This window comes from Schistosoma mansoni, chromosome W (genome assembly GCF_000237925.1).
Source record: "Schistosoma mansoni strain Puerto Rico chromosome W, complete genome".
Taxonomy (NCBI): Eukaryota; Metazoa; Platyhelminthes; class Trematoda; order Strigeidida; family Schistosomatidae; genus Schistosoma; species Schistosoma mansoni.
In genome coordinates this window covers 12501186-12573274 of record NC_031502.1, presented here as the reverse complement: position 1 = coordinate 12573274, position 72089 = coordinate 12501186, and the positions used below count along the sequence as shown (strand labels likewise).

The window sequence follows — 72089 nt, the reverse complement described above, 5'->3', positions numbered from 1 at the left end:
GTTGTTCTTCATGTTTCAGCTGCGTATATTTTGTTGAATGCACATAAATTTGCACTTCTCTCTCCATTCTCGTTCCCTTCTCCTGGTCCATGTCGTCCTGTGATATGTTCATACCAAGTGTTGTCCATCCCGGTTTCGGCGTTCAGGTCTCTCATCAAGATGGTCAGGTCCTTTCCTGGGAACTTCACCATAAGTGATTTCAGCCTCTCGTAAAACTGGACTTTATCGTTGTCGTTGCTATCATTGGCGGGTGCATAGCATTGGACAACTCGCATTGGGTTTTCTTTTCTTTGTTTTGAAGAATGCTTTGATTATCCTAGATTTATTAGGTTCCCAACCTACAAGTGTTTTTTGTGCTTCAAAGGACATAATCAGAGCAATTTTCTAGGTGTGCGAAGCATTTTCTTCTTTGTGACCAAGGTACAACACCATGTCTCTCGATTCTAATATTTTTCGTTCAGCTTGGGTCCAATGGGTTGCAATTATTTCGAACACCACCAAGTTGTATCTCCTCGTCTACGTAGCTATTTGATTGTTCCTTGTTATGGCTGTTGTCCCTGTCAAGCATCAAATGATAAAATTGACAATCAGAATACCGCCTTATATGACCTTGTTCTTGTGGTCAACTAGCAGCCTTGCGTCAACTCCGAATCCTTATTAACCCTCTCGTCTGGTCCTACCTGTTTAGTCCAGAACGCAATCTCAGCCTCCATTGTATGAACAATATGATTCAGATACACGTAGTGTATATACAAACAGACGAGACCGCGTCACACCGTGTAATAGATAACGACTATACAAGATCAAACCAAAGGTGGTTATAAATGTGAGAGAATAACTAATAGATTGAGAATAACTTAAGAATAGTAAGGCTCATAATAATAGGTAACAGGTAAATTGAAAGCCCATGATAAATGAAATGTGACCTAGTTGCTATATATATATGGTATTGTTCGCTTGTATCTTCCCATTGTTTTGGACTTCAGTCGATCAGTCTCCTTTTGGCATGTATGCCGACTGCCTTGATATTGTTTTACGTCACAAGCTCTGTAAGCAAAGATGGATGGTGGCTAACAGCGGAGTCCATGACGCGCTTTTCGTCCGATTTGGGACTCTTCTGCTGGATGTACCTCACCAGTGGAGCTAATCCGTGTCAGGTAGAGACAGGTATTTACTTCAAACAGTGGAAGATGGTCCCGCAGTTTTGTGGATTGTTTGAAGTTAGACATTAACGCCGTTAGATTCCGGTTCGGTGGTCTAGAGGTTAAGCGTTCACGCGCGAGACCGGAGGTCCTGGGTTCGAATCCCATGAACTGAATGGTGGGCGCGCACTGTTGAGGAGTCCTACGCTAGGACGAATCTGCCATCCAGTGCTTCCATTTTTTCAATGGTAGTCTAACATCAATCGACTCATGATCTCAATCAAAAAACGTAACATTTTTCACAACCATATATATATGATAACAGTCCATCAATAGTTCCTGAAAGTTACCCATTATTTATTCGGACACAACACCCCTTTTGAGGCATTAGTGATAATAAGAATCATAAGGATTTGTTCTTATTCGATTAGGTTTTCGTTGGATGTGTTGCAATCGCCTTGGAAGTGTTGTACACTTGCTCATATCATTTGGGTCGTTTTTAGTTTCATTATCTAATTCAATTAATATGTTTAATGGTATATCCACTTTTAAATTACCTCCAGTCTACCACTTATCTGGTCGAACGTCATTGCTTTGCATCTTCTCACTCATATCTTTCTTACAACTTTCACTTCAGAAAGGACTTTTCCTTTTCTACGGATAACAGTTCTAATCTTCTAGGATGGCTATACACCATGGCTGAGTTGTCATCAATACTTATACAGTAAAAAGACTCGCAATTTCAAATTACTTGTGTTGTCAGCTGAATGTTAAGTTTGAGAATATTTCTTTGAGTATTTCAAGTTTTCATCAGCTTAATTGTGACTCATTTTTATGTCAAGGTTTCATGGTTCGTCATGGTCACCGAAGCAAAATGCACCATATGATCATTGCCAGATCACTAACTGACTCGTACAAGTAGTATGTACTTCTAGGTCACAACCTAATTGTATGTCTACAGATGTACAAATCGTCCTATGTTATGATTATCTTAGTATTGGGGTGTTTTTAAGTTACGAATATCATGTGTTACAACCAGAAATATTGTTCAGAATCTGAAAGACCCTTTTTTTTACTAGTAAAATGCTCACTTCAGCTCTCCATTTTCTGAAGTATACGTCAAAGATGGCTGGGAAAAGTGAAATAGGACCTAGTTTAAGAGCGAAATGTTTTTGTAACTTTGTAAGTTACAATTTTTGTACGGACTCTAAAGTAGTATGTGTATCTTCGTTGTTTTCAGAAATTAAATTCATAATTTAAGAGAATATCTTAAGTGTTCTGCTGTTTCCGAGAAGTTTGGATACGATGTAATTCATTACATCGTTAGGCCGCAGTCTGTTCTCATGAAGTTTTTGACTTGTAAAATTTATTTGAGAAGTTGTACCATCTGGTCGAACTGTATTTTAGGTTTAAACTATGGTATTTTCAGCGGTTATTCAGACCTGTGTTATTTATTATTTGTTTTGCGGCCCTTCCTTACGTGTGTTTCGGAAGTTTAATATCGCCGACGACGATTATTCTATCTATTTGTTTTCCTTTTCCATGGAAAGCCGATCGTTCAATATATTCAGTCTAGTTACTTGATTATAACTGTCCCAGTAACTGTAATTTATTCTATTATATATAAACTCACGTGGTTAATTATTATTTAAGCTCCTTGCGTCGATAGTAGCCTTGTTTTTGAAGGTTACATGGTTGTTTGTATAAAAGCGTACTCAAAGGAATTCTGTACGTAATTCAACTAAACTACCTTTAGGATGTCCAATATGAAACTTCGGTCTTAAGTCTCGTATCAGTCTCTATTTATTAGCAAGGCGTACCTGAAATCTCGGAAATATTGGTGATCTTTCTGGTGTTCAACTCCGCCTGTAGCTCCTCCAGGGGCTACTGCCGGTCCCAAGCCCGGGTAAAGGAGGAGGGTTGGGCATGGGGTTAGCGACCCCATCCCGTAGAAAATCAACTCGCTAAAAAAACGCTAACCAGAAAAAATCATTCAAACTCTGCACTGGGAGTAGAAGGAAAAATGACGTCTCATGATGAAAGCCAATTTCTTCGGAAGTCATGAGGCCGATGCACCTTCTTACAACCAGAGCGACAATTTTTATAGGTACATGGAATGTCCGGACAATGTGGGAGACCGGCAGAGTCTTCCAAATTTCTGCGGAAATGAGGAAATACAACCTGGAAGTGCTTGGAATCAGTGAAACACATTGGACGCAGGTTGGACAACAACGACTGTCTTCAGGGGAACTTCTGTTATACTCCGGTCATGAAGAAGAAAATGCCCCACATACACAAGGAGTGGCACTGATGCTGTCTAGAAAAGCACAAAATGCACTTATAGGATGGGAATCTCATGGACCGAGGATCATCAAAGCCTCCTTCAAAACAAAGAGAGAGGGCATTACAATGAACATCATCCAATGCTATGCACCGACCAACGACTACGATGAAGACGCTAAAAACCAATTCTACGATAGGCTGCAGTCGACCTTCGAGAAGTGCCCAACCAAGGACCTGACCATTCTAATGGGAGATTTCAATGCCAAGGTTGGAAAGGACAACACTGGATACGAAGACGTCATGGGACAACATGGACTGGGAGGAAGGAACGAAAACGGTGAGAGATTTGCAAACCTATGTGCCTTCAATAAACTGGTCATAGGTGGCACCATATTCCCACACAAAAACATACACAAAGCCACTTGGATTTCACCGGATCACACTACACAAAATCAAATCGACCATGTCTGCATCAACAAAAAGTTCAGGAGGACGATGGAGGATGTGAGAACCAGAAGAGGAGCTGATATAGCATCCGATCACCATTTGCTGGTCGCCAAGATGAAACTAAAACTCAAGAAGCACTGGACAATGGCGCGGACAACATCACAAAAGTTTAACACGGCCTTTCTTCGAGATGCTGACAAACTCAACGAATTTAACATAGCCCTCAGCAACAGGTTCGAGGCCTTTCATGACCTACTCAATGGAGAGGGAACCACCATAGAGAGCAGCTGGAAAGGTATCAAGGAGGCAATCGTTTCAACATGTCAGGAGGTTCTGGGCCAAAAGAAGCACCATCACAAGGAATGGATCACTGTTGGTACACTGGATAAAATTGAAGAAAGGAGGAACAAGAAGGCAGCAATCAATATCAGCCGAACCAGAGTGGAAAAAGCCAAGGCACAAGCCGAATACACAGAGGCAAACAAGCAAGTGAAGAGGAGCATCAGGACAGCGGAAAAGGCTGCAAGAGAGGGAAACATGAGACAACTGTATGATACAACAAAGAAACTTGCTGGAAATTACCGTCAACCAGAAAGACCAGTGAAAAACAAGGAAGGCAAAGTAATCAACGATATTGAAGAACAACGAAACAGGTGGGTAGAACACTTCAAGGAACTCTTGAATCGACCAGCTCCACTGAACCCACCCAACATCGAAGCAGCACCCACAGACCTCCCAATCGATATTGGCCCACCAACAATTGAAGAGATCAGCATGGCCATTAGACAAATCAAGAGTGGCAAAGCAGTGGGACCAGACAACATCCCGGCAGAGGCACTGAAAGCAAATGTAACAGCAACTGCCAAGATACTCCACATCCTCTTCAGTAAGATTTGGGACGAAGAACATGTACCAACAGACTGGAAAGAAGGACTTCTGATTAAGGTACCAAAGAAAGGCGATCTGAGCAAGTGCGACAACTACAGGGGCATCACTCTCCTCTCAATACCAGGAAAAGTCTTCAACAGAGTATTGTTAAACAGGATGAAGGGTTCCGTGGACGCCCAACTTCGAGATCAACAAGCTGGATTTCGTAAGGATAGATCGTGCACAGATCAAATCGCAACTCTACGTATCATTGTGGAACAATCAATCGAATGGAATTCATCACTGTACATCAACTTCATCGACTACGAGAAGGCATTTGATAGCGTGGACAGGACGACACTATGGAAGCTTCTTCGACACTACGGCGTGCCTGAGAAGATAGTCAACATCATACGGAACTCCTATGATGGACTAAACTGCCAAATCGTCCACGGAGGACAACTCACCGACTCGTTCGAGGTAAAGACCGGTGTTAGGCAAGGTTGCCTACTCTCACCCTTTCTCTTTCTCCTGGTGATCGACTGGATTATGAAGACGTCAACATCTGGAGGAATGCACGGGATACAGTGGACAGGCAGGATGCAGCTTGACGATTTAGACTTCGCGGATGATCTGGCTCTTCTATCACAAACGCAACAACAAATGCAGGAGAAAACGACCAGTGTAGCAGCAGCCTCAGCAGCAGTAGGTCTCAATATAAACAAAGGGAAAAGCAAGACTCTCCGATACAATACAATATGCACCAATGAAATTACACTTGACGGAGAAGCTTTGGAAGATGTGGAAATCTTTACATATCTGGGCAGCATCATTGATGAACACGGTGGATCAGATGCAGATGTGAGGGCGCGGATCGGCAAAGCAAGAGCAGCATACCTACAGCTGAAAAACATCTGGAGCTCAAAACAATTGTCAACCAACACCAAGGTTAGAATTTTCAATACAAATGTCAAGACAGTTCTTCTGTATGAGGCAGAGACGTGGAGAACTACAAAAGCCATTATCCAGAAGATACAAGTGTTTATTAACAGCTGTCTACGCAAGATACTTCGGATCCGATGGCAAGACACTATCAGCAACAAGTTACTGTGGGAGACAACAAACCAGATTTCAGTGGAGGAAGAAATCAGGAAGAAGCTCTGGAAGTGGATTGGGCACACTTTGAGGAAATCACCTAATTGTGTCACAAGACAAGCCCTCACATGGAATCCTGAAGGTCGAAGGAGAAGAGGAAGACCAAAGAACACATTACGCCGAGAAATAGAGACAGACATGAGAAGAATGAACAAGAACTGGAAGGAACTAGAAAAGAAGGCCCAGGACAGAGTGGGTTGGAGAAAGCTGGTCGGCGGCCTATGCTCCATTGGGAGTAACAGGCGTAAGTAAGTAAGTAAAAGTAAGTAGTTTCTGGTGTTCGATCCAAATTCGTTTGGCTCTACAGTCTTAGACAATCCCATCCAGTTGTCTGGGCTGCATAATCTTGATGGGATAAGTGATTTACAACTGTTTGAAAACTCAGTATTTACCGATATGGTCCCTATTCAGTCTTTTAGAGCTAATTGGATTCCATCGACTGAATTTCTATGTGGCCACTAGACTACATGATATCGCCTGTCCTATGTCAATTTGCCAAGCGGTTTGAGCTAGTATACAGAAAACCCTGCATAGTTCAGCCATATCATCCCAGATTGTGAGGTTGAATGGCTTGGGTTTGAATCCCCCGTAATCTTCATGCTGCCCTTTATTTCAGGTTCATCGACCTGACAAGCGCAACCTGGGTCCGCCGTTTTCATTCGATTTCTATAGACTCCTTCTATAGTGACAATCGGCAATATGATGTAAAGTACTTCTGAAGAGCATATTTGGGCTGGGGGTAGTGTTATGTCCCGATAACAATGGTGGATTTTGACTCTCAGACCCGTTTATGGACCAATACCAGGTGTATGTTTTTATTGTGTAATTGTTGACTACCCAGACTATTCATATTTGCGTCCCTCTTATTGTAAGCTTTATTTTGACCTACAGACTATCATTATACGATTTATCATTCTTGATTTATCCCTACTTTATTAATTACTGCCTTCCTCATCCACAGCCACATTTGGCTAAATCTAGTACAAATGTTATTTTCTATTTTATTAGTACGATGTGGTTTGTCTTTTTGGCATATAAACTCAGTATGTTTGAAATATAATGATTCGTATTGCAGAGGCAGTTATTCGTGTTTTGAAGTTAACTGGCTGGGCTGGGCAGAAGTAAAACCGACAAGTTCTCTAGACTGTTCCTAAGGGTTTCATGTGTTATTGGTCCGATAAATAAACAGCTGCACTGTAGTAGGCGGGTACAAGTTATAACAGGTAGAATAATATATTTGATGCGAAAAACAACACATTAACAACTCCTGAGTGCCCGGACCACCCTTCGTTCACACGTCCTAATTCAACCTTCTCAACGTACTACATGTTCAATGTATATTTTCTCCATTAATAAATGTTGAGTTTCACAGATAATGTGATAAGGAGCCAATACCACTGCAGATGTAACTGCTTTATCGAGAGTGATCGTAAGTCATCCCATTAATAGTCTTTAATTGAAGGTTACGATAATCACGCGAACGCCAGCATACTGGTTTTAACATATATTAACATGGATCAGTCCTGTCGTCGATATCTTCACGGACTGATACCGTAGTTTTGGTTTTTCCACCCCTAGATTGGATTCAGTCTATTCCCACACCATACAAAATCGCCCGTCCAGTTAGGCTGTGGTTGCGCATACGTGACACGTTCCAAAATGCGAGTCTTCTGGTAGAAGGTGAACTCCTGAGAAGTTGGACGATAAAAGTGATCTATAAAAACATGTCTATGACAAAGTTAAAAAAAAATGGAGAAAGCGTGCAACCCTGACAATTGTTACTTGAAGTAATCAGTTCCGTTGACTGTTCGCTACATGTCTGACTTGACCATTCGTCACGCATGAATAGTGTATAATTGGAAGGTAAAAATACAATCAAAAAGCATTTTTTACACTAAAGAACACCCCAGTATTATGAAGAGTGTAGTGGGAAACTACATTAGGATCGTCATGTCTTAATGTTCTGATACATGTTCGTCAACTTTGATCCAATGGGCTGTACAATCTCCAAAACCACAATCAGGTACTTGTGATGGACTGATTATGCCAATGCTATACAGCTTTTTACCATAATACTACATTGTAAACTGACCAGCCATCCGCAATTAATGTGCAGTTTGAAAGTCTCTAGGGTTACATAGACAAAACCTGAACAAACAATCGAATTCAGCATTTCAAAATGGTCACAATAATTGAGTTGTTGACACTGAGCGTTAACACAAAATACCGAACCTTGCCATCATTATGAAGTTAGTGCTTCTACCAGATTTCCGTATTTCTTCGGAAATCACGGTATTCGAACACAGGGAGTAGGTGAAAATCCTCGTCTAAAAATGATGATATTTCAGAAGCACAGAAAATGTTTGCTCTCATTGACGCGTTGTGAACCAAACATTCTGTAGCCAGATAAAATCCCAGCTGTATCAAAAACTGCTGAGAATAACATAAGCTGCTCTGGCCTTCGCTCACGGTCAGTAGATCGAGCGTCTTTTTATGGTCGAGTTATACAGATCTATTTGGATATCGAAATATATATCCTTGTTCCATAATCTGCTGAAGCGTACCAGCCATCGAGAACAGTCGGATGGGATCGGCCGTCATACCATTAAATTTACCATAGTGTTTTTCACTTTAGTTTAATTTACCTACTTGAACAACAAAATGACCATCCTTTGTCACTACATCAGAGCGTTTGGCTTTCTGGGGAACATTTGATAGCTTCCTGCAAAATTCATCTTTAACTTCATCCGTGCAGCAACAAATGGGAATTTAGGCACCGAAAAGACAACAGAAAATGTCCCTAACTTCTCGACTTCTCACTGTCCGTTTCAGTTGAAGAGACCGCGAGTGACTGATTGTTGGAATTCAGTCGAACAAAGTTGGTTATGATTTATGCTTAATGCTATGCCTACACCAGCGTGGTCACGGAAAGTGCCACTGCGTCTCTGGATACTTGAAACGTAAATCGTACCAGTTCTGTATGTTGAAAATGTAAAATAAAATGAGTGACCGTTCTTTGATCCTGTATGAGCGTTTCGGCGACGTAGTGTATATCAATGACGCGTGATTCCAGAGTCCCAGCTAGACTGCCTATTTCTCTAGACCACACATGTTTCGAGCATCAAAGTTTCCGAAATGATGTTTAGGTGTCTAGGAATTTGGTTTTGTAGGCTCAAATGAATTGTGTTATTTCTTCGTAAGAACAGAGATATACGAGTAGTGTTGGTCGCTAGGATGAAAGAGTAGTGAAGAGACATGGGAGGGAGTCGATGTTCAGCATGATGATTTCGGATACTGTTAGATGTATGAAGGTGGTTGTCACTACCCAGTTACCAACACCGTGAAATAATTTCATTTTGAGAGACCTGAAAACGAGTTGAACCAGTGGCCTTTCCACCGCGGTCGGGAATCCGTGGGGTCGACCTTATCCAACCCTATTTTCCCGTTTTGTAATGGCAGCATCGCTGCAGATGCTGGTTTTCCGGGTGAAATCTTTTTATTGATGTCAAACTCACCTATATTTAGCGGAACGCTTTAACCCTCGTTAGTTAAAATGTTGATTCTTCCTTTCCCCAAACGTCCTCTTCGGAATGGAAGTACGTAAAGAGACATGTTTTACGCTCGGTTATGTTTTATCGGTAGGCGGATGCGAACACGATTTCACGCTGATAGCTGCTGTAGGAAGCTGCGTAGCCGCCTACCATCTACAGCCTCATGGAGACACAGTTTTCTAACGTCTCTTATGATGACTTTTTCTCACCCTTCACTCTACTTACCTTACTAATACCTCCTTGCTACGCACAATACCTGCAGGCTAAATATTTCACTCGGAGAAATCAGAAAATATCACTTCCAAGACACTTCCTATACTTCTCTCTATTTTGTCCATTCGTAATTATTGTAAACAGAAAACATATTCGGATTACTGCTTCCAGAAAACTCGAGCAAAGTAGTTTTCTTGACTCCATTTTTAGAATACCTGTTACTTGATAGAGTATTACTGTTATATTCTGCCACAAAAGCAACAGCTTTGCCGGTGTTATAGCCCTTAAATCATTCACAACGTCTCTTCTTTCGAAACAAACGCGGTTTCTCATCACTTTTTTGATGGCTACGACAGCTCTCAGGAACCGGAACGTTCTTTGATAGTTGCTAACACTTAATTAGCACCGAAACATCTTTTGTGACCATTTGATAGATCCCTCGTTTGATCGAACGATGAATGTTTTAATATGCTACGAACATAAATCTTCCATTCAACTCATTACATTACCCAAGCTAACACCAATCGTGTGACGGCGTTAATAAGAAGTCAAATACAGGTTGGATTGAACGAATTTATTTCGAGCACTCGTTTATCCAGACAGATATTTACAACAAGCGAGAAAGAGAAGCAGAGAAGAAGTGCCAGATGCCTTGTTTAGATAAAGAGCGACTCAATATTTATTTTAGCACACTTAGGACTGCTACCCCTCGTGAAACACCATATGTTGCCTGTCAGGGTTCTCTATCAAACTATCCAGGACAATTTTTTCCAGTTGCTATTCATTCTTGAATATTTGTAACCACGAAAATAATCCACGGATATGTAATGAATAAAGTAAGCGATATATGCACATACGCTCGTATCAAGACAGTCAAGATCAATAGGCGAATAATTCGACTACGTCAAAATATCACTCAGGAGGAGGAAATCAGCGTATTACTACAGAAGTCAGAGTAACCCATGTGAGCTTGACATAGTACTAGATTCTACATTTTGTTCTAATTTAAAGTAATTCTGAAAAACCAAATCAGTATTTAAATGCTCCGATTGTGACATAATAAAGTGTGTCCTGGAATCGGGTTAAGAACTGTCTAGAAGATGACCACCAACACATAATAACCCATCTACTATTAAAGTATTCAATATTCATTTGGGGGAGCTCTCTACGTTAATTTGATACTGATCTCAGAGGACAAAAACATTTTAATCTCTTTCCCCAAAACCTTAATTTGGACAAACAGAATCAAGTCTGAGATACCCAAATGTAACCTTTAGAACTTGATTACTTACATCTGTGAAGACCGATCAGTTACATCCCTAACCGACACTTGCCCAGTTAATAGAGATTTCACTGATCAGTACTTCCTTAAATTATAACTGAGCACTTTTTATCTGTAATGCGTTATATACTAATAGTCTCTGATCCTAGTATTAACCCGGTTAAAACGTAGAAATAATTATATACTCATATATATCTGTCAGACAGGTTTTCAACTCACCGAGCTTCAAAATATGTCAAGTAACTCGGGTAAAAGAGAGATTTCACCAGCTTTCAAGCCTACTAAAAGGTCAAAGTCCGTAACTCCTAAGACTGATAACTCAGTACCTGAAAATGATAAGCATTTTTCCTTTGAACCCCATGCTACCTACCCACGAATATCACTAACACTACCTGATTCTCCATGTAACAAACCCTCTATCTCTTCATGCAGTATGCCAACGGTAAGACTAGTTGACATAAAAAGCGAAATGCCCACGTGCATCAAAAAGTCAGCACAGTTCACCAGACCGCATGCTTTACTTAGGCCTAGGTCCAATATACCAAAAACCAAGGAGTCTATCAGTGTATCTCACGTATACGAGAATGCTGATCGATATAGTGCTGACATTCGTCAGTTACAAAACTCTCTAGCCGAAGTTTACAGTAGATTTAACCAACTAGCACCCCTCACACACATATGGGGTATTAATACCGATAAAAATCTCGAACAACTCACTAAAGCTGAGTGTATTTTAGAGTTTGTGGCTGAAGATGTGACGAAAAGAATGATGTCTTCCCACAATGCAGTAGTTTACAATCTTCCTGATCGCATACACCCAAATAAGTTAAGGGACATCTGCCTTAAAGCATGCGATATGCTGAAAGTCAACTGTCAAGTCATCCGCCTTAGAAAAAAGTCGGATAGATTGACTTGCCATCTACTATTTAAGTTTGACTGTTGTAACGATGCTAAGCAATTTATTGATTTGAGCAAAAATATTAGCTCATTGATTCCATACAAAAGCATAAAAGTCACTCCTGACCTAACACCGTGTCAACGTCGTATAAGAAGACGTGAAGCAATAGAATCGTATGATAGAGTGATAGTAAAAAACCAGCTAAAGACAGTATGCAACAAAATGAATGATATAAAGCGCATGGATAACGAGCATGATGTTATACCACAAACGACTGGTCCATCCATAGATCTAGATGAGTCTGCAGATCAGAAATCTTCGGATAAGATACAGTCCCCACCTGTCACTAAAAAGCGTGACGGCATCTCTGATCCCGGGTGTTCGCTCAGTAAAATACCAAAATGTGGGCCGTGTAACGAAACACACCCAACTAAACATAATCATGTAAAAATTGGTTCCCCAAGAGATACTCCACAAGAGGATTCGAATGAACCTAAGTTAATCTCACAGAGACAAAGAAACCCTTCATCTCTGACAAAAAAGACTGGGGAGATAAAATACAAAATAGGGGAGCACGTAAGATTGAGGCCAACTGTTCTGTGGGTATCCCAACAACAGTGAATAGGTTCTACCCGCTGATATCATGTAACTTGCCATCAACACCTCGCACAATGGGTAGTATGCTTGAGCGTAACAAACCTTTTTACACGCACACTCACAAAAACTATCAGAGTACCGATCACTCCACTCACCCTACACCCTATGTACATTCCCCAGGATCACAATTGTAATTACTCTCAGAATGATAACTTTCCAGTATCAACCCACCACATGAAGACGGCCTCCATATATAACAACAGTCGTAACCACTTCCAGTTACGAGCATCAGACACCCCTCATGCTCTCACTAGCGCAAATAGTTATAACAGAGGCTACGAGCTTAACCATCAAAACTGTCTTGCAAATAACAGTACACTTTGCAGTCAACATGTACCAGATTTTTTTGGAATAAGGCCCCTAGTTGCACCCCTGTTGAAGCATTAACCCCAGTCATTTCAAACCAAGTGCGGGACATAAACTCACTTCCCCCGTACAGTTCGCATCAGAAAGTACTCCCACCCTTTCCTCCTGGATAAACTCCCCAAGCAACTTCACTAGCTCATTTGATACATGCCCCAGTAACTCTAGCTGTCAAAATACAGAGCTATTGAAAAACACTCAATCCATTACTTCAAACATACATCACTCACGCGAGGGTCATGACATCTTTAATCGAGATACTCTCACTCACTTTAACTTAGTAGGCCACTTGTTTAATATGTGTCTTATCAACGCTAGGTCGGTCTGCAATAAAAAGACTGATTTAGCTCTGTTTGCTTCCATATATCAACCATCACTTATAATGATATCTGAAGCATGGACTAACAGTAATATTTCCGATCTAAGTATATCTCTTGATAACTACCTCCTATATAGAAGCGATAGATTGAAAGGATGAGGCGGAGGATGTCTTATTTATGCTCACTCTAGCTTAAACTCACTACTATGCGATATGCCTGAACTAAATAAACTGAAGGACTCGGTATGGATTGTTTTAAAGCCATCAAATTCACAGAAGTAATTAATTTAGTGGTGGTAGTATATAAAGAGAGTTTGTATATAAGGATATAGTATAGGAAGGAAAAAAGTTATGAAGCAATTTTAATCTCAAGGTTTAAGGGAAGATAAAGAGTGTATACACCTACGCCATTGTGATCGATTCTGAGCCATGTCACCCAGAGTCTCCAACCATTGGTTACGATAGTCACGCGAACCCTAACCAGGTAGTCTGCATCTGCCAACATGGCTCAGGCTAGAAGTTAGTGACTTCAAGCACTGATGCCATGTTTTGGTTTGGCCGCCCCTAACTCTCTTCCAACCATCCCCAATACTAGTCATCATAGCGCGTCGTGGTAATCGGTGTTCAGGCATACGTAACACGTGGCCCAACCATCTCAGTCGATGAAGATTCATGACCTGATCAACTGATTTACCATCATTCCCTTATACCCTGCGTCTAACCTCACTATTACTTACCCGGTTATCCCAGCAGATGCGAGCAATATTTCCAAGGCATCTGTGGTCAAATACTAGTAACCTACGAGTATCTTCTACCCTTAATGGCCATGTTTCGCAGCCGTAAAGTAGAACAGAGCGAACTGCTGCGCAGTATACTCGTCCCTTAATTGATAGACGGATATCTCGTCTTCGCCATAGGTGACGTAAGTTGGCAAAAGCCAAACGAGCTTTTTGAATCCGTGCTGAGATTTCGTCAGACACCAACCCATTAGGGCTGATCAGACTTCCAAGATAAGTGAAGTTGTCCACGCGTTCGACTACTTCACTCCCTATCCTAAGTTCAGGTGTTGACGCAGGCCAGTCCTGGAGTAACAATTTATATTTCGATGGGGAGAAACGCATCCCAAACATTCTGGCATTATTACTGAGTTCCAACAGAAGACTCTGCATTTTGTCAGCGTCTTCACCAAACAGGACTATATCATCTGCATATTCTAAGTCGCTTAGTGGTCCCCCTGGTAGGAGATCAATTCCTGAAAATTCAGTCCCAGAGAGTGTTATTTCCAGCAACAGGTCTATAATGAAGTTAAACAAAAATGGGGATAGTGGACAACCTTGACGGACACCACTTGAGGTTGTAAAATCATATAACAGTTCACCATAAGCTCTCACTCGACTGGTAGTGTTCAAGTAAAGAGCCTTCACAAGGTTTATGTACTTCTCAGGTACACCTTTCAATGACAGACACTGCTACAGAACCTCTCGGTCTACAGAGTCAAATGCTGCTTTCAAGTCAAGAAAAACTATCATTGTCGGACGCCGATAAGCATGTCTGTGCTCTAAAACTTGACGAATGGTGAATATGTGGTCGATACAGCCACGACCAGGTCTGAAGCCAGCCTGATTTTCTCGTGTTTGCAGTTCACGAGTCTTAGTTAGGCGCCTGATAATTATTGAGGCTAGTATTTTAGATGCTATGTTAGTCAGACTAATCCCTCTATGGTTATCACAGGATGATTTTGACCCCTTTTTATATATTGGGACAATCAGAGATTGTGGCCAGTCAGATGGGATTACGTCCGTCTCCCAGATTTTAGCCAGAATACTAGTCAACCTAATCGCTAAAATTGGACCACCATATTTAAAGACCTCTGGAGCCAATCCATCTGGACCAGCTGCTCTTCCTCGTTTCATATTACTTATAGCCTTTTGAACTTTAAGTAGGGTCGGGGGGCCTACTTCAATGTTCCATTCAGGTTTTCTGGGAATAGTGGGTAGTTGTGCAGTAGCTGAAGGCTAGCTAAACTGCTCCTTAAAGTGTTCCGCCCATCATTCTAAACGTTTGGGTTGAGAGCAGATAAGGGTTCCGTCTTTTTCCGAGATTGTCTCACTTACACTTGACTTCTTAATCCCGGTTTCTTTTATTAGTCTGAATAGTTGCCTGGTGTTGCCTACAGCCGCTGCCTTTTCCATCTCTTTTGCTTTCGTTGCCCACCACTGCTCACGATCGTTCCTTAGACTTTTAGTTAACCTAGATCTAATTTGTTTACGCTCTTCGTCATGTTCAGAGCCTGATGGGATGAGTTTACGCGAATCCATCAGTGAAATAGACTTAAAAGAAATCCATTGGTTTTTTGGAGCCCTATGGTTTAAATGACTAATAGATGTTACTGCTGTTTCCACAGCTGTTCGTGTGTCTTTCCAAGCAGCATCTGGGTCAGTCTCGTTTACAGAACTGCCTAGATGTGAACTCAGTTGTTTCTGGAATTCGCATTTGGCTTTCTCGTCCTCCAGTTCAATCCTAATGGGTCTTCTTAGTGTGCTTTTCCTGCGTCCATTGAGGCGCAGACAAATGCGCGCTCGTATTAAAGCGTGATCAGAGTCTAAACAAGTATTCCAATACGAGCGACAATCTTCTATTGAGCCTCTCCAACGATGACTGGTGACAATATGGTCTATTTGAGTCCATCGTTGGTTTGGCGCAGGTGGTCGCCATGTTAGACGATGTCTCTCCTTATGCTTAAAATTAGTGCTTGCTAAAAATAAACGATTGTCTGAGCATAGTTGCAACAGACGATCACCATTATCGGTTCGTTGAGCCGGAATACTAAAACCCACCTAAATGTCTTTCTGTTTGATTTAAGCTGCCTACCTGGGCATTAAAGTCACCCGCTACGACTACTATGTCTGAGCGCTTAGCTTTCTGAAGAAGCTTAGAGAGCTTTCTATAAAAGTCATCTTTCACTTCATCATGGCTGCAGTCAGTGGGAGCGTAGGCAGAAACGACGAAAAGGCAACGACATGTGTCCCTATCCTTCCGAGTTCTTACGGAGCCATTTAGCCGGACAGCACACAGGCGACTGTCAACGGGGATCCATTCTAGTAGTGCCTGTTCTGCCCTTGTACTTAGTGCTATGCCTACACCTGCAAGTCCACGAGAACTAGCCAACGGGTCGCCAGATAAAAGGAGGGTGTATTTCGTTGGCTGTCCATTTTGGCGAGGTGAGGTCAAGTGAATGACCATACTGGGATCCTGTATGCGTGTTTCGGAGACACAGCATACATCAATGGCACGAGATTCTAGGGTTTTAGCTAAGGAGGCCTGTTGACCGATTTGGCATAGGGTACGTACGTTGAAGGCTCCAATGTGTAGTTCGGAGCAAGGTTTTAGTAGACCTGGGACAGCGTTTCGCGCACTAGAATCGTTGACCATGGTGACACTTAAGGAGGAAACCGAGAGAGGAAGTTTAGTGTTGAAAGTCAAGGTAGAAGGAATAGTAGGAATTGAAGAAGGAAATTGATTATGAATACAGTAGTCTTGAGTGCTGTTAGAGGTATGAGAGCTGTTATCACTTCCCAGTTGCCCACACCGTGGAAGGGTTCTTCTAGAGATACCTGAAAAGGAAATTGGGTTAGAAGTGGTCTTAATGACCTGAGAGCATGACCGCAGTGCCCAAGGGACAACTGCTTGAGGTCGGTCACACACGACCTTTTCGTGGGTAGTTTTTGTGTTAGCTCCGTTCTTCAAAGGACCTTACCGCCGGAGACGGATATCCATGGGATAAGGCGAGGTGTGCATTTTTAGGGTCGACCTTTTCTAACCCCACCCTTCCTTGTGAGAAGGCAGCATCGCTGTCATGCTGGTTGTCTGAAGGAAACACCTTACTGCTGTCACACCTCTGTACAGTCAGCAGTACGACTTCGGACCTTGGGTTTGCTGCTTTTAGTCTCACCGCTCTTCAAACGACCTGCCTGGCATGGTAGGACCTTGAGGAACGATTGTTCCATCCAGTATAGCTCGGTTGATTCATCACGATAGGCAAGCCCGGCCACCACGTCAAGGTAGCAGCAACGGTCGGGCAATACTGTGTATATTGGAAAAAAAAAAACTTTTTTCCAGTACTGTGTATATTGGAAAAAAGTTTCCAGGTAGTGATTATAACACTGTCGTATGTAGCCTTAATATAAAAAACACAAACGGTAGACGTAAAAATGTAACCCTTCGTAGAAACTATCGCAAGGTAGATTGGAATAATCTTCACAATTACCTAAGAAGCACTGACTGGGGAACATTCTTTACTGCAAACAACACCGACACACTAACAAATATATTTTATCACAACATCGAAAGTATCATCAGCAAAGTCGCACCTTTAGAGTGCTGGAGACCTAAGTTTTCTAAAGATCTGTATATACCGGTCGGTACACGAAGACGTCTGCAGAGACATTGTACTCGCTTCCACAACTCTAATAACTTCTCCTCTTTAGTAACGATGACAGAAATACTTGTCCGGACAGACGCAATAAGTACACAAAAAGCAATCGAACAGGAAAAACGTGCTGTCGAACTTAATAATAACTCCTCAGCACTCACCACACTCTTTCAAAATAAACTTAAACGCTCTAAGTCGAGAGGAAACATATTTATTAAAGACAAACAAGTATACGAAGATCCTAAACTTGTTACGGAACTATTTAATGAACACTTTTGTTCCTCATTAACTGATGAAAAACCACTTAATGATTCAGAACTTATCACAGCATCTGCTTGTGAGATTACTAACGTAGACTTCGATGTACAGAATATCTCTAAGGCAATTAGTACATTGAAACACTCCTACACTGATGAACCAGATGGTATTCCGGCTAGCATGCTAAAACGTGGAGGCGATGATATGTGTGTTTTATTACTCAAACTATTTGCGATATCACTCTCTACAGCGCATTACCCTACTGCCTGGAAAACTACACACATCATTCCCAAAATTAAAACAGGACCTGAAGCAAATGTTGAAAATCACCGACCCATGAACATAACTTCAGTGGTGTCTAGAGTGATGGCGAAAGTAGTTAAGGCGGCATTAGTCCAACATCTAATTACTAATAATCTCATCTCGGTCTCCCAACATGGATTTCTTAGGTCCAGATCATGTGATACATGCCTAGTGGACTACATGAATGATATAACTCTGAAACGAGACAATGGACTCCTTGTATCAGTCATATTTTTAGACTTTAAGAAAGCTTTTGATAAGGTTCCACACAAAAGGCTACTAGCCAAATTACGGTCCTTCGGAATCAACAACCCACTCTATTCATGGTTTGTTTCATTCTTAAAGGGACGTAAACAAATGGTAAAGTACAACGACTGTCTCTCATTACCTAGACCAATAACTAGTGGCGTCATCCAGGGAAGTGTATTAGGCCTACTTTTGTTTCTCATGTATATAAAGGATATATGTAACATCATAAAATCTGGTAAACCATACTTATATGCTGATGATCTCAAAATAGTATACAGCTATAAACCTGAGGTTCTAAGTGAAAGTGTACCCCTGATTCAAGATGATCTCAATAACCTAACTATCTGGAGCGAAAAGTGGCAATTACCATTTAACCTCCACAAATGCGGGATCATGCACTTTGGAAAGCACCCTTATGAACCCCAACTTTACATAAATAAAAGTAAAGTCCAGACACTTAATTCAGTACACGATCTAGGAATTAATTACACAGGAAGCCTAAACTTTAAAGCACACGCCTCCTCTATTATTTCTAAAGCTAGACGTCTAATTGGCTTCATAACAAAAAATTTCTTCACGACAAATGCTAAGCTTACCCTTTACAAAATATGTGTACGACCTTCCCTAGAATACTGCTCTTTTATCTTCTCTAATATGAATACCACTGACAAAATAAGAGTAGAAGATGTTCAAAGACGCTTTACACGCCAACTGCTAGGAAGTGACTCCACTCTTGATTACACAAGTAGATGTAAGCACCTCTCTTTAGAACCTTTATGGCACCGTAGGTTAAGGAACAATCTGATATTTCTCTACAAAGCAATAAATGGACTGTCATTCCTTACTTCCTGCCCAACTATGATCAATGACCCAGCCTATAGACTAAGAAACAATACATATACACTATTTACCGAAAAACACCAAAAAAAAATGCGTTGTAGGTTTTTTACAGTTCGGTATAGTTTATTGTGGAACAGGTTGCCAATACCTATCCGTAACTGTGACACCTTTACCAAATTTAAAAGGCTAATAACCCTGTTACTAAACTCTAAAGAACTTCATCAACTATTCTTTGAACTCCCGCCTACCAATGAGGCACTTTATTATGGACCGCCCAATATCTAGACGGAACAAGAATATAACGAACTCCATTGTCGTTAGTATGAATATAGCAAAACTAAAGAAAACGTGCTTTGTCCTTCCCCCACTATTTATTGATTATTAACCATGGCCTTCCGCTCCTAACCCTCATTTTCAGTTTCCGAATCTCTCTAATGGTTAAAACCAAACTATTCTTCCTAAGTGTCATGTCCTTTTATTTTTCTTATTACAAGTAGACAGATAACTCACTAATCTTATGGATGCTGACCAACTAAGGCCGATGAAAAGAAGCTCATATGTCCTAAATTCTTGTGAGTTGTTCAATGTTCTATTTTTCTTACCCTGAAAATTTTACAATATTCTCTTTCATATCCTCTGGTTTGCTATTAGCCCTTACCATCTCTTAACCACATATAATCTGACTTGTCTCTTATAACCTTTCCCATTAGTTATCTTCATAGTAGTACGATATATTGAATGGATATCTAACCCATAATACAAATGATATTACCATCTGATTTGCTTGTAACATGTAACTTGTAGAGACAGTGTATTCCAAATATGGTCTTGATTAAGGCAATATTCATACCGACCACAAACGTAAGAGAGCCTAACATCATAAAAGGAGGGAGGGTGGCGTTACTGACCAGCAAACATGATGGTGGGGAGATAACTTCAATCCACCCGTGTCTGTGGGGCAGAACATATTAATTACGGCTCCTTATGTCTAGTGTGATGTCACGAACCAACGGTATTGATGCGAACTTATTCATGCGAAATACCACTTCAAATCATGTTTAAAAAAAGCTGATTTGGTTCCACTTCCTACCGAGTAATCCAATTACAAGCAAACTAGACAGTTGGCTAAAAACGAAGCCCACTCTATACCCTATGAAATCTAAAAACAAAAAAAAGAGTCCAAACAGCTTCTTAAGTAAAGGGAGACAGTCATTTGTATCGGAATACTGTTTTCAGCACTTTATTTTATAATTACACAATTCTATACTTTCTTCTGCACTACCTTCATTTATACAGTTCCTTATCCACTCATACCTTGCCCACACTTATTTTTCTTTAACACATTAGTATGCTCTTACCTAATAAGTACTTCAGTAACAGACAAATAGACTAAATGGTTATACCTTAACTATTCCTCCATGAATATTGTGTGCTCTGCTTTTCGTCCTTCCTTTTTCTTACACCTTTTTCAGCCTCCTGCAGATACTCCACCGAAAACAGATATGGCACGGGTGACTTCGTCCTACACCGTTATTGAAGCTTCCAATATTCTGGAGGGATATAAGTTCGAAACCTCTAAAAGCCCCCAACTTCGCATGTATCCATTCTCGACCATCAGTTGTATGTTGCAACGCTACCTCCATAAAGTGCGCCAAGTGTGATATTGACATGTTCCTTACGAAATCCATTTACATTCATATCTTATGAAATATCAACCCAGCTGAGTAATTTTCAACAGTGAAAATTGTAACTTCTTCAACAATTTGATCTTGCCTGTAAACCGGCATGCCTCATGTAACAAACTGTTATTTGAGAATAAATTATTATTGTTATTATTATTATACATTTTAGTATCCTCCATGACGAGGCATCACTTGAGTAATCTTGACATCTGAGCCACCATTATGAACAGACCTAATGTCAACCATCTTAAAAAGATTCTTGATAATCCATAAAACCTCGTACAAAGTAATGTAAATACGAACTTGTTGTTCCAGACCAAAAACTAAACAACTCATATCTTTATGTACCGATAACTCTTCCACTTTCTTTCGCGCTAACATCTCATCAAGACAGTTTCTTAGGAGATGCGCATAAGCACAGTATATTCTCTTTATTTTGAGTGTTGAAAAGTCTGACTTAAATAATGAACTGAAAAACGTTCGATCACCATTGAAAATCTGATAGCACTGAACGGCCATCTCTTTCTCGAAGAGGACTCCTCAGCAGTGCACATGCACGATCCTGTGAAAGTGATCTATAAACGACGTTTCTAAATGGTAGCCACTCACATGAGTTCGTAACGAAATATAGCATTAATTGGATACCAAATATTAACTCACTACATCCCATGTACTTAGCTGATAAATTAACTTTCTAAAAACACTGACATGCTAAGCTCTAAGCCCAGTAATCTCCATTATATCACTCATCAGTTTATACATGGACAGCATATGACACCAAAAGATCTTGATTATACATCAAGATATCCTAATCTAATCACACAGCAAACTAACATCGCTATAACCAGGAATATGCTCATGCCTCTCAAGATATTTTAGCATACTATGGTTAGCCAGAAGATCAGATTCTATAAGCTCAAAGCCATTAGTTTTCACCAACGTATTAACCTTCACGCAATTATAAAGAATATTAGATTCCTTAATAAGTGAAGACCAGTTGTCTCTATCCTTATTCTAAATCTTTGCACGATCGGATTTTACCGACATCTTGGGTAGACAAGTAACAGCGCTACGTGCCTCCATGCATATTTGTAAGTTCGTACACAATGGCCATTTGAACAACTGGTAAAATATGAGGCGATTTCAAGTGAACTATGTCTATAAATAGAGTTTGTATGTGACTCATACCAAGATGACGACATCACTCTTACTTTATTTTAATCTCCTGAAAAATCCAACACTCAATAAGGATTTCCACGGTAAATATAGGTGGAGGTACAAACTCACTAGTAACAAACTATTTACAGTCCAATTACACTTCTGTAGTATTACTGCTGTTCATCGACTCAAAGGAACTCATAACTGATCCTGAAGTTTTTTTGTCCTTGACAGGATACTCTTGAAGAAGCTCAATCAAATCCTCATGCTCATGATCCTGAGGTCTTTCTAGATCCCGTAACACATAATGGTTTGGCGGATAGTGATGTCACTCAACTTGATTTGCTGAACTATTTCTTCTTTAAGACCCATATTCGTTCAACCGAATTGCATGGACACACTAAAACGGTATTTCTACCCCCCAAATGTTGCTTCAAAACCCAGGACGAGGCTACAAAACCACAATCAGTCAAGACTGGTATAGAACCGCATCGAAATCTCGGAAAATTTGTCTTTCGAATGTTATTATCATGACTGAGTAACTTAACAATTAGTTCCTAAGCAACCAGTTTTTCTCCTACAAACAGATCACGCGAAATTTGTATCTCTTTGTCGTAATTTAAGTGAATCAGCGATAAAGTTCATGGCTCAATAGCTATCTTTTCATTCCCTTCAGAGCAGTACAATAGATATGATAATATTTGACTCTTATCGGACAATTTACACCCCATAATGCTGCTAAGCTGACTGGTCAAACGGTTATATCGCCCAGGTTGTCCACCGAAATGCATTATATTCATTATGGACAAACCGATTTTATTAGTAGCAGTATACAACTACAGAGAGTTTTCAGCTGCGAGTCGTCCACGATCTCTGTTTGAGTTGTGATTGTTTCTTTTTTAAAAGCATTTGGTTTGCAGTCAGATCCACGTAATCTTCCACATGTATGTGAAAATATCGTCATTTAGGCAAAAGATTATTTTAAGCAAAGATGGATAGTGGCTAGCAGTGGAATCCAGGACGCACGTTTCGTCTAATTTGGGGCTCGTCAGCTGGATGTGCCTGCATCTCAGAGTTGATGTTCACTCTGGGACTCGAACCCGGTACCCTCGCTTCAGGCGCCATCGCGTTATCCACTTAGCTACTGAGTCCTGATAGCCACTTACTTGTGCGATGGGGTGAAGTTTAAATTCACTTAGTATTGTTTGTTTGAATCTTCCCATTGATGTTTAGGACTGCAACTGATCAGTCTCTAATTGGAATATGTGCATACTGTGCGTATTGCCTCGATATGGTCTTAATTCACAAGCATTGTAAGTAAAGACGGGTAGTCGCTAACAGTGGAATCCGTGACGTGCGTTTCGTTCTATTTGGGACTCGTCAGCTGGATGTGCCTGCATTTCAGAGTTGATGTTCACTCTGGGACTCGAACCCGTAGCCACTATCCATCTTTGCTTACAATGCTTGTGAATTAAGACTATATCGAGGCAATACGCACAGTATGCACATATTCCAATTAGAGACTGATCAGTTGCAGTCCTAAACATCAATGGGAAGATTCAAACAAACAATACAATGTGAATCAAATGATTATTGCTATTGTTGTTCATTTTTCACGATTCGTTATTATCTGTTTCAAGGTTCCGCAATAAAACTCAGTGCCACATACTTTGAACTCGTTGGAGTTAGCACCAGCACAGCATTGATAGATAGCAGGAAAACAGAGTGACTTTATTTAACGTTGATGTTATGAGTGCGTGCTATCCACAAATATCAGAAGTATCGGTCAGGTTAATAGAAACACTCTCCAAATTATATAACACAGTATAATTAATGAATAAATAGAAAATTATGGCAGTCATAAGGGGATGAAATATACCTACTTCGAACCATAGGGTGACAAATAAAAAGTGCAACACATAGGTTTTATTTAGCTGAGAGACGAACAAAAGCATAAAATGCACATGGACACTTGTCATCTAGCGTTTTGTGTTAATTAACATCGTTTAGTTGAATTTCTATCCATTTCTAAGAAGATTTGAATAAACCAAAATGCAGTTATCCCTGCATAAAAAATGACTTACAGATTGCTGTCATTAAAAATTGTAAATTAATAAGGTATTTGAATTTAAATTTTACTGATGAAAACCGACTATCAAAGACCATTCAACCAGGATATATCTTGTAAACCTTTTGAACTCCTTAGGGAATATTAGTAAGGAGTAAATTTATTATGGAAAATAACACGATTACATGTTTGTTACATCACTTAAGATTTTAAATAAGTGTTACGAACACTAATTATATAAACAAATATATCAACACTAATGGGATCATGAAATACAGAATTATTCAAAAAAAAATGCAGTATGTACAAAAAGAAGCAGTTACTTCACGATTCAACCGAACTTTTTTTCTGTATTATAATGTTTATCAATTAAATAAGCAGCAACTGTTAGATGAGAAATTCAAAGCTAACTACAGATATAGTCGTTTTTAGGCTTGTTGGATATTATCATTAGAGTATTCGTAATCTAGGAGAGGGGAAGTTGAATTTGTGCCCTTTTAGAATATTATGACTCACCTTTACAGCACTAAAAATAGAGGTAATACTACTTACTTTTTTAAACAACATAAAATTAACATCTGCATAAAATTGAATCACCTAAGTGATAATCAAGGTGATTGCTTTAGTTATATATGCTGATGAGTGCATAACACCACGGTGTTATGATATTTGAAGTTTAGGTACCGTAATAGTTCTTTTATCTAATGAAATTTAGATTAATAGTTCAAAAGTGACTAATAGTTACACTGTTTGACCCATAGGTATGAAGTAGATAGTACGAACGACCATTTATTTCGCAATGTATAGTTTCACAAAACAGCGCATAAATTTACCGGTATTGTTATATTAAATAGATTGTGTAAGAGATAAAAAATTTTCTTTCCTTTAAGAACATTCCTCGAGTAGGGATATGGAAGAATAAAGATTGAGAGACTGTTAATTGTAAGTTGTAATAAGATAAAGAAGTAACATTTATATCATAAGGCATATATGTACACAAATAAAAATAAGAGCAATAAACACATATGTGAAAATGAAGGACCAAAGACAAATCTTACAAACCAATAGATTTTTAAAACTGAATGATTGAAAGTCTGAGAAAAAGCTTAGTCAAAGTCACAAAAGACCAATTCACATTTTATAATTTACTTGTAAAACTATATAATGTAACTTATTAAATTAAATACGGTAACCTGTATTAAGCTTTGAGGAATATTCGATAACGTTAGTTGCAAATGATGTAATATTTAACAAGTTGAATAATTTTGTCATACAATATCTAAAAGTACAATGACCCCATGGGGAAAGCCACCAAGAGTTGCTGAAACGAAGGGAGGTAGTTTCAACTCCAAAATAGCTTTTATTCCTTGACCGAGTGTATTTCTTTACTATTCCGTAAGAATGGATCTGTTATATCATGGAAGCATACAGTGGTTACTACTACTCCGTCTGTCATTGGATCACTGATCGTTTCTTGCGTACTTATTGAAACAAGCTGTTATCTTATTAATTTTCGTACTGGGAGCAATGTTGTTTATGTAAGTAGACAATGCTAAGTTTGTTAACCTGTTCAACCATGCCGAGATATTTTTGGGTTATAATGGGCTATCGAGTCATATATCTACAAATTTTTACCTTTATTTCTATTTCAAACACTTGTAGTTTGACGAAATTCAAATTTACTTAAAGTATACTCTAACAATCAAACCTTCTGGCTCAAATTACAAACAACAGGTTTGCGTCATATGTAACATATCTTATCTGGAACAACATTACCAATGTTGGTAACATACCTGATGATATCATTTCAGTCGCGACCTTTAACACGAGTTTTTTATGGTTTATCGGGTCAAATGTCCGGAAATATACTAAAAGTTTGCTTCTCTGAAGCTCTCGGTTTCTAATAAAGCATTCTGACTGGAGTGGTTTCTTTACCAGTGGAAAGCTTTCGGAAATGCTAGAAATATTCAAATCACCATCAATTGTTCTTAAACAATATCTCTTTAAATCAACGAAAAACGAAAGCTAAAAATGATGCACCGTATGTCAAAAGACTTCGGTGCCCTTCATCAATCATATTCTGCACCTAAGGGTGTGTAAATTCGGCCTAGAAACGTGAACAAGCGGAGGAGTGTACCACACTCACCACCACATTTGAATCCCAAAACTTATGTCACCCGTAAAAGAGCTTAAGAAAGAGTGTACATCAAAACATTCATTCTATACCGCACGATGATGTGATGTATCACGATCAAACTGACATATGTAAACTGTTAAGTGAATGGTTTTCCAACAATGATAATAAATCTCTTGTCTCACAAAATACTATCAAGTGCACCAGCAAAAATAATCCTAGTACTACTAACTTTAATCTTAGCATTATGCACACTGACACCAAAATACTTAAAGCGAATGCAAGTTCTGGTTCAGATGACATCCCTCTGATTCTTTACAAAATGACAGGGTCCGATATACGAACACCATTACTCAAAATATTCATACTATCCATAGTAGCAGGCATATACCCTGAAACCTGGTTACGTGTGTTGTAACCAAACACAAGTCAGGACCGAAAACTCCGGTCCATAATTACAGACCTAACATGTCTCCTCAGTTATATCAGGCATAATGGAGAAAGTGGTACAAAATCAATTAGCTGATAACCTACTTAAAAAAGGTCTAGCCGACACGTTGAGACACTTATTCTTTAGAATACGATCCTTCCGTACATGCCTGATAGAGTTCTTTAACAAGGTTACTCGTATACTCGACCAAAAGCAACTAGTGGCCATACTACATTTCGCCTTGTAGCTGTGAATAATCCCCCAAAATCAATAGCTTTTTAAGTGTTCGACATTGGATGCTGACCACATTGCTTTATGTGGACTTGTTTAACTGAGGGCGTTCGGTCATGCATCACACCAGATCACGTTACAGTTCAGCGTGGGAAACATCTCCTACGTTCACTAGCCAGATTAGATCAATCTCTCCTCAATATATTGATAACGCATCAAATATATCTTCCAACCCTTTCGCTTCTGACTTCTGATTTTAACTGAGTGGGGCATGATTCGATTATAGAATGTGTTACTGGTTTATAGTTGTAAAACTACAATGCTGGTGGTATATTCAGCCTCATGGCCTCCCAATCAACAGACTTTAGCTAGTTAGATTTATTAGCTCTCTATTGCAATAGATTAAATCTTTTCTGGCGAGCAAATACCAAACAACTAAAATCAACTCCACAACATCTACACCTCGACCAATAATCAGTGGTGTTGTGCAGAGTAACGTCCTTGACCCACTGCTGTATACAATCTACATGAACAATATATCCACGTGCTTTAACACAAGAAAGATCTACCCTTACGCTGATGGCTTAAGAAACATCTATAAAGATAACGTTTGCTATGTATGTAGCATTATGGAAGCAATCCAACATGAACTCAACAAGGTAGATAATTGGTGTAAGCTCTGGAGCCTAGAACTTAACACGGAGAAATGCGGCTATGTATTGGTGACACGTCCGTTAAAATAAAGCTAGCATATAACAAAAACTTACTGTCCGAGTTCACATCGGTAGATGACCTTTGGATGCATTACTCTCACAGTCCCAACTTCTCGGAACATATCTCCACTAAAGCATCTAAAGTGTGGAAATTGCTAATCTACAATAATTGTTTACAAGATATGCGTAAGACCTATCGTTGAATACTGTTTGCTTTTATTTTCCGACTTACGCCTGAAATACTGAATATGAAAGCAATACAACGTGGATTCACTAACATAATGCTTAAAACTTATCCGCTTGTTGACAGTTGTCCCCAATAACGTATATGAGGACTTAAACCCCTCCGGAAAGGAAGGCCTGGGTTAAATTTGATTTTCTACCGCGAGCTCCTCAAAAATCTTACCTATCCCACTTGTAATATAGTTCTTGCACAAGGCCCACACGTTTACGATCTTGGATATAAGGTATTTACGGTCAAGGTTGAAAAAGATGGATCAAAAACGTCTTCCTCATCAAGTATGCAATAATAAGGAACAGTCTGAAGCGATCTGAAGCTTATGGTACTGTTGTTCGTCGCCAGCGTAAGTGATCTGTGTCAAATATTTGAAGGTCCGCTCAAGTTAGACGGTAATGGTGTGACCAACCAGGTAGCACCGAAGATACTTTTTACGGCCATTACCTAACGTGGATTACTCCAGGTACTATGGCTACTTTGATGACCGTACCACACAAACGACGTTTTTACAGAAATATATTAGTCAGAGTGGGTACAAGGAACATTGTGACCACCACCATATAAGTCAGTCCCTTCCGTGAAATCCATTGATTCTCACTGTTTGTCCTTGACCTTGGAGGAGATCGGTAAACCATCCGATATTCAGTGGCCGGGCTGCCGGATGACCTCGCTAGGTTCAGTGACAGTTGACTTGCTCTGAAACGTGTTTATGACCTGTTTTGTGCTTCCTTCTCCTAATCTGTTCTCGTAACCATGACCCTTGTTTGGACTATCAGTTTTCTAGGTGTACTCACACATTACAATACACTGTATACCTGGTATCGATAGCCCAGTACACGAAGTCATTGTACAGCTTAGCTTGATTGTAGGACATCACAAGCTGATCAGTTACAACTCTAGTCATTTATAGTGACTTGAGAAAATTAGCTAAACATATATAAATTCATTTCGATTATAGTCGAAAACCTATTATATGATTAAAAGTTTTGACCTACGATTTCATCTTCATCAATGTAGGTTATATACATTTAAATTCGTGTTGGAACATCAAGACAGTTTTTGTAATCGTGAAGTGACGACGCTGGTAATCATAGATATCATAAAGGCAGTAGAAAGTCTGGGAGTTCCTGGTAATACATGATTCAGACGGAGATTAATAGTTTACTACGAAAAGTTTCGTAAGCTTTGTAAACTCTGACTGATCCTGTTAGTTTTACTGTGCAACAACGTTATCTCGACAATCAGTAAAATACGTCGTTTCCTCAACCGTCGTCTCAACCTACCTACTTTATTTTTAATCTTCTTCGCTAAAAGATACGTGCACAACGATAGTGATCGGTCCCTTCTTGTTCGAAGTACTTTAAGTGTGGTGACTGGTATATGATGCTACACAAAGTATTTTGTGATTTTTTTCCGCACTTTAGTCTACATATACATGTACTGAGGTTTATATAGTTATCTTACTTTCTTTACCCACCTATCCACTTTGCATGCAAGCATGTCTTTATCTTCGTCATATCTAGACATGTAAGCAGAGTCGCTCGAGTTAAAATATCTGCGCCCTTTACTTTTAAGCCGATCACATTTCGGTCTGTTGATAATAATAATAATAATAATAATAATATATTTCTGCAATAGCAGGTACACGCCATTTTTACAGGCATGATCTACCATTTACAACATATACTGGTTCACAGTATGCATCCCAAGCAAGGTTATTTGGTAATTATAATCTATAAAAGTTGATAGCAGTTCATTCGTTCAGATATAATGTGTTTTCATAAGAATAGTTTCCAAAGGGGCATGGCGTCCACGTTACATACGAGATCCAATCTCGACAAAAAGTGCATTAGGGTTTCGGTCGTGCTAAGTATTTATGTAATGCAGCTTTTTAAGTTTATGGTGATATGGAAGTATCATTCCAATATGCTGTCCGATATTTGAGAGTATCACTTGACTGAGCTTCTTATCTTCTGAAAGTCATAACTAAACTAAATGAATAGATATTTCAGGATCGAGTTCTCTGTTAACGATACTCTGTGACCCTATGAAATTCAAAGGTAAGTCTTTCCTATTTTAACTCTTTATTTCGAGTTCAGTATTAGCCCACAATTTTAGAGGGACTCGAAACAAATGAAGTACTTTGATGTGATCGGTTCTGTTGAGTAAATGGTAGCGGTAACTAACATACAACACTTCAAAACACGACTTTCTGACACGTAAAAGATAAATCATGGTGAGTTTTTTGTTCGAGCAAGAACAAGTATTACAAAAGGGGTTAGTGAACCTCTGCTTTTACAGTTACGAAAATATAGCCCTCAAGTCTCCGTACATTAAAACAACTAAGAGCAATGGCTACCGATCAAAAGGAAGTGAAATTCATGAGAAAACCTGAACCATAAAAAATACAAGACTTGTACTCAGTGAAAGGTATGTTCATATATGCGGTGGTCATTCACTTAATGTACGGAAGAATGCCCGAAAGCACTCGATGACTGGTACATACTAAACATCGTAAAATGAATGTTTTACAAATTCATGGACAAGAATATTATATCTTTTCAAACAGCTGAATCTCCTACCGGAATCTCACTCTCTTCTCATACCATTTGAAATGTTATGTCAGAAATATATTGTGATTATTCTTCGTCGCGAAAAACTCTCACACAGCCTTAAGTGAGGTTCAAAATCTTTGCAAAGATTTGAAGAATTACCTAAACCTGTCAAACGCCTACGAATCATATCGAACTTAACAAAAAGGCTCTTACCGCAAACTGTCATTTCAGCTACGTGATACACAATATTCTTTGGGGTCAGTAAAATGTCAAATAGTCTAACGACCTTTGTCATGGTCAGGAATAACCAGCACCCATTATCTAATACCATTTCATAGAAAGATTGGTGGCCCAGTGCTTCCTCCCTGTACTTCTGCGACCTACTAATACTCATAAATTCTGTTGTCTGTTGTGAGCACTCACTCAAACCACTCTGGAAGTCGATTTAAATGGTCATCACGATAGCGCGACAGGTTTCAAGTATTAACCGTGAGGTACGACACAACATTTCCATCAAATTCCAGCAAACCTGAAACCATGGACACGAACCCCGTAATTTGGTGATTTGCAACGTTGAATGACGTTGATACTACAGAATCTAAAGGAAACTTTGCAGTTACCATAACCTCATCCATATACAACGTGATAATGACACCGTAACCTTTCTATATAGCTCAATGCTATAGAATATTGTTATCATTGAAAAGATTATCTTTTTTGTCTATATGGGAAACTTCATCCTCAGTGAGCATTGACCATCAACATATGATACAAGGCGCCACCAACACAGGCACATTGATGGGATTGGGCGCAGATAAACTGATGTTCACGAACTCGTACGGTACCGGCCAACCTGCTCCTAGCTGTAACTTGTTCACAAACCTTCAAACAACTGCATCCAGTGAGGAACATCACAAAGGTGACGAACAGTTTAGTGCCTCCAAAGCAATATTAGGGAACCTAGGAGGAAATTAGATGAAATCGAACACAAAGTTTTTTCACTTGGAAATGAAGACCGAATTCATAAATGAAACCTAGCTCTCTTCTGACGCTATGGACGATAAGGTGGGCATGCAAGAGACCTCCGAAAGATGCAACATCAAAGAGCGAACAGTCAGGTGCTCTCCCACCTTTTCTCACCAAGGAGTTCCCTCATTTGTAACACTATTACAGAGGAAGTGATCACACTCCCCTAAGCGGACACCTAGCTCCAAGACGAGCCTTGACAAAGATGCACTCATCCACAAGTTCGTATATTCCTCTTGGACTAGTTATGCCTGATTCGTGTCGTAAATAAACCACCATAATCGTTTTCCCGTGCCACCAACTTATATCTATTACTATTCTTTTCATCTACGCCACACTTTTATTCTTAAACTTAGGTGTGACAAGACTATCTAGTTTATCAAACTATTCACTTGTTATAACAGCACCTGATGAAAGTAACAAACATATAATATATTAAAATTTTCTCTTGTTTTACCGGATGTAAACTCACCTGTAGTTGGTTTATTAGATTGACGACATTTCGAAAATGGTCGTTGTTCTACAAACAAATGTTTGACGCGGGCTATATTTAGTTGGACAGACATTTGGTGTTGATGGATTTTTCCAGTATTCACGTTCTGGTCTTCAGCCCTCTTTATTTACAGGGAAAATAAGGTTGCACACCGGTATGTAGTTTATAGTGTTATAAAATATTTCTTCATCAATGGAGAAATATTTGTCAATTAGTTGTATAATCATTTTGTGTCTCACGTAAAAATTGCACTAAGTTTAAGTTGATGCTAAGAAACCTCTGTATATTTTAGAATTGATGAGTATATTTACTTAACAATACAGCTGTAGCTGACTCTCCATAGTCCAACAGGCCTGGTGGAAGGAAAGAATACGTGAAATGCCTGGTCCGTGACAATGACAACTACATATGGAGCATTGATACTCTACCATCTGCCAACTGCTCATAACTTTGTACATCGAAGAACTTTTTGTTTTCAATAAAAATTTGGAAATTATACCATATTTTACGTACTTTACATTATTCGTGTGCTGTGTTGTGGGAATAAAAGCGAACACAGGAGGCGGTTGCGGTAAATGCATTAGTGTGTATGTAGTGGAAAAGTAGTCAATGTAGCGGATATTTAAGGTAGAAGTCGGAAATTCGTCCGATATTTAGGGTATAAAACGTCGGATATTTAGGGTGAAAATCGGAAATTCGTCGGATATTTAGGGGAAAAGTCGGCTATTCCTCGGATATTTAGGGGAGAAATCGGAAATTTAGTGACATTTGAAAAACAGCGACAGAAAGGGGAAATTCCGCTTTATTTCCCCCGGACAGGCGAAAAAGCAGACATTTTGGCGCATTTCCCCTTTATTTACGACTTATTTTCCAATGCATTTTCCGCTTTATTTCCCCTTTGTTCGCCTTTATTTCCCCTTTATTGGTTGTTTGGGGATCAGTACGGTAGTGCGAAAATGAAACGGTTTCTCTGTTTTAGGTGAAATGATGTACAGAAAAATGGTTAGGCGGGTTTCTTTATTCATCAGGTAAAGTTTATGTCCGTGAAATCCTTTTTTCATGTTTCTGTATGTATTGTCAGGTTTGCAATCTCAATGTGTGGAAGGCAACTATGAGTAATAATTTTTGAGGGAAGTGTATATTTTCGGGAAGGTAAAAGTGTTAAATTTGTGACTTTTTTACCTGAATGGGCAACGTTTTGATGCACTGTTGTCTATATTAACACCGAATTCTCATAGGAATTTTCCCCAGAATTTGCCTTTTTTGTTTGCTTGGTATGACTGATTTCCATCAAGGCTCTAAAAGTTCATACTACAAATGACAAACCAGTGTCATTTATTGCTGCTTTAAATGAGACAACAATTTGCGGACAACCTTTGGGCAACCAAATGAGTGAATGAATTTCGGCCCGAAATCCAAGACCTGTTATTTTAAATATGACTGATTTGTCTCGCCTCATCACTAATTTTACAGGTACTCACCTCCAACTACTGTTCATAAGAAGAAACTAATCTTGTGGCGTTAGTCATCTCGCTAATTTACTGCATACAGTGAAGAATGCAATCTTATCTTGTTTTCTACACTAAAAGCATGCAAACATTTGAATTTTTCCATTCGCCTTTCAGTTAATTCACTTCAAGTAAATACTGGGAAGGGCTTGAGGTTGTACTCGATTGTGCTATTCCCCCTGACGACAGTTCACCATCCACTCTCCGTATTAGTTTGTCGCTAAGGAAGTTTACTAGTATTTGTTGTTCACTCGTAAACACTAATTGATTTCTTTACGCCCGTTTCTTGTTTCGGCACCTTTTCAGGTCTGTTGTAATATCCAGTGGGCTTTATCCTATCCAGGTTGTCTAGTATTATCATTGATCCCTTAGCATTTCATTTTGATCCGGATTCTTCACTGTAGAGATTTATTAAGTTCCTTACTAAATCATATAAATGGTACGTATTCCTACCTATTGTCGCAGCTTAATCTTCTCTTGTAGTGTTCGCGAAGCTTGAGTGACAGAGATCAAAAATGTAACTAAAAGTTATTCTCTTTCGTGTGACGTAAGATTTCATCATGGAAAATCATTTTCGTTACTTTGACTGCTGGTGAGATAATTATTTACTTCTTGCTCCTTCCTAGTTCTATAACCTGCATTAGCTCTCTATGTATAACGTTCATATCGAATAAAGGGATATGAATTGTTGGAGAGTTGAACATTTAGTAAAAACCTGCAAATTCTACATTTTAACGTAGCTACTAAATGAGTGTCCAGCGGATGAACAACCATATCTTAATCTCACTAGGGAATGTAAAGTGACTCATAGATTAAATAATACATCCATACCATGACCATCTTTTGATCTCTGTTAAGCTTGTTTAGTGTTCTGCTTCAAGAATGATACTCTTAGATACTTTTAGGAATTATACAAGGGTTAGGTATTCCCTTACAACTTTGTGGCATAGACCTGGAATAATACAGTTTTATGAAAGTAAAATCTATTACTTCTAAATCCCATCACTAACTACATGAGTCTCATTATAATTCCTCGAGGTCGATGGTATGGCATAATTTTCTCCTTACAAGGTGCTACTTAGACACTAATGTCATGTTTTACTTGTAGTATAAAGCTGGTTTTAAATTCCTGTCATATATAAAACAATTTTAATTCTAGACATACGAGGCAGGTTCCATAGAATCTCTTTTAATTAAAAATGCCTCTAAGCATTTCTGGGTGAAGTAGTTTATGCTTTCCGGAAAATAGGGTTTCAGCCTAGCATCTACTAGATGTGTAATATTAAGGACTCAGTTTCCATTATTGTCTCAAATGCGTATTTTGTTGTTCTTTAAAGCTTGAAAAACTGAACGCGCTTTGGGAAGTTTTTAAATCTAGATGGGATACAAAGGAGATTCCTAAAGAAAATCAAGGAATTCTTTCACTACTTTCTAGCACTAATTGTTTCTAAGATTTGCTTCTACCACGGCAAAACTGAGAAGAGTGGTAACATGTAATCTACTATATAAAAACCACAATCTTCCTTACTCTTGCTAAAAAATGTGGGTTGTAATTTCACTGGTAATTATTTTACGTCAAAACAGTATCGTTTATGCATAATAACGGCATATATTTTCTGAGTTTCACTTACGACTTTAAGAATTCTTAAAACTACTTTGGTTTTTAAGTCGCTTAAACTTATGAGACATTATCATAGAAATTTCATCGTGATGAATGGAAGTTACTAGTTGGATTGTCCATACTGTGGTATATCTAAAATTGTCCAGTTAGATTATTTGTATCGAATAAGTACTTTATGGAGATGTTTTGTCTTCTACCTAAACGGGAGGCTTTTGTGGACTGTGTATTTTCTCCATATAGTATACTTAAGCTCATTTTCCTGGGTCTCTTAAAACTCATCCATCTTTGTTCATGTTCCTCATTAAGATTCCCATTCTCAAGATTTAATTGATGATATACCATTTGTATTCATGCTTTGTAAACCATCCATGTGTCTTCTACCTAAATTCTATTAAAATGTTACAGATGCGATAGCTTTTTTTTAAATTTGTTAGTTATTTTCACAGGTCATCTTAATAATGGAAAATGTGCGATTTACAAAACTAGAGAAGCAAAGGGAACTTCTGCGTAGCAAGCAAAGGCAAAAGTATGCACACCAAGTTTTATCACTTCAAAAACGCACAGAGAGTGCTGGTATCAGTAGTTGTAAAGCTAATAGTTGGAGAGAAAATAAATTATCAAATCAATCAGCTTTGAGTTTCCCAACAAAAGATACGACTGATGGAAATTATTATGGTAAGTCTTCTCAAACAACTGTCATTGTAAGTATTATGACGGTCTAACCAGTTTTTTGCTGTAATTTTAGTTGTTGAGTGATGATATATTCAAATTTCTATCAGCTGCCCAAATTTTTCTGAGCATACTCTGGATGCAACATCAAAAGTTGAGCGACGATTTGGATGGTATTGAGTGGTTTTTATTTAATATTTGTAACTACTAGTTAGTAAAACTCCCACCATTTTAGTAGAAATGCACGATGCTTGTATTGTGGGATCATTGACTTGGAATTAAATTGTCTTAAGACGTAACGACATGAATGTTTAATAACACAATATCTAACAGTTGAATTCATGAGTCAATTGAAGCTAGACCACCTTGAAAAACCTGGAAGCACTAGACGGCCGTTTTGTCCTTGTATGGGACTCGTCAACAGTGCGCATCCACAATATCTGTTTATCGTAAAATAATACGGAATCAAGATTTCGGATTACATTACACCATTATTCATGATGTCTGTTGTTCATTGTGTGCCTTTTATTTACTCAGACTACCGATTCGCGCTATTTTTCGACCCGTTTGACTGTCCCTTTCTTTCTTAAGTTCCTCTCAGCACTTGATGACCTTGACTGTTTTTGGGAATTCGACTATTTAATAAGATTTACAATACAAATAAACGGATTGGTCGTGTTTTCAATTCACGTATTTTAATTTACTTTGCTGAATTATAGCTATTTTTGTTAAAGTCCATACATTTCTTACATTTAGTGAAAAATTACGTCTAAGTTTATCAATCACTTTGGGTTTACTAATCTTTTAAAACGACGATCTTCGTGTTACTTGAGTTGGTGGCATTTAGCTGAAGATCGTTTATCCCAAACAGTTTCACAACACAAAATACTTTGATTTACTGTTATAAAAGCTTAGATTAAACTTCAATTATAATCGGTGCTAGAACTCGTTTTAAAATAAGTTCATTAATATTGACCAGTGCTACTATATTTGGCTTCAGTTGTTAGTCTGTTTTCCTCTTTATCTCTTCTATAATTATCAGTATAAACCAAGGTGAAGTTCGATTTGAAGCTCTCATCGTTTCGATTTAGTGTGGCTTTAGTCCTCCCATGCTCAAGTTAATATTTCATCCTGTGTAAATGTTTTAGCATATGACGGTCCGCAATCATGTGATACATCAAACCCTGATGATTTTCCTACAAGTGAGATTCAAGTTATTCATGTTCTCACAAAACCTACTCCATTGGGACAACCAACGTTTGATCAAACGGTAAAACGCAAATCAAACTGTGAAGTAATACAAGATAATGTAGTGGATAGTGGAGATTACAAAAGTAATGATGGTCTGAATAATCTAACCATCACACGGTCGAGTACTATGTTATCCTCTCTTGACCAAGATACCTTTCTGGATTCTACTAGTAAGTTATTCAAATTACGCATAACTTAAAGCTTACAGTCGATGATATTGATATTTCTTGAGTGAAACACTTAAAAATGTGACGGAATCCAAAATAGATAGACTAACATATTTTCTAATGTGGTTTTGCAGATATTTTGTTTAATCTGAAGGTGATTTTCATTACAGGTTGACTATTTAAAGTAGATTCAGAGTACTTTGTGATATTTGAACTAAACTTTGGTGCGTTTCTTGACTTTCTGTTGTACTAAGTCTCTTGGGTCTTAAAGTAGTGGAAATAATCAAACTAAAACATAATTCTAATTCATAAATTCATCGATTCCTTGTCTCAATCTTTTTGGGTACTAGTGTTCCTAAGTGATATACAAAATAATATAAAATGAAGGTTTAAGACATGGCTTGCAAATCATACAAATGGGATAACTTTTAGATTTAAAAACTGATCATATAAGAAACCTAGTCGTTTATGTCTTCCCCAAGATTTTCTTAATATTCCTGAATTTTGTAGAGGACAGTGGTGACGAAAATTACGAACGAAATAAGAATGCGGAGTCTCACTCTGGTTTTATGATTCAGAAACAAGTAGTGAAGATACCAGACAATCCCAGTAGTCATCTTCATAAGGATAGTTATAGCACAGTCACGAATTTTGCCAAATACAACGACGAAAACTCAGATACTGGTAATAATGCGGATCCTGTTGAGAAGAAGGTTAGTCCTGTATATCACATCATACCAGTTTTTAGTCTATTATGTAACATGAGTTTTTGAATTTTTCTGTTTGAAACAAAAGAAATAATTATGAAGCTGATTAGCGCTTTGTGTGATAACAATGGTAATGAAAACTGTTGTATTTTCTACTTACACCAATAACGCTACTTCCATAATTCACTTTAAATATACACTAACACTGATTTATTCACCGAAAAGTTCTGTCCCCAACTGTCAGTTAGAACAGCATAAAGCTAACCATGTACTCAGGCTTGAAACTCACACTTTGTAAGTCCACATTTAATGCGTTAGATGGATTAGGATAATAGTAAAATTCCACAAATCAGTTGTTCAGTATATACGCATTATAGATATATATCCTGACCCACACGGCAACGTGTTCCATAGTTCCTCCTTTCCACTTATACGCCCATTTATAACTGAATACCTTTCAATTAGAAACCTACTGTACATATGACGATTCAGAATACTAGTTATCATCCTTAGATAGCTATAAATGTGGTTTCCGGTAATAGCTTTAATATGAAGTTGTTAAGTTCGGCGAAGTCTCTGATGTTGTTTACTGAATCAAAGTTTATAATTTTCTCATCTCCACTTTTGTTCCCTCATACTGTGAATTCTTCACAAATATGTTAACACTGAATCCGTAGATGAATTAGTACTGAGGGTGATTAGGGCTTTCATTCTCACAGTTAAATGACTGGTAAAGCATATTAATTATCCGCACATTGTAAAGTTAGCTTTCGATGGAATTTATCAAGTCACACCAACTATATTTTGCAGACTTTGGATCGGGAGCGTAGTTATCAGAATTCTCCTAATGTACAGTTGATAGATAACTTAATTACTTACGCCTGTTACTCCCAATGGAGCATAGGTCACTGACCAGCATTTTCCAACCCACTCTATCCTAGGCTTTCCTTTCTAGTTCTATCCAATTTTTGTTCATTCTTCTCATATCTGTCTCCATTTCTCGGTGTAATGTGTTCTTTGGTCTTCCTCTTTTCCTTTGGCCTTCAGGATTCCATGTGAGGGCTTGTCTTGTGACGCAGTTGGGTTCTTTCCTTAGTGTTTGTCCTATCCACTCCCAGCGCTTCTTCCTGATTTCTTCCTCCACTGAAATCTGGTTTGTTCTCTCCCACAGTAGGCTGTTGCTGATAGTGTCTGACCAACGGATCCGAAGTATCTTGCGTAGACAACTGTTAATAAACACCTGTGACTTCTGGATGATGGCTTTCGTAGTTCTCCAGGTTTCCGCTCCATACAGTAGAACTGTCTTGACATTTGTGTTGAAAATTCTGATCTTGGTGTTGGCTGACGATTGTTTTGAGTTCAAGATGTTGTTCAGTTGTAAATATGCTGCTCTTGCTTTGCCGATCCGTGTCTTCACATCTGCATCAGATCCACCGTGTTCATCGATGATGCTGCCCAGATATGTCAAGGTTTTCATATCCTCCAAAGCTTCTCCGTCAAGTGTAATTCGATTGGTGAATGTTGTATTGTATCGGAGAGTCTTGCTTTTCCCTTTGTTTATATTGAGACCTACTGCTGCTGAGGCTGCTGCTACACCGGTCGTCTTCTGCATTTGTTGTTGCGTGTGTGATAAAAGAGCCAGATCATCTGCGAAGTCTAAATCGTCCAGCTGCATCCTAACTGTCCATTGTATCCCGTGCTCCCCTCCAGATGTTGACATCTTCATGATCCAGTCGATCATTAGGAGAAAGAGGAAAGGCGAGAGTAAGCAACCCTGCCTGACACCGGTCTTTACCTCGAATGAGTCGGTGAGTTGTCCTCCATGCACGATTTCGCAGTTTAATCCATCATAGGAATCCCGTATGATATTGACTATCTTCTCAGGCACGCCGTAGTGTTGAAGAAGCCTTCATAGTGTTGTCCTGTCCACGCTATCAAATGCTTTTTCGTAGTCAATGAAGTTGATGTAGAGTGATGAATTTCATTCAATTGATTGTTCCACAATGATCCACAGAGTTGAGATTTCGTCTGTAAACGATCGATCCTTACGGAATCCAGCCTGTTGGTCTCGAAGTTGGGCGTCTGCGGAGTCTCTCATTCTGTTTCACAATACCGTGTTGAAGAGTCTTCCTGGTATTGAAAGAAGAGTGATGCCCCTGTAGTTATCGCACTTGCTGAGATCGCCTTTCTTTGGTATCTTGATCAGAAGTCATTCTTTACAGTCTATTGGTACTTGTTCTTCATCCCAAATCTTACTGAAGAAAATGTGGAGTATCTCCGCAGTTGCTGCCACATCTGCTTTCAGTACCTTTGCTGGAATGTTGTCTGGTTCCGCTGCTTTGCCGCTCCCGATTTGTCTGATGGCCATGCCGATCTCTTCAATTGTTGGTGGGCCAACATCGATTAGGAGGTCTGTGGGTGCTGCTTCGATGTTGGGTGGGTTCAATGGAGCTGGTCGATTCAAGAGTTCTTTGAAGTGTTCTACCCACATGTTTTATTGCTCTTCAATGTTGGTGATTATCTTGTCTTCCTTGCTTTTCACTGGTCGTTCTGGTTTACAGTAATTTTCAGAGAGTTTCTTTGTTGTATCATACAGTTATCTCATGTTTCCTTCTCTTGCAGCCTTTTCCGCCGTCACTACTAGATCTTTTACATATTTACGTTTGTCGGCTCTGATTCTCCTCTTCACTTGCTTGTTTGCTTCTGCGTATTCAGCTTGTGCCTTGGCTTTCTCTATTCTTGTTCGGCTGATATTGATTGCTGTCTTCTTGTTCCTCCTTTCTTCAATCTTATCTAGTGTACCAACAGTGATCCATTCAGTGTGATGGTGCTTCTTGTGACCCAGAACCTCGTGACATGTTGAAGTGATTGCCTCGTCGATTCCTTCCCAGTTGCTCTCCATAGTAGTTCCGTCTCCAACGAGTAGATCATGAACGGCCTGGAACCTATTGTTGAGGGTTATCTTGAATTTGTTGGGTTTGTTAGTATTCCGAAGAAAAGCCATATTATACTTTTGTGATGTTATCCGCCCCGTTGTCCAGTGCTTCTTAAGTTTTAATTTCATCTTGGCGACCAGCAAATGATGATCTGATGCTATATCACCTCTTTTGGTTCTCATGTCCTCAATCATCCTCCTGAACGTTTTGTCGATGCATATATGGTCGATTTCGTTCTGCGTTGTGTGATCCGGTGACGTCCAGGTGGTTTTGTGAATGCGTTTATGTGGGAATATTGTGCCGCCTATGACCAGTTTATTGAAGGCACATAGGTTTGCAAATCTCTCACCATTTTCGTTCCTTTTTCCTAGTCCATGACGTCTTCGTATCCAGTTTTGTCCATTCCAACCTTGGCATTTAAATCTCCCATCAGAATGGTAAGGTCCTTGGTTGGGCACTTCTCGAAGATCGACTGCAGCCTATCGTAGAATTGGTCTTTAGCGCCTTCATCGTAGTCGTTGGTAGGCGCATAGCATTGGATGACGTTCATTGTAATGCCCTCTCTCTTTGTTTTGAAGGAGGTTTTGATGATCCTTGGTCCATGAGATTCCTATCTTATAAGTGCATTTTGTGCTTGTTTGGACAGCATCAATGCAACTCCTTGTATATGTGGAGCATTTTCTTCTTCATGGCCGGCGTATAACAGCAGCTCTCCTGAAGCTAGTCTTTGTTGTCCTACCTGCGTCCAATGTGTTTCACTGATTCCAAGCACCTCCAGGTTGTATCTTTTCATTTCTGCAGTCATTTGAATAGTTCTCCTGGTCTCCCACATAGTCCGAACATTCCATGTACCTATAAAAATTGTTGCTCTGGTTGTCAGAAGGGGCATCGACCTCGTGGCTTTCATCATGAAGCGTCATAATCCTTCCTTCAACTCCCAGGGAAGATTTTAAATGGTTTGAATTATTTTTTCTGGCTAGCGTTTTTTTAGCGGGTTAGTTTTCTACGGAATGGGGTTGCTAACCCTATGCCCAACCTCCTTTATCCGGGCATGGGACCGGCAGTAACCCCCGGAAGAGCTACAGGCGGAGTTAGTTGATAGATAACTGTTCAGTTTTTTCTCATCCGCACTCATATAGGAACGTATAAAATTTTGTTTTACTCACGTTTTGTGCCAAAAAAATTCTTATTCAAAATACGTTGGTTCTAATCCTGTATTTGGTATTGTGAAGGTTTGTCGCTAAGGTAGTACAGAACCAAGACTAGTCATTTGATACTAAACGAATTCAGCCTATTTTAGAATATTTTGTGGCTTTTGTAAAAATGAAGAAACTAAAAAAATTTCTATAAAAACTTGGTAATTATGACACCTTACCAATATCCCAAGTTTGCATTGTTGCTTTAATTCATTGCTTCCTTAACATGTGGTCGATTTTTGAGTACATTAATAAAAATGAGTGTATAATCTCTCACTTACTTAGACAAACGCTACTCAGGAATCTGAAGACTTAAAATATTGTGTGGCACCTCAGTCCTTACTTTTAGATCCAACTGGAAACCTGGAAGAATTCATCATGAAACCTGCTCCTCAGGTAAATGTATCAGTCTGTAACAGAACTATTTTATATTGTCAATTATCCGATTATTTCCAAATTGCAATTTTTATGTTCAGTCATTCAACTTAGCTACTGTATATAGCTTATATACCTAAGCGTCTTAAACTGGAAAGGAAGAGGAAAGGCAGTACTTTGTAAAAAGCCATATTATTTTCTAGATATGAGACAACTCAGATGTATTTAGATAAATTGATCCTGGATTCGACACATGGGTATCGGATTTAGCTAAATAAATGATGGACGTACTGATTGTAGGTCGCCCCCGCTTAAGTCGGACTTACCATGTGGCTTTTCTCATTTCATGTTTCATATATAATTATGGACCATAGGTGGGAAAATAGCGATGTACGAGAGAGTTGCTAGGTATGAGATAATTTGAACATGATGCTTTTTACCAAAATCTTGAAAAACTTTATCTGAAATTCAATTTATTCTACTGTCTCGAACAAAATGTTCCCTGAATACAATGGACCAGTAAAAAAACTACATGTTCATACTCATTTTTTTGATAATGCGATACTGTTAACGCGGATAATTATGTAATTAAATGTTAGTTTTGTTAACAGTTCATGCATGTCAGTATACTAATTGAAAATCTACCAGCATTCTGTATGTCGCCCCTGCCTGTTGCCCTACCTGTAATCATCGAGTGATTTCACAAAAAGGTATGCCCACCTCTATTATGTATGCTTCACGTTGACTTCCAGAATTTTATCATTGGGAAAATTGGTTAGTTAATTGAGATCAGTTGAAATAGAACAACACTTAAAGGTTAATTTATATTACCTTAATATTTGACAAAGTTTAATCGTACACCACATACTCGTTATTATAATGCTAACATACATACATTCAGTAACTTTATATCATACTATTTTCTCAAATGGTGAACTGTTAATTATGAGCTGCTAGACCTTCAGTCAATTGCAAGAAAATCCAATAACACTGTTTCAAATCTTTTAAAATTGAAATTTCACTACCATTTCTTACAATTTAATTGACGTATAATGAATACCATGACTTGTGTTTGGAGTCCATTTTACTTTTCTCTGCACGTAGCTCATTATCAGTAATAGAAATCTATTTTAATGAGCAAAACCCGTTCAAATTCTCATGCTAATAATTTCAGTCCCCAAACATACTATCGTATCTGATTCTCTCTAAATTTTCAAGTTCTAGAAAATAAATGATAATTCCTATAAACGCACCAGTCCACTTTGATTCTCCGTAGTACTTTAGAAGCTACAATTGTTCAACAATCACTTGTCTTGGGAGTAGACATAAACTTTTTGATTGATTTCAGGATGCTCAAAATAACATTTCATTGTAATTCAAAAAAGTCGCTTGTATCTAATTTCCACTTCATTTTTCGACTTTAAAGGGTGTGACCATACGTTGTCGTATTACACGAGACAAACGAGGTGTCGATCGTGGAATTTTTCCATCATATTATCTCCATCTTGAAAAAGAAGATTGTAAGTTCTTCTTACTTGCAGCTAGGCGTCGTAAGCGATCAACAACGAGCAACTATGTGATTTCTTGTGATGCCACCAACTTATCTCGTGATGCAATTAGTTTTACCGGGAAACTGCGCTCTAACTTTCTGGGTACTCATTTTACTGTGTATGGCTGTGAATTAAAGTCGCGAGATAATGAATCCTTAAATTCAGGGAACAAGGTAAATGATTCTGGTACGATAAAGACAACTTCTAAAACACAAAATATGCAAGAGCTTGCTGCAATCATATACGTAAGTTTTATTATCAGTGCATGTAGACCTAACTGCGTCACGAACCCTAGAAACCGGTTTTCGATGCGCAATAGTGACCAGCAGAGGAGTGGGTTCATAGATGCTTAGGACCGACCAAACAGAAAAGTGGGATTAATCCATAAGTTCGTTGACCGTTGGAAGTAGCCAAGTAATGGAGGTTTCAGGATAGGTTATGCGAATTTTTCAAAACCTATGGCTGCAGAACGTCAATAATGAATTTTGATTGGTTTTATTTGTCTCATTCCTGTTATATTCCATATGTTTCGTGTTGTCGATTCCTTGCCGCTCTGTGGATGAGGAAGTTTGGTAACTTGAGCCGAAATACATTGAGTCACGTTCTCATTATATACCTTAGACTGCCTTAGTAAGCTTGTCACAAAGATAACGGATAATAACGAAAACATGACCTTGAAGCAAATATTAAGAACATGATGAGAAAAAATGTACTAAAAGCCTTTTCTTGAATTTATCATACAGGTAGATGAACGCTTCTGTATCTCCATTCAGACAAAAAGATAAAATAAACTTTATATCTATTTTTCTAGGTGCACTCCACAAAGCAGCTTTAACATGTGAATTTCGTAAAATGACAGGATAGTATAGGCAATACTTTAGTCAATAATAAGTAACTGGTTATTTACTTGTGTAAGTTTTACGAATGTGTATGAATGAACATTTTATTAGCTAAAAAGTTAAGGTTAAAAAGACGTAGTTTATTAAAAATTAGGTGCAATTTTGTCTAAAACATTTTTAGTAATAATAACTTTTTGTCCGATTGCATATTGAGTCTAGTGTAGCTGTAAATAAATAAACACACCAGCTTTCAATCCACATTCCTGGAAGTGATTTTGCTCGATAACGTACTTTTACTTTTTTCTCAGGATACAAACGTACTGGGTTTCAAAGGACCAAGGAGAATGACTATTATTTTGCCGCGCTTAAGTGCTACTTGTCAGCACTTTTCATGTCCTGGAAATGTAAGTCCTTAGTCAAAATATCATTTCTTAAACTCGATATCGACATATTTTTGTGATAATAAGGTTTTATGCAGGTTGTCATGTTTAGTAATGACACCATTAGCAGGCGGAAAGTCGGTCCAATTGGAATAGCCATTCTGGAGTTAGCTCATCCAATTTTAAATCTGGTGTTGTTAATCTCTTATAGCATTGAACTCATGTATATTTAAATGGTGGTTAGTGCCACTTTCCTACTACGGTCGGCTAGTATATTATAGCAACGAGACACTTGTATTGGCTGGTACTCGATATTACTATTTATTGTTAGCATTTCTTCTTACAGGAATATAATAATTGTCTAGTCACAATTCGCCACATGGTTTTCTTTTTATTTCGTTTATAAATACTTATACTGAAGTCCTAAATTATCTCTAAATTTATAGTTACTCATGTATGAACGCACCATTATTCAGTTATTTGAAAAGTATAACTTAATCGATCTATGCATATTTTGTTCAATAATCAAGATGTAGTAATGAGAACTGTAACTGTAAATTGAATTGTATATACTTATTCCTAAAATAGTTTAGTTCCTTTTATAAACATCTCCGCTGATTCATCAAAGATGATTCTCAAATTAACAATAACATTTTTGCATCTTTAATGAGCAAATATTTTTTCTTCATTCAGGATACTACCTGGCTAATCGACTCATGGAGGAGAAAAGATATGCAGAGCGTCCTACAACTACAAAACAAGAATCCTGTTTGGAACGAAGGTAAGGCAACATATATCGGCTCGTCCAAAGCGGAGCATATTTCTTGTTTATCGTTTATTGGCCTAAAATAGTAGACATTTAATTCCTTGTCAGAAAATAATCGTGATCCAGGCAAAAGCGAACTGTGGCTTGTAATCATAAGAGCGACTTTTTAATGAAAGAACACGACTGTATGTTTGGGCATTTCCGGGATATAATGTTGCTCTTTATGAATAATGTTTATAAAACTTACTTATGAATTCTCTGTCATGATACAGTAATAGTGTGATGTGACAAACGCTGTTAAGTGTTGGATTTCAGTCTACTGTATCCGTGAGATGAAATTTAATGAGTCGTTGACCACCTCAAATATATCTATGAGTATTTGTTTGTATGTAGCAAAAAATATTATTCAGGAAATCAGTAATTGAAAAACAGAGACCCCAAACTTTGCGAAGGTATTTATCCAAAAGTAATTTCACAGTTGGCATAAAAATGTTAGTTATTGGAGTCCAAAAATTGGTTACAGTATAGCGTCATTAAACAGGTTGAACGTAGTTGTGATGTTCTACAGCATCTTCTCAAATGATTTACACTCAATAGTATCCCCAGTCTGTTAGAATAGACTGACTATCGTCAGAATGCTGTAGAATACTCACCGAAATCTAATGTTCACATAGAGCATTTTTATGATGTGTTCTTTATTAATCGTTTTTCGCTATAATATCTGCTGACTGTATTCTGTTTGTCATCGAGGTGATAGTGAAATTCACCCTTGGTAGGTTCAAGTGTGTAAAATTCCAGGTAGAGGTAACGGAAATTAACAACCTCTTTTGCCAGTTCAGGGGGCGTTTTATATCTTGGTGTACATGAGTCAGGTACCCCATTGGTTGAGAGCTTTCAAAAATCAGCTTGTTAAAGATGGTTTGAATAGGTCAGAACTGACATCCAGAATACCTTTTTTATTTCAGATAGCTATAATTTTTGTAAGGGCTGTTTTACCCTCGAAAGTTCTTTACAAAAGCATGTTGATCTCCTGGGTGACTACAACTACTTCAGGATCTTAATTGCGTATCAAAAGGATATCGGTTGAACGTCATGGTATGCGTTTCTGAGGTAACCAGTGGTCCAAATGAGTTCGAACTCCATTTGCACTGTTCAAATTCATTTCTTTTCCTACTGATGGTTCAAAGTTCCAGCTGACCAATTATTTGATAAATCGTTAATCACGATTGAACCATAACCAAACTTGCGCTTACCTTTTCCTGTTTTTGCAGAAAGTATGTTTCTTGGATAAAAAGTTGCACTTTCTTAGCCGAGGCTATAAAACCGTTGCTTCTAGATTTTGTTTTGGGGATTAATTGGTGATCCATCGAACACGATGTGTCCACTTTTTTGGATTGACTTAGATGCTAATATTAAGCAACATTACTAAGAATACCAGTAACGTAATAGTATTCATCTTTTTAAAACGGTCGGATATACGAAGATTCTGGTCACCAGGTTTTGTAGTTGTTTAAACAAACGTCCTGGAGCTTCAAGTGATTTCCGCCATATCAGCACTTCATAGATAAGTACAACAGCGCAGATCTAGTTGAATATGTGGGTTAAAGAGCTTGAGCGTCCTAAAAACTATCTGTGACCTACTGAGCGGAAATCTATATTCGCCGGAATTCTTAACAAAGCCTATGGCTGTAACAGAAACTAAGGTGCAGTAACTGTCTATCTAAGAAGCCTGTGATCCTGAAATTGCAGTTCAAATGTAGCAGTCAACGAAACTGCACAAGTTTATCACGCATGACGGTTAGGCGGAGGATAGCAACGAACAATAAGAAACCCCGCTTTCGCATACCGCATCTAAGTCTGTCATGAAACTTAGGCAAATACTTAACCCTTAAAGTTATCCAGGAAGTGCTGTCCCATTTTTTTTATCCCTTACGATTTTGCTCTTAACATACTGTGTTAGCCATAAGAATTTGGAAGAATGAAGCTAGTTGTGTCCAGTGTTCGTACGACCTTTCCCTACACTTCTTATTTAGTCCCTCTAAAATTTAGTTATGGTTGCCACTTTAATCTTTATATCTAAATAACCAAATGTAATAAGATCCTAACTGGCTAATTTTTGTATCTATTTCATTACTAACAACCCACCATTATTCTTATTGTTAACAATAAATCTTATTAATGGACTCACCTTTCCTTGATTGGTAATGGATTGATATTATTTTATAAAGCCTTTCTAACATTTGGTTTAAGGGAAATATTTATTCCTTTTGTATTTTCGTTAAGCTGATTCACTTGAGCTATTTCAATTTCACTAAGAATTTTATTTACGAAGCTATGATCACAGTGACTTTGTCCACCGCGTTGAAACGTCAATTTATTCCAAAAGACACTCGTAGCCGCTGTTTGCGCATTCAGTTCAACGTATGCATTATGTTGATTACCGATTGATCTTAAGTTCCCACTGCCAGCTTGGTTAATACTTACTGATACATAGACTCATTCCCATTCTACATTTCCAGAAACCCAATCATACGTGCTGAATTTCCATGGTCGTGTCACGCAAGCTTCGGTGAAGAACTTCCAGATCGTGCACAGAAGTGACGGTAAGATCTTAGTTACTACATTTCTAGAGAAGCCTTTCTTGTCAGTCGTATTTTGAAAACTTCTTTTGTGCAATCCCGCCACCGACGGAGTTCTGAAAGGACTCGTTGGTTCCATCGTATCAGTAACTTTTTGAGGGTATACATGGTCATCCGACCCCATATGTTAAGGTTCAGAAGCGTTATTTTTAACAAAACACGACGACTGAATGAAATCGAAGAATATCCTTACATTACTGGTGGCAAGAGAATTAGGATTTGCACATGAAAAAATCAGTGTTAGTAACAATGCCGGCACGTAATCATCTTTTAGTAAGTTTGACAACAATGATTCCAACATATTTCTGATGGAATTGAATAACTGACCATAGGTGACAACACTATCTAATTTAGCCAATTAAGGTGACCTGACCATTAGCGTACCGCTGAAGAACCTTGAGGTACAGATGCTACTATGGAAATAGTATCATATTGCGATATGGTAACGACTACGACTGAGATTTTACGTCACTTTTGTCATCAACTTGGACTGTTCAAGTACATATACTTACAAGAACTTGTTTTGTGTTATCTTTCTTAGATGAATACATACTTATGCAATTTGGACGTATCTCTGAGGACGTCTTTACAATGGACTATACGTTTCCTATGTGTGCCCTACAAGCATTTGGAATCGCTTTATCTTCCTTCGATAGTAAATTGGCATGCGAATAGTTATTTTTGCATTTACCACGAATTATGACTTTACAAACTTCATGTAGACAGTTAAAAGCAGGGTCTACTCATTTTTACCAAATTATATACTTTCCCACAACACACACCAAATTCTCAGTATGAAATATTCAACCCTCAATGACCTCAATAGCCGTAAGATCCGTCGTAACGTCACTGAAATGTCCATGTTACATAATCTCTAACAACCGATTTTACATTCATTTATATTTGCATATCGCGTAAACCTAGATCTGAACACAAAGACCCTGTTTTGAAACACGGATAACTATAAAAATAACTATTCCAAAGTAGTACTCAATAGTTTAAAGATTGATGTTTATGTTTTTAGTTATCTAACCTGATGTTCTTACTTGATTATACACTACGTCAAATAGTATCTGCAATAGATACATGATAGTAGAACAGTTCATTTTACACAGCTAATTTTGCATACTAATTGCTTTTTATGGATAACTATCATCTGACAGTTGTATTGTTAAATTAAAGATCACTGTCTTTTCGATATACTGTGAAAAATCAAGACATCAGTTCTAAAATGTAAAATAGCATGAAGACATAAAAACGTATTGGGTTTACATTCCAATCCATTATTTTGAATATCGCTAACTAGTATTGAAACAGAAAGCTTTAAACTTTTGACTTGCTCAACAATCCAACCTAATTACTCAGTCCTTTGGTTTGGACTGCGCAACACTTTAGGTCACAAACTGTAGCCAAGTAATAAAAACTGCTCCGGATTTTCTGAAGCTGCAACGCGTATTTAATATTTCTTATATACGACGGCATGTTCCGCACCCAGTCTCTGTTTGCTCCGTAGTTTCACATAACAACTAGATGCCATCAACCAAATATGAATAACGTCTATTATACAAAATACTTACATTTGATGTAAAAACAGTTCTCCAGATGTTTTACTTCATGAGAAAGTTGATACTAATAAGGGAACTAATAAGCCGAGTTGTGGTAGCTATAATGCCGAATAACTGATCTAGATAAATGCCCTTACAATGGAATTTGGATTTGAAACCTACCTCACGATAAAGGTTCAGGGTGTAGCACTACCCTACCTGGTTGGATTCGCGAGATAATAGTAATCGATGGTTAGAGACCTTGAATGACATGGCTCAAAATCGTTTGCAATGGCGAAGGTGCATCCACTCTTTGTGTTCTGCCAAATTCTTATCTTCTGAATTCTTTATGTCTCTGTCTTTCTTCTCTCTCGAAATTTATTTTATTGGATTATACTCCTTGAATAACATCTTCAAACCCTAATCTTTCCGACTACTGCTTATACTCTTACTACTTCTACCACTATGGGATTTGGATCGACAACTGCATCTTTGTGCTAATGTAGTATGACAACTCAAACTGATGTACGAAGTTCTACGCTGTGACTGACTGACTACCTTAACAGTGACTACATTAACTTAATGATCAGAGTACTATTTAATACTGCTACATAAGGATGACAAACGGCTGATTTCCGACGACCCTAAGAACATATGTTCGATTGTTTACAGTACATGTCGGCGTCGTTGTTTCGGATATGGCACTTCGAAATATTCATTCCGTTCTCTGCCCCAACTACTATAGCAGTGGTACAAATACTTCGTGATGATAAAGTAATGTGGCCGAAAAATTATATATATATATATATATATATATACATATGACGTATTCTAACCATACATCAGACCACGAGCAAACGATTTGACTGTCCGTAATTTACGATTAACGAAGAGCCTATCTTATGTGTAGACCCAAGTTGTCACATCACACTAGGACGATAAGATGAATACAAACGATGGAAAGACCCGTATGAATGAATATCTGAGCCCAAGGCCTTGAAGAAAAAAGAGTTTGTTCGTAACTTTATGACTGATTAGGCTAAAATGTAATTACACACTGCGAAGTAGGTTAATTATCTCACGGATAACCAAACTGTGTGCAGACCCACACCTCCTACGACTGAAATATTAGACGATGTTGACAGGATGAAATGAACTTACATTGAATCTTTCTGCTATCTTGGAGAACTTGTTCGACCCAATATCAAAGGCGTACTTGAGGTTAGATAAGGAACCATTAGGAAAGGAAACAACGGTCGCAACAGAACCACATATGGATGCGTAAACCAACTTGCGGAAAGAACGGCCTTTAAAAATCAGTCTAAAAACACAACTGAACTCACCTTTATATCCAAGGACCCAGCCTCCCAAACTACAACTAACAACGAATCCTAGACGAGCTAATATGACCGGTTCGTCCCTTATTGTTTTGGCTATAGCTAATTCCGAAAATATGAAACATAACTGACGTACATGTTGTGAAACTGCTAAGTTTTGATTGGTACTTTAATGCATGTTTCTGTAGATCAGTATAGCAAAACCTGAGACGAAAACTACCTGTGAGAGTGTAAGAACTTCTTGAGCTTGTGTCCTTATGGGACGAACAGAATCCATAAAAATATTTGTAACTGGGTTTGGCTCTAATCTTTCGAGAACATACGTCTTATTGCCGATACACTCTGTATAGATTGGCAACTAGGGCACGTTAGCATAAAAGAAGACAGACCTCATCCAATTTCATGTTTACCGCCGGATCCAGGGAATCCAGTATCTTTAAAATACTTAATGTAAACTAAGTGTCTAAGACCATTACCTGGAAGTTTTGTATCATTTGCACCAGCTTAGTTCCAAAAAATGCACTAGTTATCATTATTTCAAGTCATTCATTTTTCCCATGTTCTCTTCATTGGACCATAGGGCTGTTAAGACTGAGAGTATTATATTAGTGTAGTTAGTCTCAGAGTAACGGGGTATGAAGAATGTATGGCTAGATATGAATAAAAAGTGAGGCAGGATTAAAATGATAATTAAGACAAATATGTAAGTGGGGAGATACGAAGAAATATCAACACATGTCACATTGGGTGGAAGGAGGCTGATCTCTCCAACTTCATCTTATTCAGTGATTTCACTGGTCGTCCCACTTGGCTGAGGGAGGTTCGTGTGTTTTTTAATGCTCATCTAACATTTGCTTGGAACGGTCCACTAAAGAGGCTGTAGGTACGATGGTTATTAGGGCGTTCCATATGGAACAGACACGTGGTGTATAAACTGGGGTGTTACCTTGATATTTTCCCATTGGTGAACAACCCTGTGAGGATTTTTCCAGTGCGTCATCATGGTGACGCTGCGATAGGATTACCTTACTGCAATGGTTGGAGCTATTTACGATATTGCAGGCTGTGATGTCACCCTCCTTTCTTCTGTAGGCTTGAGATTTTATTTATCTAGATACATACACTGAAGATGTTACAAGTATTCAGTAGTTAGAAAACACTTTAATCATCAACTCCTTCTACAATCCAATCGTGCTCACCCGTTGAAATCAAAAGTCGGAAGTGAAGGGTTTTTCGTGGAATATTTGATAGATTATCAATATATCGAGGATCGACTGATCTAAACTGGCTTGTGATTGCAGGAGAAGTTGAGCACGGCGTTCCCACGGAAGTTCTGGTGCGGATGTACGACTAAACGCCTTCAGCTAGGTGAGTCCATCAAAACTAATGTGGTCAGCATCCAATGTCGAACACTTACAAATCTATTGATTTCGGGGATTTACTTACCGCTACAGATCACTCCCCTCTAGTGGGGAAGTGATTATTCTACTACGTGGCCAGTCAGAAGTTTGAACCAAACGAGTTTGTCGTTGGTAAACACTTTCCTAATAGCTTTCTATGTTTAGCAGCGTCTGGTCGTCTTTTCTTACCATAGTGGGCCGCAAAGTACAACACAGCAATGAGGAAACAACGTACAATCCAAATTTCGGTTCTTTGTCAACTTCTTCATTCTTTCTATCGTCTTTTCGAACCGTCCTAGAAAAGAAAAAAGAATATGTAAGTGCATGTCGAAGTACACTCGTACGCGCGCAAAGATACAAAGCGGGCGAAGAAAGGTAGATAAACCCATACACCTGCGACAGCGTAAATGAGATTTTCAAAGAACTTTCCCTCCGCGTTTTTCAAGAAAAAAATTAAATACACACATATTAGCAAAAGAAAATTTTGTTCGTTTTTGGAATTATATATATAAGTATAAGCATGTTAAATTTTTTATTATATACAATGCAAAGGGAAATCGAGATATGGCAAAATATTAACTAGTGTCTTACGTGCAATAGTCGTTTGAATGTTCTAGAGATCTTACCCTTCTACCACAACGCATTGTTTTAAGTTTATTTTCAGATAATGCCGAAGTATCAACAACCGTGTTGGCTGCCGGATGAGGTATTATAAGCGTAAGAGCTGTGTCGTTCGATTGTACTGAAGGAAAATCATGGGTAGGATTTCGTTCTAAATACGCGGCTTTTATTCGCTCGATGCTGATGCTATCGGTAGTGCCCTTCTTATCGACGATTTAGTACTTGGGTTCGCGCTGAAGAACTTTGAAGGGTCCTTCCTATGCTGATTCGATGGGTCATCGATGTGAGTCTCGACATACGAAGACATGTGTAATATATCGTAAGTCAGGTTGAACGAAAACATTAGTTGTCTGCGGTCGAGTGGAAACAGGTTTAACCGAACACATTACAACTGTAAGCTTGCTCGTGTATGGGCTTGGATCCATATTCACCCTAGACTTCTGTCAGCTTACACAGGAGCGTGACCACTACCTCACGTCTTTATTCATACCAGACCGGCAAAACCGTTCTGCTATAAGCCTGATCGATGCACAAATACCTTGATGGGAAAGTTTGTGCAACGGACTGAAGACGTCGACTCGATTCCTTGGAATCTGTTCAAGTAACACATGTGAGACAAAGCGTCTACAACTACATTGTTTGCTTCAGAAATGTGTTGTATGTCTGAAGAAAACTGCGAAGTGTAGTCCAGTTGTCGAGACTCACGAGGTGAGTACTTGTCTGAAGATAAGCTTAAAGAGAAGGTAAGAGGTTTGTGATCGGCAAAAAGTGTGGATTCTCTTCCTTCGATGGAGTGTTGGAAATGCCGTACAGCACAATACATAGATGGGAGTACCCTGCCGAACGTCCTGTACCTAGATTCAGTGTCTAGCCACCGTCTCGAGAAAAATCCTAAAGGTTGCCAGAGTGGTTAACCCATTGTTGCAAGACTCCTCCGATTGCTGAGTCGGATGCGGCCCCTTCGTGTGCTGATTCGAGGGGTCATAATCTTGTACCACAGACGTTATGTCCAATATTTCTTCACATATCCTCATGGAATCAATACGTGGTCTATTCGCAACTCTCGTGCAATCAATTTCGATTACGGGTGAATTTTTTCAGCAGACAATGTTATTCGAAAGGTAATAATTCATCTACTTCTTTGTACTATTATGACCAGTATCTTATCTGTATAAATGTGTACGCTTTGCTACATGACAGTCTATGCACATCTCTCTCTAGCTTAAATGTTGGTACAATGAAAATTGCTCGATGAGTCATCCTTTTACTCATGTATATATGTACTCGGATCATATCATTAGTCTTTTGCTTAGCCTAGCTACGCCTTGATTCGATTTGAATAAAAATTTGCCTCATTCACACATTAATTTCTCTGCTTCAAATCTGCTCGATGTACTTTTACCTTTGCCATCCGTGCTATCCGCTAGTAAACTGTAGTCTTCGTTTCTTTCTGATTTAAAATACTGTTCGGATTTAAATAATAACGATTATCAAGATGATTGATCAACAATACTAAGCCACTGCAGTTTTTCTCATATACACTATTGCACAGCTTGATAATAAAATCGTTGATAAAAGATTGTGGTGGTAAGTAAATCCTCGAAATCCATAGCTTTGTAAATGTTCGACATTGGATGCTGACCACATTAGTTATTATTATTATTATTATTATTCACAAACACCTTATGGGTACATAAGTGCTGTGAAGAAACCATTTCGGGTTTCTTCAAAAAATGCAATAATACACAATTTTCAATAGTGTTAACATTACATATGCTATGTTTGAGAAAGGAAGGAAAAGGAAAATAAAATATTAATAATAGAATAGTAATAATAGTAATAATAAATCAGGTTCTGTGTAATTGGCAAGAATTTTGAATTGATTTTGAAGAAGGAAAGGAAGAAACTAAGGAAATAGAAATAAAGGAGACGCGGAAGACGTAAATATCTTAACGCAGAACAAGAATAAACAACTATGTATGTATCGCAAAATGAGTAATAAAAATAAAATAAAACAGAATAAATTAATAAGTAAATAACTTATTATTGCAGTAAGATATGACGTTAGAATAAGTGTTTGTGCGTGTACAGTCATAGTTTTGGGTGATGCTATGAAAGTCTCAATGAAGTGCAAAAGATAATCAATATGTATGAGGTGTATATACATAGTGAAGATAAAACGAGTCTGATAAGTTGAATTCAGCGTAATACAAGTTATTGTCTTAATCCAAAGCTTCGTAATCTTAAGGATAATATTTATTTAGAAGGAAAAAAAAGGGAGAGAGAAAAGAAATGAACACCTAGTGAAAGGGTCCAACCATGATAATAATAGTGTAATGGATATAGACTTTGGAGATAAACTAATAATTTTTAAAAAATAATAAGAAGAATCACAATAGTAGTAACAATAATAATCAACCTTCAGTGCACTCGGATAAATACATGTAGATTTATGTAACAGTATACAGAGTGAGAACCGGGTATTAGTATAAACATTAGTGCAATAATAATTTAGAATGATGCTATAATAGTCACAATTAATTGCAAAGGATAATCAAATATAAATTTCTATATGTTATATATATGTTGTGAAGATTAAAAAAAATCTGAGAATTTATTTGTTTAGGTGTAACATAGGGTTTTTTTGTTTTTAATTGTAGACTTTGGATGTTTGGGAATAAAATATGTTTAGAAGGACAAAAACCACAAAAATCCTATGGGTACATAAGTGTTCTGAAGAAACCCGAAATGGTTTCTTCAGATATGTAATGATATACAAGTTTCAATAATGTTAGCATAACGTTTACCACATTTGAATAAAAATAATGAAGGGGGAAAGAAAAAAATAATAGTGATGATAGAATAACAATAGATCAGGTCCTGTGGAATCGAGGAGAGTATCGAATTATTGTTTTAAGAAGGGAAGGGAGAAAATAAGGGAATAGAAATGAAGGAACCAGATTTCGATAGGCGTTGATGAGTGGTGTTTGCATGAAATAATGATTGTTTTGTACTTAATGTTTGCTACGTTTGCATTCCAAATACAATACGTCCGTTTGCGCTCACTTAATTTCACAAGACTTAAATTGGATATGAAGATCCAACGTTATTTTTGGGGGGATGGTTATGTTAGGAAATCGATGTTTCAAATTCTAGATGTCGATGGTTTTAATTAAGCACAATCGACATGTTATTCAGCTACACTTCCAGAACCTAGAAGATTTCTTTCCGATATTGGTTTTTAAATGTAATACTAATAAGTATATAATAATAGCAATAATAATAACTTATCCTTAAATAACAGTCTGTTACCTGAGGCATGCCATTTCACAGGCAGTATCAAATTGTTACAGGAGATAGTCTTCACTATGGAGGGCTAATCAGTTAGTTCGATATTGTATAACGTACGTTGATCATAAAATCATCAGGGATAACATTTCTCACGTGTGAATGTTAATAATATTAGTAAGATTCGTATTGTCAATATCACAATTGGCGCGCCTTACGAAGATTGTGTGCTGAAAACAGTATTCTGATACACAAGTGGCTGTCTCCCTTCTTTGTCGAGGCTATTTGAGCCTATTATTTTGTAGACTTTATGGGGTCTTGAGCAGGGTTCATTTTTAGAGAAGTGTCTAGTTTGCTTGTAGTAGCATTGTTTAGTAAGAAGTGGAAACAATTCAGCGTTTCAAACACTTTAAAAAAAGATATTTTGAACAAACAAATCAGCATCAATACCGTTGGCTCGTGACATCCCACTAGACCATAAGGAACCGTAATTAAAACAAAGTGTTCTGTCCTACAGACACGGGTGGATTGAAGTTATCTCCCCACCATCATGTATCTTGGTCCGTAACGCCGCCCTCTCTCCTTTTGTGACGTTAGGTTTTCTTACGTTTGTGGTGCGTGCGGATATTGCTTTGGTCAAAGCTCATAGTTGGAATACACTGTCTCTACTAGTTCTATTTTACAAGCAAATCAAATGGCTAAAACATTTGTATTATGGGTTAGACATCCATTTAGTATATCATACTGCTATGAAGATAACTAGTGGTATAATTTATGAAACAGAGGTCAGATTATATGTGGTTTAGAGATGGTAAAGATAGATAGCAAATCAAAGAACATGAAAGGGTTTAGAATTGTAAAATTTTCAGAGTAAGATAACAAAACGTTGAGTGACTCACAGGAATTTAGGACATTATGGGCTTCTTTCGATCGGCCTTAGTTGATCAGCATCCATAAGATTTGTGAGTTATCTGTTCACTTGTAATAGAAAGAAACGACATGATATTTAGGAAGGGTAATGCAATTTTAACCATTAAAGAGATTCAAGATCTGAATATGAGGAGCAGGAGCATAAGGGCATGGCTAGTAATCAATGAATAATGGGAGAGGGTAAATCATGTGTTTTATTATTTGGTTATCATATTAATGACATTGGGGTACGTTATATTCATGAACGATTTAGATATTAGGCGGTCCATAATAAAGTGCCTCATTGTTATATGGACGTTCAGCGAATAGTTAATGAAGCTCTTTAGATTCTAGTAACGAGGTTATTAGCCTTTTGAATTTGGTAAAAGTGTCACAGTTACGGATAGGTATAGGCAACCTGTTCCACAATAAACTACACACTGTAAGAAACTTACAACGCATTTGCTTTTGGTGTTTTACGGCAAATAGTGCATATACGTTGTTTCTCAGTCTATAGGCTGGGTCATGGATCATGATTAGGCAGGAGATTAGGAGTGTGAGTCCATGTGTTGATTGTGGAGAAATATTAGATTGTTCCTTCGCCGACAGTACCATAAGGGTTCTAAGGCGAGGTGCTTAAATCTACTTGTGTAATCGAGAGTGGAGTCATATCCTAGCAGTCAGAATGTGAAACGTCTCTGGACACCTACTTTAATCTTGTCTGTGGCATTAATGTTTGAGAAGATGAAAGAGCAATATTCAAGGGAGGGTTTCACATATATTTCGTAAAGGGTAATATGATGTTTAAATGAACCAATGATTCCCTTGTATTGGCGACTGTTTTGATTTCTAATACTTCTTGATTAAATTTGATGGACTCACCTAACTAAAAGGGCTTGGTCATGCACCAGGACCAGAACTCGAGTAAAGTGCTCACCATAACAGATTAGGTTATGCGGATAGTTCCTACTCTTTACGGTGAATCACGTTTCAGTGTTGTCTGTTGACCGAGTACGTTCAGAAAGGTTTTTTAGAGTCATTCGAGAGGAAAGTTTAAACACTTTTACGAACTAATAATTGTTTTCAGTCGAAATTCATTATTGACGCAATTTTTTCTTGTTTTATACACCTGAGTCCCCACTTAGAGTTATCTGTGATTGATTGCTATGTAGCACGTTATATTTTGACGTTCACTTGGGAGCAGGAGTGACCTGAAACAACAACACATTAGTCAGGACCGACAAGTGCCTCTGAAGTGAGAACACGGTGTGCTGGTACAACAGATATATTTGAATTTGAAAGACGCGGTTCGAGTACAAAAAGGGGAAGTTATTACAAAATAGTTTTACTCGTTATTCTGCAGGTTCAGATCGCGTAGGGCTTGTTCCTCTTCTTCCAATGCATTTACTCTTTGTTGCCCTGCAATAAGAAATACAAACTCGCATTAGTAATGTTGCATGTAATGTTGCACTACAACCTCTCTCCATGAGGCGCTCTCCTCAGTGCCTGGTTGAGGGTATGGGTATGCTATCCCTCCTTCTGGTGGCACTTCATAATGTCTGGTAGCAGTCGGGGGATTGACAAACGGGATATCTAAGTGCACCGTTGTTCTATCTAGCTTCAATTGTTTGTAGCGTGCTGTTATAACGTCGTCTTGAGGCCGCTGGAGGTTACGTAGGATGAATGTAGTAGGGGACAGAATAAATACAGTTCCATAAGGCTCTTTCCAAGGCTGGTGGAACTTACCGCATGTTCCTGGTGGGACCATCGGGCGATGCAGCTAAACACGATCTCCAGGTTTATATACAGGCCTGTTCGCTTGTCGATCGTACACAACCTTTTGGTGTTTGCTGGCATTTTGTAGATTAGCTTTAACTAGACGGTATGCGTCGGCTAGGCGGCTACGAAGGTTACGGACGTATGGTACATAGTCTTGAGCTTCGAAAGGCAACAACGGCATTTGGATCTCTACAGGCAGGCGTAATTCATGTCCAAAGAGTAAAATCGCAGGTGAAAATCCCGTGGAACCGTGAACTGATGCGCGGTAAGCTGACAAGCATTGGGGTATTGCATCATCCCAGCATTCCGTCGACAAATTATTGATAAACGACTGTAGGAGGGTTTTAATGGTTCGGTTTGTTCTTTCTACTAAACCGTTACCTTCAGGGTGGTATGCAGTGGTATGTGTTTTGCGGATACCCAATAATCGGCATACCTGAGCGACGAGATGGCTTTCAAAAGCTGTACCTTGATCGGAATGGAGTGAGAATGGAGCGCCATAACGGGAGACCCAATGATCAATGAAAGCTCGAGCGACCGTGAGGGCATCTTGTTGAGGTATAGGGACGGCTTCACACCATTTGCTAAAATAGTCCACCATCACCAGTATATAACGGTTTCCGTTCTTTGATGTTGTAAGAGGCCCCATAATATCGATACCAACTCGCTGATGCGGACCTTCTGTCGTCATTGGGAATAACGGTGCACGGGGTCTTTGTTGAGGTGACTTGATGACATGGCACGTGCTACAATTTTTGCAGAATTCAGTCACGTCTTCATGGATGGATGGCCACCAAAACCTCTGGCAAATCGCACGTTCGGTCTTCCGTTTCCTCGAGTGCTCGAGTTGTCGGTGCACTTGCTCCATAATATTTTGAACTTGTACACGCGGTACTATCAACAGTGGCTGTTTTGACTCGCTGACTATAAATAGCGTGTCCACATACAGTCTCAGGCTACTCCACTTGGCACAAAGACGGCGCGTCACTGAGGAATGATCCTTTAACTTTGCCGCAGAAGGTTTGTCGTTTCCGTGTAGTTGTCGCAGGTAAATGAACTGCAGGTCAGGGTCTGTTGCTTGAAGAGACGGCCAGTCGATCTCGGGGGCTGTGCTAAGGACAGCACTAATGGTACTAGGAGAATAGGGTATACGAGACAAAGAATCGGCGTTTGTGTGACGGCTGCCTGGTTGGTATTCGCAAGTAAAATCGAACTCCTGAAATCTCTCCTGCCAGCGTGCCACCTGACCTTCTAGTTCGCGAAATGAACGAAGCCACTGCAATGCATGATGGTCTGTGCCTACACGGAAAGTGCGCCCTAGGAGGTAGTGACGAAAATGTTGCAAAAATTTTACCAAAGCCAACATCTCTCGGCGCGTCGTAGAATACCTTGTTTCTCTCTTATCTAACCGCCGGCTAGTGTACGCTATGACTTTCTCCTGTCCATCTTGTGTGGTTTGAGCAAAGACTTCTCCGATAGCTGACGAGCTAGCGTCAGTATCAAGTATAAACTCGCCCCCTTTATCTGAAGTGTCTGGAAAAGCTAGTATGGGTGGAGCAGCAAGACATGACTTCGGGGTGTTAAATGCCTGTTGGCATTCTGTGGTCCACAAAAATTTCAGTCTTTTATGCGTCAGGCGATGTGAAGGTGCTGCTAGGGATGCGAAATCGCGCACGAAACGTCTATAGTAAAAAGCGAGCCCCAGGAAGCTACGTACCTCCGCAGCAGATTTCGGCTGTGGCCAGTTAATAATGGCGTTCGTTTTTTCCTTATCTATTGATACCCCATCTTCTGTAATGCGATGTCCAAGGAAGAGTACTTCTTTTTGCGAGAGTCGACATTTGGATGGTTTCACCTTTAAATTGTGCTGCTTAATACGCTGTTAGACTGCCCTCAAGTTTGCATTATGCTGTTCGGGCGTGCTGCCATACACAATAATATCATCAAGGTAGATCAAACACTTGTGTTGTAAGAGGCTATGTAGAATTGTCTGCATGAGTCGTTTGAAGGTTGCTAATGCATCAGTTAACCCGGAAAACATCACCTGAAATTCTTAGAGACAACTTGGTACAACGAATGCAGTCTTCTTTCTATCTTGAGGTCGTACTTCTACTTGCCAGTACTCGGATGCTGGGTCTAAAGTTGAAAATCAGCACGCACCTTTCATAGCATCTAATATTGCATCAATCCGCGGTAGTGGGCAGGAGTCGCGCTTTGTTATAGCATTAAGGCGACGGTAATCTATACATAATCGAAGGGGGGAATCTCTCTTCTTCACTAAAACGATGGGCGGAGCCCATGGTGATGAAGATGGTACAATAATCTTTTTCTCTAACATCTCTTTTATCATTGATTCTAACTGAGGCTGATAGTGTACCGGTACTCTTCGAGGTGGTTGACGTAATGGCGTGTGATCACCTGTGGGAATGGAGTGTTGTACCGTGGTCGTCCGATTTCCAGAGATATTCTCTGAGAAAACAGAACTAAATTGTCGAAGTAAGGAAATGGTTGATAGACGGACATTCTCTGTCATTTGTTCATTGGTTTGTACTTGGTGTATGACTTCCGACACCCCTACGTGAGCTATCGACTTAGTTGCGTTCGTCGTATTTTAACATGAAGTCAACTCCACGTATTATATCCCAGGTGAGTGTGGGGCATACTAAGAATTCGTGTGGGAATGAGTGTTCATTCACCGTTATATCCAATCACACCTTAAACCGTACTTCCAGAAGGTCACCACCGGCTGTTTTTAGTGCGGAGGAACATAGTTTCTGTCGGTTTATGCGATTCAATGTGCGTAAAAATCGTTCTCTCACAATGGATACTGAAGCTCCTGTATCCAGTAGAATAGTAGTCTGTAGGCCCTGTAAACTACCAGCTATAGTTATAGGATATGCTGATTTAGAATAATATGACCACAACTGGTAAAAACTAGTCTCACCTTGCTTCCAGGACTTATTATGCCCGCCTTTCCGGGCTCTTCGACCAAAGCGTTGGCAAAAAAAAACACTCCATCTTCTGGTTATGTTGACTAGGTTGCAACGGCTGTCTATCGGGGCGCCATTTGACCGCGAAAGTAGTTTGAGTAGAGTCGAACTGATGTGGTACTCCAGGCTGTTCAATAACAAATGACAAATGGAGTGTATGTAGAGTGTTTGATAACTTGTCCACGGCAACAAACCGATGGACTGTGGTTTTTAGATCCTGAATACTTTTTGGTGGCATGTGTAGAAGGTGCTGACGTAGTGCACCTGGCAAGAGCCCCTCTCCCGGACAGAGACCTCTAAGCCGGGGAAGGCTTGTATTGAGGCTTGCTGCAGAGAGTGATGGTAATCCATGGGCTCTTCACTCATTTTCTGGTGATGCGATAGAAACTGCATGGTCCCCAATCGGGTGTCTACTGTTAACGAAAAACGTTCGTCAAGAATCTTCCAGTTTTGAACAGCTGAGTTGCTTGCAGTGAATCCATTGGCTATCGCCCTTTTTGCTGCTTATCGTCTAAGCACGATAGGAGGTAGTCGAAATGTTCCGTAGCTGGAACCCTACTTAAATACGTCGTTATCCTGGCCTTCCAAACAGCATAGTCTGACGAAACTCCCAGTAGTGGTGGTTGGCGGATGATTGCACCGGTTGCTGGCTTGCTTGGAATGACCGGTGGTTCATCATAGTTTTCATCGCGTTTTGACATAGGCACCTCAATCACCACTTGTAGAACGTTATATTTTGACGTTCACTTGGGAGCAGGAGTGACCTGAAACAACAACACATTAGTCAGGACCGACAAGTGCCTCTGAAGTGAGAACACGGTGTGCTGGTACAACAGATATATTTGAATTTGAAAGACGCGGTTCGAGTACAAAAAGGGGAAGTTATTACAAAATAGTTTTACTCGTTATTCTGCAGGTTCAGATCGCGTAGGGCTTGTTCCTCTTCTTCCAATGCATTTACTCTTTGTTGCCCTGCAATAAGAAATACAAACTCGCATTAGTAATGTTGCATGTAATGATTTTTATTAGTGTTACAGTTATTAAACACAGAAGTTCGTTCAGCTGGAGTTAGTGCTATTCTGTAAAAACGACAATATAAACCATTTACACCGCGTTTCTCAATGTTTAGCGTTACACTTGGTATGTAGCACGCTTTTAAGAAAGGTTTGTTATTCGCTTTCCCGATTGTGTATGTTTAGTGGAGCAAATAATTCTCACAAGCTTCCAGTTTTGCGTCACCACATTGTTTATAGCGTATCAGTTTAGTTTATAAATCAATGTTGCTAGTATTGTGAAAGTACAACGATATCTTCACTAGCTTCTGTTTTTGAGCCATATTCATGAATGTTCAATTGCTTTGGGATGCACTGTTACCAGGGCTTCCACTTGGAAGTTTTGGTGAACCGGCGCTCCCAGAACTTTTTCTCATTCAGTCCCGGAGTTGGGTAATAATACAAACATGGAAGTCACAGGCGTGACATTCGTAAAATACATCCAGGCCACTGAAACAACTGTTTTAAAATGATAGGGTTGATGGAATTACTGCTGCTGCATCCAAATACATATTGTCCATAGATGATGACTCGATCTCTACACCTGACCTCGAAGGGTGGAGAGCTCTTCACAAAGCCGTCTCTCACAGTGTCTGATGATAGCCACTCTCTTGACGTAACATCTTGATGATCTAATCGAACCATATAGGCTGGAACGCTCGTTACTTCAGGTTTTGCCGTGCCCAACACAGTTGGAATATGGTAAGCTTTGGAAGTGGCTAATTCATGTGCTATCTGTCTTAAGCATTTGTTTCTTGGACACTGCAGTTACGCCCACAGGTCTTCAGTAGCACTCTTAATGCATATTCGTTTTCAGGTACCTCAAGAAGAAGCATCGTTCTACAATATGGGCAACCGGGAGGTAGCAGTCGCCCTCATACCTCTAACAACTCACGACATCACCTCGTTTAAAATCAATTCCCATCTTCATTAATGAATATTTCTTCCATTCCTTCGACCCAATAACATCCGTTGTTGACTTTAACATGTAACCCCAGTACCAACGACTCGAGTTCACAGAGTCAAATCCCAGGTCTTCTTAAACCACGCTATAAGCTACTTATTGGAACCTTCAATTTTCGAATCCTATGTCAAATAAGGCGACAGGAGGCACTAGCTTAGGTCACAGAATCTCGCGATATATGTCTGCTGTCTCTGAAACAACCGTGCAGTAACCCAGTTTGGTCATTCACTTGATTTCACCTACCCAGTAGGATATTCTCTCCATATATCTGAGGATATGATAGCAGCTTCTCGTGGCAGGGGTAAGTGTAGCATTAAATTTGAGAGAACAAGCTTTCAGAGACTGGATTCTAGGAGATAGTCTCTTGTGCATTGTCTGACTAGACGGTACAGTAAAGAATTATAGAGATACGCTATTGTCTCTTTTTTATAGCAGCTCCGATGGACTAAATGATTGTTTATACAGAGAGCTTTCCAATCGCTAGTAGGCCAGATACTCAGTCTTAGTAATGATAGTAATAGGTGATTTTAACGCCTGTCAGTAGTCTGAAAAACAAGTAGGTGTTTTGGCGTTTCAGAACAACAAACAAATAACACTGACCGTCTTCTGCAATCGTGCTCAGTCAGTCAGTCAGTCTGCTACAACGTAGGACCAGGTACATATATGCATCGGTCCAAGTTGCCATACCTCGTTAGCACAACAAGATGAACACCGGATTCATAGAAGTAATTAATTTAGTGGTGGTAGTATATAAAGAGAGTTTGTATATAAGGATATAGTATAGGAAGGAAAAAAGTTATGAAGCAATTTTAATCTCAAGGTTTAAGGGAAGATAAAGAGTGTATACACCTACACCATTGTGATCGATTCCGAGCCATGTCACCCAGAGTCTCCAACCATTGGTTACGATAGTCACGCGAACCCCAACCAGGTAGTCTGCATCTACCAACATGGCTCAGACTAGAAGTTAGTGACTTCAAGCACTGATGCCATGTTTTGGTTTGGCCGCCCCTAACTCTCTTCCAACCATCCCCAATACTAGTCATCATAGCGCGTCGTGGTAATCGGTGTTCAGGCATACGTAACACGTGGCCCAACCATCTCAGTAGATGAAGATTCATGACCTGATCAACTGATTTACCATCATTCCCTTATACCCTGCGTCTAACCTCACTATTACTTACCCGGTTATCCCAGCAGATGCGAGCAATATTTCCAAGGCATCTGTGGTCAAATACTAGTAACCTACGAGTATCTTCTACCCTTAATGGCCATGTTTCGCAGCCGTAAAGTAGAACAGAGCGAACTGCTGCGCAGTATACTCGTCCCTTAATTGATAGACGGATATCTCGTCTTCGCCATAGGTGACGTAAGTTGGCAAAAGCCAAACGAGCTTTTTGAATCCGTGCTGAGATTTCGTCAGACACCAACCCATTAGGGCTGATCAGACTTCCAAGATAAGTGAAGTTGTTGACGCGTTCGACTACTTCACTCCCTATCCTAAGTTCAGGTGTTGACGCAGGCCAGTCCTGGAGTAACAATTTACATTTGGATGGGGAGAAACGCATCCCAAACATCCTGGCGTTATTACTCGGTTCTAACAGAAGACTCTAATCGTGCTCAGATAAGTACTTGATCCTAGTAGCCAATAGCTGTAGACTTGAACAGGTATGTTGTCTAATTTGGTGACCCCAAACATCAATATGACAACAGACACAAATAAACCATGTCGCCATCAGCTATTTTCGAGTCTCAGCGAAAGTCTGTTACAGCCCCTGTAGTACATGGTTGGACACAAATCATACTCAAATGAAATCACGCATTTTCATGCGTTTTAATGAACATAGAAAACCCATATCATAGAGACCCCTTTGGATATCAATTGGGAAATGAAATAGTCAAGAAAATATTGGAGAAGAATTAGCTTAGTACTTAGCCGGTGATGAAGCGAAAGTTCGTTCTGAATAAGCTAAGCATAATATCCAGTTAGCTGCTATCAACCTAAACTAAAATGTTGGAAAAGACTAGCGGATTTCGGTGGCATTTGTTGAATTGCTACATGATCTAAAACATCCCAATAAGCTCAATAAATGACAAAAGCGGTGAAAACGCAGACATAGACTAACACACAACGAATGTCGTCTCAGCAAATCCCATATTATGCATTATTTGCGGATGCTGAAACTAATTGGAAAAAGCGGTGAGGTGATCAGTTTTTAACATGGTACTGGGATGTGAAAGAAAATTGTTTGTACAGAATTAGCATTTGTCGTTCCTTCACGACTCCATGGTTGTGGTCCTAGAAATAGTGTGACACAGTTTGAGATGTTCGATATGACTCGTAATAGAAGCCAGTGGCGGTCCTGCAGCCTCGGATGTCGGATTTCTTCGCCCACCTCTGCTTCTTTAGAATGATTGGTAGTGACAGACCAAGGAACGGTGGATAGTCTAATGAACGTTGACCAGTTGAAATATTTCTTGTAGTTCTCCACTTCCAGAGTTCAAGAAGCCTTTGAAGACTACTGTTTTGTGTCACATCAGTTTTATAAATCATTTCACTAACAGCTTCTTACTTTCAGTGGTCGGATGTATTGGAACAGTGTAGAGAAAGGATGCTGAGCAGCATATTGGCAATAACTATGCTGCACAAAACCATAGAAGGCGGCCACCATTGTTTGACCTGCAACCACCAAGCCTCCGTTTACCACTCAAATAATTAACCTCTGTGCCTAAATCCTCAACTCGTATATTCAAACTCCAGCTAATAAGCACTATAATCTGGTGAACACTCTCCACAAAAGTAATTACTTGATGATGGTAGAATTCATTATTTGTTATATTAGGACTGAAATCCGCAGATAGTGTGAAATTATTGTTTCCCACTCTAGTTTCTCATCGCTTTGGTGTCTGATTGAATAATGCTTCTTCGATGCTTAGTGCATCAGGACTTTCAACAAAGACAAGCTGCCGAATCAAATAAAAAGTTGAACCTGAAGTAAAATAAGTTTGCTCACGATAAAATACTTGTAAATTTACTTCGGGTAGATAGTGAGGCAAAGATAGAAATCCTACATAATTGTTTATCATACCTGTGTGGACTGGTATGATTCCCAGATTAAAACCGGCGATTACTGTTAGAGGTCTTTAAAAATCTAATAGAAAAGCGTATAGAGGGAATAGAATGACGTCAGGAGATTGACAGTCGGGGAGAGTTTAAATATATCATGTACGCGTAAAAAAGCCAGACACATCACATGCTATCTCCCGGTCAGATATCAGGTAAATTATAAACACGGTTTTATTTATATATTTATTTAATCACATATATTGGTACAAAGGGCACCGGATACATATGCGCCTTACAAAATAATGTACGAACACCTTAGGCAGAGTGAGGGCATACAACCACCTTTCTCCCTTGTTTCATTCGAGCAGTGGGGTTAGGCAGGGTTGCCCGATCTCACCATTCCTCTTCAACTTTGCCATCCATGACATCCTGGAAACAGCTCTGATGGATGTAAGTAATGGCGGTGTGGATATATTGCCTGGAGAACGACTTCTCGACCTTGAGTATGCGGATGATATTGTCTTACTGTGCGATAATGCCCAAGGCATGCAATCCGCACTTAATCAGTTGGCAATCAGTGTCCATAGGTACGGTCTGCGCTTTACACCTTCGAAGTGCGAAGTACTCCTACAAGGCTGTCAGGATTCTAATCTTGTAATCACCCTAGATGGTGAGCAGATTGAAGTGTATCTAGGTAGCTGCATAAGTGCTGGTGGTGGCGTAGGTGATGTGATCAATTCACGTATAGCAAAAGCCAGAGCGGCTTATGCCAATCTGTGCCATCTTTGTCGCCTTCGTGATGTTAGTCTGACTGTAAAATGTCGGATATACAACGCGTCGGTGAGAGCAGTTTTGCTCTATGCTTGTGAAACCTGGCCTCTCCGAGTTGAGGATGTTAGACGTCTCTCTGTGTTCGATCATCGTTGTCTCCGAAGGATTGCTGACATACAGTGGCAACACCATGTTAGTAATGCAGAGGTTCGGCATCGTGTGTTCGAGCGCAGAGACGATAATTCAATTGGTGTCACCATCTTGAAACACCGACTTCGGTGGCTTGGACATGTTTTACGAATGTCGTCCCAGAGGCTTCCACGTCGTGCATTATTTGCCGACTCTGGGACTGGTTGGAAAAAGCGGAGAGGTGGTCAGTGTATGACATGGTGTCGTGGCATGAAAGAGAGCTGCAAAGGGCTGTCTTCTGTTGGTCCTTCACGACTCCCTGGCTGGGGTCCGAGAGATGGTGCAACACAGTGGCTAGAGACGTTATCAGATATGGCTCAGAATAGAAGCCAGTGGCGATCCTGCTGCAACCTTCTTTTACTTTCTACATAAAGAGTGGTTCTAACTTTCTTAACTGAAAGAGTTTTCTGGTTGTACATTTTAGTCCGCGTTATCTTTTCATCCTTTCTCTTCCTACTTTCATTATTTTGTGTGGCGCATATGTATCTGGTGCCCTTTTGTACCAATATATATGTGTTTAAATAAATAAATAAATAAAAATAAACACAAAATAATGAGAATGGGAGGAGAAGGAAGAAGATGTGTATATATAAAATAAGGAAAAAAAAGAAGAGTAATGATGGGGGTGGAACTGAAATGTACAACCAGAAGAGCTCTCTCAGTTAAGAAAGTTATAGCCACTCTTTATGAAGAGAGTAAAAGAAGGTTACAGCAGGCTCGCTACTGGCTTCTATTCTGAGCCATATCTGATAACGTCTCTAGTTACTGTGTTGCACCATCTCTCGGACCCCAGCCAGGGAGTCGTGAAGGACCAACAGAAGCTAGTCCTTTGCAGCTCTCTTTCATGCCACGACACCATGTCATACACTGACCACCTCTCCGCTTTTTCCAACCAGTCCCAGAGTCGGCAAATAATGCACGACGTGGAAGCCTCTGGGACGACATTCGTAAAACATGTCCAAGCCACCGAAGTCGGTGTTTCAAGATGGTGACACCAATTGAATTATCGTCTCTGCGCTCGAACACACGATGCCGAACCTCTGCATTACTAACATGGTGTTGCCACTGTATGTCAGCAATCCTTCGGAGACAACGATGATCGAACACAGAGAGACGTCTAACATCCTCAACTCGGAGAGGCCAGGTTTCACAAACATAGAGCAAAACTGCTCTCACCGACGCGTTGTATATCCGACATTTTACAGTCAGACTAACATCACGAAGGCGACAAAGATGGCACAGATTGGCATAAGCCGCTCTGGCTTTTGCTATACGTGCATCAATCTCATCACTCACGCCACCACCAGCACTTATGTAGCTACCTAGATACACGAACTTCTCAACTACTTCAATCTGCTCACCATCTAGGTTTTAGACGGTTTTAGAAGTCGATTATGCACCAGGTCTCACCCTGCCTGTCTTCGTCTGATTCAGAGAAATATATATACTCTTGATTTTTGTACATTCAAGTTCGGTTTAGCAATTAAACCTTCTTACCTGTTTCAATCTTATTTTAGTAGTGGATCTGGTCAACCATAGGAAGTGTTTGTCGTATTTGGCGCCTCCATATATATTTGGTGCCTCCTTGTACCAATGTTTATGTGTTTGTCGTAACTGAATAGGACCACATAACACAAAGGTTCAGCTAAGCGGAGTGGGTTTAATATTTCTCCGTCAGCAATTATCATCCTACTTATATGTAGGACAAGTTACTACCCTAATACTTGGGTTAAAACACATCACTTCTTTAAAGAATTACCCTCCAAGCCTTTGACTGAGATATATATCCCAGAAGGCAGAAAAAAGGGGCGTTGGGGAATGGACTGTCGTGGTAACTAGTGACCAAAATATCTTCTTACATCATGAGTTCCCTCAGGATCCTAAAGCCATATGTCAGACAGGAATTAAGCGTGTTACTCACGTCTGTTTCATTGGTGCTTGAATGACTTACAAGGCATTAGTTACAAGAACAAACATGATTAAAAGACAAATTTTGTATTTAATCATGTAATTATACTAAAGAGGAAACTTATTATTCTGCCTGATGTTCTTATCCCTGATATCAATTCACTTGAAATTTTACTTCTGTAATACGACCTCCTGAGCAACCACCTCTTGGCCACATCGTATCATTGGATTCATTTTGACATTCCAAAACTCGTTCAAGTCTTACTCCATAAAAAAAGTTGAGACCGGTATTTATTGCAAGGCTGATCAAAAATAAAGAATCTAGACGTCCCTTGAAAACTTTATTCTGATCACTTATAACAACCAATATTCTTTTACTATTCAAGCAGAAAGCCTAAAAGAATATTGTATGGTTGTTACTCTTTAGAAACTTTATGCTAGCATACTATCCACTGATATCTTAGTTTATCATGTACTTGGATTATTTATCCTAACATAGTTGGGTACAAAGTCAAATAATTACTGAAAATTTAAAAAAATATGTAAATTTTTTGGTGAGGCATTTATTCATACTTTCATAGACTAAAGCAAACTACATTTCGAAATTATAAAGTAACCACTTCTGAATTTAGTTTAGTCGAGTGCACTGAGGATTTTGACAAAATACGGTTTTTCTTCATCAGGCTCACACTGGTTAAAATATGTAAGCTATATTTACGTGCAACATTGTATAATCAGTTCAACGATTAATTTTTTATGGTTTTTATAGAATTTGCTGGAACATGTACATAGAGATCAGGTTTTGAGTTAAGTCTGGATTTATTTCTCTTATTGGCATGCTTTTACAAATCTTTCTATGATGATTGTTTTATAGGCCAGCGGTTGCTCTACATGCTCATCTCACTGAACACAATTTATTTCAACTATCATACTTCAGGAATTGTCATTCATTAGTTGTCAAGTCTGTTGTTATAATCTTCTATTTCATCGTTTAAATTATGAAACAAAAACATTATCTTGTCCCATCATTTTTGGCCTCAAAGGGATTGGTTAAACTTCACATCGACTCCTTCAATCATTTTATTCAAACAGAAATAAAAAACATTGTCCGAGCAAACAGTCGTGTCAGTGTTCCAGAAGCCAATTGGTGGTTAGAGTATAATGACATATATATCAAACCTCCAACAGTAAATGATGGAGGGGTTGTCGCCAGCCGTGTTACTCCTCATGACTGCAGACTCCGTGATCTAACATATGCTGGTGAAATTCTTGTTGACGTCACGTTTGTTAGGCAGAACGAAGTAGTATCGAAAAAAGGTGTCCTTATTGGTCGAATGCCAATAATGCTAAAAAGTTCTATATGTGTACTAAATGGTAAGTCTTCGTGGTAGTTTACGAACATTTATGTGAATTTTTTCAATCCTTCTAGACTCTCTTTAATGTTCTGTTTGTGTTAATCTTCCATACCAGTAGTTACACATAGTAAAAACATACGTTCATAATTTCGTTTGTCATACTCTACTTATTCTTGTCTCTACTCTATTTAAAGTACCCAAGTGTTAGTGCTTTTGAAATTGATTTGGAAATTTCTAAGGTAACTTTAGGAAGACCTAGTAACTAACGTTTATTCTTAAAATTAAGCAGCATCTTTTAATGGGGATCATGTGCTTCATACCATA

The 72089-nt window shown here is 39.0% G+C and overlaps 3 protein-coding genes across 4 annotated transcripts in view; 2 read left to right on the top strand and 1 right to left on the bottom strand.

Annotated features, from left to right (window-relative positions):
• Positions 1-35574: 35574 nt before the first annotated feature.
• On the top strand, positions 35575-49318 carry Smp_058730 (tubby, tubby-like; the record flags this gene model as incomplete). The annotated part of the gene is made up of 10 exons (XM_018788573.1): positions 35575-35791; positions 36934-37206; positions 37714-37916; positions 42328-42438; positions 43844-44093; positions 44133-44212; positions 45115-45210; positions 45880-45967; positions 48472-48555; positions 49133-49318. 10 exons carry the CDS (start codon positions 35575-35577, stop codon positions 49264-49266), a joined length of 1536 nt encoding a protein of 511 aa, XP_018654102.1. The 3' UTR covers positions 49267-49318.
• A 1831-nt stretch (positions 49319-51149) lies between these two features.
• Positions 51150-51749, bottom strand: Smp_153750 (hypothetical protein; the record flags this gene model as incomplete). Its single annotated transcript, XM_018788572.1, has 5 exons — positions 51150-51255; positions 51297-51442; positions 51479-51574; positions 51609-51654; positions 51693-51749. The coding sequence occupies 5 exons, from the start codon at positions 51747-51749 to the stop codon at positions 51250-51252; spliced, it is 351 nt and encodes a 116-aa protein (XP_018654101.1). The 3' UTR covers positions 51150-51249.
• Positions 51750-63579: 11830 nt separating this feature from the next.
• The window catches only part of Smp_153760.1 (putative dna-directed RNA polymerase III subunit), a gene marked incomplete at its 3' end in the record, with an annotated part of 41780 nt that continues 33270 nt past the window's right edge, over positions 63580-72089 (top strand). Inside the window, exons 1-2 of one of the 2 annotated variants that reach the window (XM_018788570.1) lie at positions 63580-63623; positions 71285-71784. In XM_018788570.1, the coding sequence (XP_018654099.1) occupies positions 71409-71784 (376 nt within the window). In that variant the 5' untranslated portion in view covers positions 63580-63623; positions 71285-71408. The remainder of the gene's footprint in view (positions 63624-71284; positions 71785-72089) is intronic. The other variant, XM_018788571.1, reaches the window with a different exon arrangement.